Raw genomic sequence first — 71,395 nt, 5'->3', positions numbered from 1 at the left:
GAGACACAGCAGCCAGGGGAACATGTTGGTTCTTGGACGAAGGGGAACGAGTTCTCACATCCTGGTGCAGAGCAGGCCTGGCTTCATCTTCCTGCCATTTGATGGACACCGTGACCCCTGGCCACCCCGTACTCCAGGCAAGAGCCCTGAATGCTGCCATTTACAAGGAAAGGTCAGTGCGATTAGCGCATGTGCTGATGGCTGCACAGACAGGTGGTAGGGATTCCATCTGTCAGCAGAGGCCACGGCCTGGAAACAAAAGGCTGTTTCCTTGTGGTTTGCTCAAGCTCAAGGCTCCTAGGGAGTCTTCCTTGTCCATTTGGGGCACTGAGCCCGTTGCCAAGACTTCTGGCGAAGCCACTGGGGAATGGTGAGGGACAGGGCATTAAGGTCACACAGAAGGAGGACTGGCTTTAAAGTAGCTCCTGGGCAGGACCTCCCAGCTGAGGGCCCCAGAGAGGCTAACAGAGTGATAGGCAGTGGGCATAATCTCAGACAGGTCTGCTGTCCAACTGCTCCAGCTCCTTAAATACACCCAGCGTGGCCCCCTCAGGCCCACGTGGTACCAGCATTAGAAGTCACCACTGTCACCCACATTCTGCCTTTGGAATTGTGCCAAGCCACCTCCAGTCTGTCCACTTCTCTCTTGCTTCTATTTCTCTTTCCTTCCAGGTTTCACACCCCCTCTTGGCTTCATCTCCTTTTGGCTCCAATTCTGAGTCAACCTCCGTGGATCAGCGCTTGATTCCGGGTTAGCAGTCTCAGCTTCCGGGGCCACTGCCCCTCCCCACCCCCGACCCTGCCTCCCCACTGTGTCTCCGGCACATCCAAGGACAGATCTGCCTGCCTCTGCTCCTGGCTTCCCATGCTGAAACCACAGCAAGAGACCGCCCGAGCTCCCCTGAGCACTGGCTCTCGTCTAGCTCCTTCCAGCCCACCCAGCCCCCGCCTAGCAGGGAGAGAAGTCTGACTCCGAAGGTGTTTCTGGCCCACCAGGTGGCACCAAGCCCAGGCTTGGTGCCTAGATCTAGTCACACCTTCATCAGAAGCTGCAACCATGTCTTTGAAATTAGGCAGGTGGCTCTCACGATGCCAGGGCAATAGATAAACATAGATGGCTAAGATACTGCTGTTTGTCCCAATTATAGCTACCTATATTTCAGATATAGTCGCTCTGCTAGTATAATGTGGACCAGGAAGCCTAGAAGTTGAGATACATATATATTTTTTAACATATATTTATATATATTTATACATATTTTATATATATTTATATATTTGTATATATTTATGTATATTTATATATATTTTATATATATTTACACATATTTATAGATTTATAGATTTTTATATATTTTATATATTTATATATTTATATATTTATGTATATTTATATATATATTTATATATATTTTTATATTTATATACATTTATGTATATTATATATATTTTATATATATTTACACATATTTATAGATTTATAGATTTTTATATATTTTATATATTTTTATATATTTTATATATTTATGTATATTTATATATATTTTATATATATTTATATATTTATATATATTTATGTATATTTATATATATTTTATATATATTTACACATATTTATAGATTTATAGATTTTTATATATTTTATATATTTTTATATATTTTATATATTTATATATTTTTATATATTTATATATTATACATATTTATGTATATTTTTATATATTTTTATATATTTATACATGTTTATATATTTATATATATTTATATATATATATTGTATATTTTTATATATTTTATACATACTTACATTTTTTTTTCTTGCTGTATCTTTAGATAATCTACTATGCTAACTTAATCTACCAAGGAGGTAAATCGCGCAAATGGACCACAAAGCAACAGTCTGGAAGTGGGAAAACTAATACCCACGGTGCTGAGACTCTTGAGAGCTTAGTGAGACGTAATCTACAGTTAGCAGTACACAGTAGGCTGATTCAACCCAGCCTCTAAGTCTTTGCCTGTACAGTATACTCTTCTGGAATGTATTCATTTCTATTTTGTGTCTCTAAGTCCCATTTATCCCTCCAGGCCAGAAATAAGGTAATAATTCCTCCAGGTAACTTCCTTACTCTTTCCAGTCTATACAGACCGGGCGTTTCTAATTCACGTCCATGTTGTTAGAAGCACCTATTTAGGAGATCAGAGAAAGGTACTATACCTGATGTCCAAGAATGGCAGCCGATTGGTAGTTAGAGTGCTCTCCTGGCTCCTCATTATCCCATGGTCGTGTTAGACCAGCCCGCGGCTATACTGCTTATAAACACTATAACTGGTAGAAGTTTTTTTGAGAGATGGGACCACTCCTCCTTGTAGTTCTAGAGTCAGGATCATAGCAGAATCCCAGGCTGCGGTAACAGCAAAACGGGTGGCTTTAAACAACCTAAGTCTAGTCTCTCATAGTTCTGGAGGCTGGAAGTCCAAGATCAAGGTGCTGTATAGGCGGTGCTCTCCCCAGAGCTTTTCAAGAAGGTTCTTCCCTTGTCTCTTCTCGCTTTTGGTGGCCCCGAAGCTCCTTGGCTTCCATCAGCATCAATCCCATCTCTGCCTCTGTTACCACATAGTATTCTATGTGTGCTTTGGCCTGAGTCCTCACCAGAATCGCCCTGAACAACCATATTTCTACCAAGAGTCTCTTCAAGGCAATCCAGGCTCTTTCTGGCCTGTCCCTCAAAATTCTTCCAGCTTCTACTCATTACCCAATTACAAAGTCACTTCCATATTTGTAGGTGTTTGTTACAGAGCACCTCACTCTTCATACCAAATTTGTAGCCATCAGGATTTCCTAGGGGAAAAAAACCAATGATGGGGTCCAGGTAGAGGTTGCGGCAACAGCAGAAAAAAAGAACCAGTAGGCCAGTAGAGACAGAGAGAGAGAGAGAGAGAGAGAGAGAGAGAGAGAGAGTGTGTAAATACATAGATAGATGATACATAGTTACATAGATACATAGGTAGGTATTTATTTTAAAGAATTGGTTCGCACAAGTCTGAAATTCACAGCACACGTTGGCAGGTTGGAACCAAGGCAGGATTCGTATGCCGCAGTCTTGAGGCAGAATTTCCTATTTTCCAGGAAACTTCAGTTTTTATTCTTAAGGTCTTCAACTCATTGGTTGAGCCCTCCCCCCGGCATTATCGAGGGTAATTTCCTGTACTTAAAGTCAACTGTTAATCACATCTACAGATATCTTCACAACGTAGTAGTTCCTATCCTGTCAGGACCCCCTCCGCCCCCTTGCAATCAATGTTACTATCAATCCCGTCCAATTTTCCATCTTTGAGCCCACTCACTTCTGAAGCCCACTTCTAAGTTAGCACCATTGATCTCAGAGGCTTGGGGTAGAAAGATTTGATGTGTATTATAATAAACGTGCTACTCTCAGTCAAAAGACATCTATTGGAAGGTATGTACCCAGTTGTTTGAGAGAAGAAATATTGCCTCCTTTGCATGATACAAAATAAAATAATAAACCGCCTTGTTAGGCATAAGCTGGAAGCAAACAGAGGGCCTTTGGCACATCATAGTGCCAACCCCATGAGTGGTTTGAGTTACCTGGTGAACAAATTGAACAGAAACAGAGTGATGGGGTGTAATGAGCACACACAGATGCCACTTGAATCCTGTACAGATGGCGGCCTTTTTCCAGGCACTTTGTTTTCTTTAGCCCCAAAGTCTTCCCAATATTTCAAATTCATGCTGTGATTTTTTAGCAGAATGAAATTACGGCAGCTCACCATTCTATCAATAATTATGTTCTGCTCAGATGAGAATGAGTATGTTCCAAGCTGCTAGCGGGACCTCTAGCAACCATCAAGAAAGCAATTTCTTTGTGCCAAATAATTAAGTAGAGCATTTTAGCAAAAGGAAAAAAAAATTAAGAAGAGAGGACGCGAGGTCACTGAGACCTGGGGAATTTTGCCTCTGTCATCCACCAGCCAAGAATGAAGTCCTTGAAGCCCCCGCTGTCTTATTTGGAAGTCAGAAATGATAATATATCAGTATATGTAATTGCAATGGCCGAATGAGGAATATGTTGTTACATACGTTGTAAAGCGTATCACAGAAGATGGTGCTTCACAAATATTCACAACATAAAAGATGAAAACTCTTTGGTTTTTTAAGTTTATTTGTTTGAGAGGGAGAGACTACTCGAGCTGGGGAGGGGCAGAGGGAGAGAGGGAGGGAGAGAGAGAATCCCAAGCAGGTCTTGATACAAAATCAAGAGTCAGACACTCAACCAACTGAGCCATCCAAGCACCCCCAAAAGATAAAAACTCTTCACTGGGACTCCCTGCAGATTCCCTAGATGGGAGATTAGGTTACTCTTCAAAAACATTAACATTTTCCCTCTACTTCCAGGAGGAAACCACCTCTTCACCCCTTGACTCTGGAGTTGGCCATGTGACTTGCTTTGGACAACGAGATGTCAACTGGTGGTGACGTAAGCTTGAGGGAGAGTTGCAGGGTTATTCTCGTCTTCCTCTGGTTATGTTACTGCCTTGAGCGGAACTCATGCTGGACGAGCCGCCTCTCCCAGGGTGAGGACAAAGAAGCAGGGAGGAGAGTCCAGCCATAGCGAGCTGATCTCGGTTGACTCTGAGACGTGTGGCGTCCTGGCTGAAATACCTTCCGCCCACCAATGGAACCATGAGAATCAGTGATTGCTTTTTGAAGCCACTGAGTTTGAGTGGTTTGTTTACAGTAATTTTGGGACATTAACTAACTTGTCTCCTCTCTACACAGGGTGACCGTACATCTGTTTACAGAGAACAGCCTTAGTTTACATCTGTTTTATTTATTTATTTTTAAAATTGTTTTAACGTTTCTTTATTTTTGAGAGAGAGAGAGAAAGACGGAGCCTGAGCAGGGAAGGGGCAGAGAGGGAGGGAGGCAGAGAACCCGAAGCAGGCTCCAAGCCCCGAGCTGTCAGCCCAGAGCGCGATGCAGGGCTCGAACTCATGGACCGTGAGATCATGACCTGAGCTGACGTCGGATGCTTCACCGACTGAGCCACCCAGGCACCCCAGTTCACATCTGTTTTAGTGCCTCATGTGTTTTACATCTTCCTAAGTCTTTCTTTCTTTCTTTCTTTCTTTCTTTCTTTCTTTCTTTCCTTCACTCTTTCTTTCCTTTAAGTAAAGAATTATTATTTGTCAGCTCAGATAGGTTTGGTAGACCTTGAGTGTGCACTTGATCCTTCGGTAGGATCAATCTACTGGAGATGAAGTGAGTGTGCTGGAGAGACCCACGTCAACATATGATTAAATGTGAGAGGTGGTTAAAACAACACATCTCTCTTTTCCTGACCTTCCCAGACAGAATGTAACTAACACCTCTCTTTCAGTGACAACATGCAGGGGACTTGCAAATAAAACAAAATGTGCTCAGGCACCAGCAGCTGAGGAGAGCTAGCACTCTCCATCCTCGAGTGGCAGTGGGGAAAATAGTTGCTGCTGCTGGGCAGCTGGTATACCATTCTGTGGTGGAAGGGCCACGGTGAAGCTTGCCAGCTTCACAGAGCTCCTAGACCACCGGTCAGAGGGGGTAATCGGAACCAGTAAAATGCTGGTTAAACGTGTATGAAGTATGTGCAAGAAATAGTTTGAGAAGCCTGCTTTAGAATGTTTAAGGAGAAGAGGATGTCATTGATTAGTTAATATAAATCTACAAGTATTTTTAGTGGTTTTTTTCATTTACTATTAATTCTGTTGGCACAAAGAACCAAGACAAGTGCATAATTAATGAAATACAAAATGTACATCTCTGTTTCTCAAGCCAGTTAATTACGGTAAGTCACAAAATGCTTGTAAACATTTACCTTTCCCCATGGAGGGCTGTTGTGATGTCACTAACCACGGGAAAACTAAAAGACCGACTATACTGAAGAAATATCAGTATCCGTTCCAAACTTATTTCCAGAAGACAGGGCCTACAACCACGATTAGACACACAAGTGGCAGAAGGTGTGTTTGCCGTCACTGTAGGAAGCCTGACTTTGAATTCAGATCGAATCACTCTTCCAATTAAATTGGCTTAGATTTCCTTCAGTGTTTTCCTGGGTGCATACCAAACGTGGAACTATGATGTCAGCAGAAGTTCACAGAGTGTTGAATAATTCTGTTTTGATTCTATAAAAAAGAGGCTTCAAATGGAAAGCCAGATGATTTCAGTAATGAATCTGTTAATTCTTGAAATCAAGGTAGAGCTATTTAAATGTTGTTGTAAATTCAGCTTCGAAGTTCAACATTAAAGATCAAATTGTTTGTCTTTACAATGTGATGTAAACGTAAAATTAAGAAATCTGCAGGACAGAACCAGGCTTGGAACTGGCTTTGAAGAGAACACAATTAGCAGTGCTATTCTTGGGGCCCCTGGTTAAGCTTCTGACTTTGGCTCAGGTCACAATTTCAAAGTTCATGGGCTGAAGCCCCGCGTCGGGCTCTGTGCTGACAGCTCAGAGCCTGGAGCCGCTTTGGATTCTGTGTCTCCCTCTCTCTCTGCTCCTCCCCTGCTCGCACTCTCTCTCAAAGATAAATAAACATTAAAAAAACAAAACAAAACAAAACAATAACAACAACAACAACAAAGTGCCTTTCATATACTCCAGAAAGTAGCACAATGTTTTATGTCAACTGGACCTCAAAAAAAAAAAAAAAAAAATCAGATAAGCTGTAGTAATCTACCAATTAAAATAAAATGTAAAAATAAGTACATATGCATGAGACGTACACACAGACAAATAAACATCCCAAAGTAACTAAACTACGAAATTGTTGACAGAATTAGCATTGACTTTTTTTCTTTTTCTAAAGAGAGTGAGAGAATGTTCACATGTGCACACAAGTGGGGGAGGGGCAGAGGGACAGGGAGGGACAGAATCTCAAGCAGGCTGCATGTTGGGCATAGGGCCTGATATGGGGCTCACCCCATGCCCACGAGATCATGACCTGAGCCGAAATTAAGAGTCCAATGCTCAACTTACTGAGCCACCCAGGTGCCCTGAACATTTTTTAAAAACCGACCTATATATGTCTACATCTTTGTTCCTTTCCTTTAATCAGATTTTAGAAATGTTTGATTTTTGCAGAACTGCTCTGTAAATCAATCCAAGTGCCCTACAATGCCACTAAGCTTTTTGCAAAAAGACGCCTAAATTTTGGTTATATTCTGTTCCAAACTAGATGGAAATCTTTTTTTTTTTTTTTTAATTTTTTTTTTCAACGTTTATTTATTTTTGGGACAGAGAGAGACAGAGCATGAACGGGGGAGGGGCAGAGAGAGAGGGAGACACAGAATCTGAAACAGGCTCCAGGCTCCGAGCCATCAGCCCAGAGCCCGACGCGGGGCTCGAACTCACGGACCGCGAGATCGTGACCTGGCTGAAGTCGGACGCTTAACTGACTGCGCCACCCAGGCGCCCCTAGATGGAAATCTTTAATCACAGTATTCAGCACATGGAATATACATCCCACCCCCCAAATAAACATCAAAATACCTCCTGCAGCTTTTGAAGCCTTAACAAGTTGCAGTTATTAAAACAAAGCTTGCAAATAAAAAGATACTGAAATATCCCTACAAAAGCAAGGGAAAAAATTAACAATGTTGAAAATATAATTTACCAGTTCACATTCTGAAAATTTTTAATGTTTTACAACATATTCTAAAGAATTATGAACAGAAATAACATATTTGAAGATTCTTGTCTATTACTGCATTCAAGGAAGAAAGGTACTCCTAATGAGGCAAAATTAAGACCAGGGCAAAATTTGGAGTGAAATACTTAGACTTTTCTGCATGAAGGAAACATTTTAAAAAAATTTTTTTAATGTTTATTTATTTTTTTGAGAGAGGTAGAATGTGAGCCAGGGAGGGGCAAAGAAAGAGGTAGATACAGAATCTGAGGCAGGCTCCAGGCTCTGAGCTGTCAGCACAGAGCCTGACACAGGGCTTGAACTCAGGAACTGTGAGATCATGACCGGAGCCGAAGTGGGCCACTTAACCGACTGAGCTACTCAAGCACCCCTGAAGGAAACATTTTTAAAGAATATCCTTCTTAAGCAGAATTTGTTCTGGCTCTACCAAATACATCAGCACTTGGCGAGAATGTTTTCACAATTTAAAGTGCATTCTAGAAAAGTGAATCAGTTGTAAGTATCAAACGTCCATTTTTCAAACTCTGCAGACTGGAGACAATTTTATTAAAATGAAAGATAATAAGACTATTGAAAAAAAAATGTTCAGGAAAATATTGACATAATTGTCGAGACATAAATAGTCTTAAAACTGTTTAGTATAGATATATACTGTTTGTATAGATATACTCTAAGATTATTATATACAGTTATATGTACAGTTATATACAGTTATTACATACAGTTAAATATATAGTTATATACAGTTATATAAGTTATATACAGTTACATATATAGTATATATACAGTTATATAAAACTATTTGTATAGATATACTCTAAGATTATTATATACAGTTATATGTACAGTTATATGCAGTTTATAAGTTATATACAGTTATATACAGTTATTATATACAGTTACATATACAGTTATATGCAGTTATATAAGTTATATACAGTTATATATATAGTATATACACAGTTATATAAAACTGTTTGTATAGATATACTCTAAGATTATTCATTCAACTTAGATTATTTTTCGGTCAAGACAATCAGCATGAAGTTTGACATTGGCTTTAACCTACATGGATATATATTGTTTTTTGCAGATATTTTTTTATTCAAAATTATTTTTATTTTTTTTTAATTTTTTTTTGTTTATTTATTTTTGAGACAGAGAGAGACAGAGCATGAACGGGGGAGGGTCAGAGAGAGAGGGAGACACAGAATGTGAAACAGGCTCCAGGCTCTGAGCAGTCAGCACAGAGCCCGACGCGGGGCTCGAACTCACGGACCGCGAGATCGTGACCTGAGCCGAAGTCGGACGCTCAACGACTGAGCCACCCAGGCGCCCCCAAAATTATTTTTAGAAATAGATTTGAATAGAACTAGGTTATAGATCATCAATATTATACAATTAACTTGCTAGCCAATAAATACATTTTTAAAAACATTTAATTTCAGGGGTGCCTAGGTGGCTCAGTCGGTTAAGCGTCTGACTCTTAATTTAGGTTCAGGTTATGATCTCACTGTTTCATGAGTTCGAGCCCCATGTCTGGCTCGGTTCCCTGACCACGTGGAGCCTGCTTGGGATTCTCTCCCTCCCTCCCTCTCTCTCTCTCTCTCTTTTTCTTTTTTTTTAATTTTTTTTAATGTTTTATTTATTTGTGAGACAGAGAGAGACAGAGCATGAGCACGGCAGGGGCAGAGAGAGAGGGAGACACAGAATCGGAAGCAGGCTCCAGGCTCCGAGCCATCAGCCCAGAGCCCGACACGGGGCTCGAACTCATGGGCCTTGAGATCATGACCTGAGCCGAAGTCGGACGCTCAACCGACTGAGCCACACAGGCGCCCCATCTCTCTTTTTTTCTGACCTTCCCCCACTCACGTGGGGATAAATAAGTAAACAACAACAACAAAATTTTTAAAACATATTTAATTTCAACTCTTTCAGTCTCAAAATATATCCTGGCTTCAAAAATAAATTGGAAAGTCACTGTATTTCCAGGTCCCTTTCAGAGTAATACTTTTTGTTCTAAGTAAAGCAATCAATGAGTGCTTCAAAATTGCCTTTTAAATTGTGTAGACGTAAGATTCCAGAACAAGGTTTCACTATCCAGCCAGCCACACTGGGCCCAGTAACAAATGAGAGATACTTCTAGATAAAGAAAAAGAGGTCTACTCCTGACAGCTTCTCATTTTTCTAATTTTTCTTCTATATCTGTGATCTTTTTGTCTCCCACTCTCTGTCCCTTCCTCCCACCTCGAAATTTTCCCTTAATCTGTGCCTCTTAAAAATCCAGGATTTGGGGGCACCTCGGTGGTTCAGTCAGATAAGCATCCAAATTCGGCTCAGGTCATGATCTCCAGGTTTGTGGGTTCAAGCCCCGCTTCAGGGTCTGTTCTGACACCTCAGAGCCAGGAGCCTGCTTCAGATTCTGTGTCTCCCTCTCTCTCTCTCTCTCTCTGCCTCTTCCTCCCTCACACTCTGTCTCTCAAAAATTAATGAACGTTAACATTTTTTTTTAATCCAGGATTTGGGTCAAGAAAGTTCTGCGTAAATATGTTTCAGGGCAATTTGTGATGTGCAAGGCTTTGGTATTCTTTTTAGGTACTATTTGCATTCTTTTAAATGTCCTTAAAAATCACCATTCATGTTTCCTTAGGAGAACCTCTCTAAGACGCAGTGAGAAATTCCAAGACGTGGTCAAAAATGGGGTCCTCTTTTGTTGTCACAGCCAAAAAAGTTTTAAAACCCTCATTTTAAAGCCATGTCATTACCAATATGCTAGCTATAAAATAGTATCTCAAGGGACAACTCTGTGTCCTGTCCGTTCTTATATTGCACTGGTCTAGAGGAAAAGCGACATGTTTCAGAGTCTTTGCTACGGCATGTGGCCGTAGAATGTCAGAATAAAATGGTCACAAAGGGTTTCAGAGAATATTACGGTGAGCTTCTGGCACAAAGACCAGGAGATTTCAGTGTTTCCTTATTGCTCAACGTGACACTGAATTGTCCAAGCAAACAAGCATGATAAAAGTGCTTTCTGTACACCATGAATCATGTATACAAGAGTGTACTTCCCTACCCTGCGCCTCTATTAGTCATTTCTATCTTTATTGGAGGCTTAACCATTAATGCCTCAGGGCTAATGCCTTTTAAAAATAGCTCAGACAAGAATGCTGAGGCCATTTTAATGTGACGATGTAGAAGTTGTCAGGCATGTGTCTTGGGACCTCGGGATCCTGGTTATAAAACACATATGTTCCAAAGCTCATAGATATTTGCGAGAACTTTGCACCTGAAATGAAGGCAAGGTGAAGCAATCCAACAGTGATCATTCATGCAATCCCCAGAACATTCTAGATACAGCTTTGGTACATGCGAGCAGTGTAATCACCGTTCTCACGTGGCTGTGTCCCTTTTCATTTTAGGTGACACTTCTACATACGTCATTTCATTGGATTTATGCAGTCAACTTTGAGGAGGATGGAACGATGTTACAAGTCTCTTATATTTTTATAGAAAAATTAAAAAAGAACCAGGTTTCCCTTTTTCAAGTTTTTTTTTTTTTTTTACATTACTTCATTTGATCCCGAAAACAATCAGATGGGAAAGTCGGCATAAAATTAGACCCCCTCTGTGCCCAAGGCTGTTGGAGTTGAAAGTAACATCTCGCGAACTTGACCGGTTGAAAGGGAAATTTATTGAGAGGATTACCTTTCCAACTCACGTGATAAGTTAACAACACCCTACCAGGCAGACTCCGTAGGAACTGAGATAGAGAAGACGAAGGCCCTCTCTCTCCACCACGGGTCACCCTGAATTTTTGATTTCTGCTTTTCTTCATCTATTTGGCTCGATTGATTTCCTCAGGACCCGCCATGGCCGGCAGCCCCCAGCTCCCTGTCTGACTACATAGTCCCCCCCAATCTAACACCATCATCTGAGTATTTTCGGAGTCTCCTAAAAACATAAAAAATCTGAACTACTCACCCCTTCCTGTGAACTTGTTCCCTTGGGTTAAAGTGTTACCTTCACCCAATCAGCCATGGATGGGGATGTGAGAAGTTTCTGGAAACTGTTGCATCCAATTAATTTCCAATAACATTCTCTATGTTCCAGACACTGGGATAAATGTTTTATATGAATTTTCCTATTTTATCCAGGTAACAACAGTATGTATGGGCAGTATCATTATTTTTATTTTCCAGATGAGGACACATTCACTGACTTGTCAAATACCACAATTAGAAAGTTGTAGAGCCATTCTTTTTGGACTGGGCATTTGAATCCAAAGCTGTGCCATACCGCTAAATTTAGTACTATCTCAACTTTAAGAAATCATTTTGAGATGTTGATGGAGTTTAAGCTTTGATCCCAAAGTTTATCTGGATCCTTAAATGTCTCAGAATTACCGAAAAATAAAGGAAGACCAATGTGGGATACACACATTCATAGAGACACACTGACTAAAACAGTGTGGCAGGGACATCTGGGTAGCTCAGTCGGTCGGGTGTCATGATCGCATGGTTTGTGAGTTCCAGCCCCGCATCAGGCTTTCTGCTTTCAGCACAGAGCCTACTTCAGATCCTCGGTCTCCCTCTCTGTCTACCTCTCCCCTGCTCACTGTTGCTCAATCTCTCTCTCTCCCTCCCTCCCTCTCTCTCTCTCTCAAAAATAAATAAACATTAAGAAATGTTTTTAATATTAAAAAAAAGCAGTGTGGTGTGGTAAGGTTCAAGGTAATAAAATAAGGATTTCAGAAAATGATCCATTTTACATACGATGAAGCTAATAATTCAATCACCGGAGGAAGAATAAACTCTCCACAAAATGGGGCAAAGATATTAGGTCTCAGGACAGAGTGATACTTCACAACATACAAAATTTTTCATTTTAAATTCTGGATGCATTAAAGGCAGAAATTATTTACTTAATACATATTTACGAAACATCCCTATTACTTCATGGTACACAAGCCAGCATTAACTCATATGCAAAATGATTCTTATATATCAGTTACGCCATGTCAGTTCTCCTTGAGTCCAATTTTTCACTCAGCAAACATGTACTAAGCACTCTTTCTGGGTCAGGGATAGGACAGCAAAGTTAAAAAGCACAGTCTTCGCTCTTAATTGCCAACTGTGTTATCCTTCGGTGTTTCTCATAAAACCCAGTTGAATTCCGGTCTACGAAGAGTTTTGAACACTCATTGATGGCCAAGCACTTTTCAACCCTTTGAGCACATAGTAAAAGAAAAAGAAAAGGAAGAGGAAGAGGAGGAAAAGAAGGAGGAGGAGGAAAGAAAGGAGAAAGGGAGGGAGGGGGATAGGATTCGTCCCTGCAATTAGGAAAAGTATACACAAACAAATTATTTCGATATCATATGACAAATGCCAAAAAGGATGTAATGGCAGACTGCTCCGAATGCACACGGGAAGGGCATTTAGCTGAGTGTGGACATCCCAGGAAGACTTCCTCAAGGTGGTGATGCCGGAGGAGACACATCGACAGAAACCAACCAGCAGAACAAGGAATAGGTACATATTGAATAAGTACGCGCTGAATGGATCGAATAGACAACGAATGGTTCATTGGATGGATCAATGTAAGTGGATGGAAGAATCAAAAACACCTAACATGTGATTTCTGACCCCTAGGCTTTTAATGCCCCCACTGGGGAAAAGAAACAGAAGCACAGGAACTCAATCATTCAACCAGGACAAATCTGTAGAGAACTTCCCTGTCAGAGTGCTTTGGGCAGCGGGGAACAGAACACAGGACTGAAACAAGGCCTAAGGCCTAAGTGTTTGAAAATGAACCTCCAGGCTCACGAACTCTCCAGATAGGAGTTTGGTTATTCACAGCTCCACTCTACCAAGGCTCTGGACAACTGTTGGCCGGTTCTTCTGGACAAGAGAAAACAACACCCCTAGGGTGTGTTTCCTTTGCTCATACTACCCTACCACAACACGACTTCACTTTGGACACTAGGGGCATAGATTTTCCTCACATCAGGCAATTCTGTGACACTAAGTGGAGGTCCTACTATTTAACTCACTTCTGACCTGGAGATAGTGTCAGTTTCCACACGTTCAGGACTCGGTCTCATTAAGATTGCCCTTTCACTGCTCAACACACACACAAACACACACACACACACACACACACACACACACACACACACATGCGCGTGCACACAAGCTTCAGATGCCAATCACAATCACAAGTTCAGTTCTCACCAGTGCTTCCATCAGATAGGTTATAAATCAGAAGTTCCTACAACCCCCTTCCAGGCTTACGTTGCATTTGCCAGAGCAGCTCACGAAACCCAGGAAATCAGTTTGCTTACCAGAGTACCAGTTTATTACAAAGGATATTTAAAGACACCAAAGACTGGCCAGATGAAAAGATACCTAGGGTGGGGTCTGGAAGGGTCCTGAGCACAAGAGTTTCCGTCCTCATAGAGTTTGGGGTGCGTTACCCCCTGGTATGCAGATGGTTCACCAACCTAGGGTTCTCCGAATCTACTTTTCTGGGTTTTTATGGAGGCTCTACGACACAGGCATGACTGAGTAAATCAGTGGCTGTTGGTGCTGAGCTCAGTCTCCAGCCCCTCTCCACTGCCTGGAGGTTGGAGGTAGGGCTGACATTTCCCACCTCGTTATCAAGGCTGGTTCCCCTGGCAATCAGCCCCCTTCCCAGGGGGCTTTCCAAAAGTCAGCCCATTAACAGAAACTCAGGTGTAACTGAAAGGGGCGTGTCATGAATGAGAGAAGTCACCCAAGTCACCTTTACTGTCCCCGGAGCTATTTCGGCAACTGAGAGCAAAACAAAATAACAAAAGATGACCCCATGGCTCTCAGGTAGGAAATTACAAGGATTTTTTTTAGGAGCTGTGTGCCAGGAACAGGGAGGAAGACCAAATACGTATTTATTATAAGTCACAATATCCCATCTCGGCTTTCCCTTTAAGGTCGCAAGATGCTGTTAAAGCCTCAAACATCACATCCTCACATTGCAATTTCAAAGGCAAGAGAAGGGCTTCTCCCTGGGAAGTACTTTTTTTTTTTTTTTTCACCAGAGGGAAAGGGAAACCCCTTTCCAAAGTTTTCTTAACTAACCTTAGTTCCTTTGGTCAAGATGACAACGTTAGGCCTTGCTCCTTGCTCCGTTGCAAGGAAGGCCGGGAACAAAGCATCTGGCATTTCACGTTCCATACAGGCACCCGTAGAAAGGTGGGAGAATGGCTACTGACTATGCAGACGATCGTGACTGCACATCAGCTAAGCAAATACGAAAACCTGCGATGATGCTCTATACTCTAAGGTGATACATGGGAACATCAGTTCCTAGGTATGAAGAAGAAATAATAATAGTTCTATAACTTTTACTTTTCTTCATGCTTCTTTTATGCACAGGGTTGTCCCCACAATACAAGAAGCACCTTTCTTTTAAATATCATACTCCTAGCAATGCAGAAAACATCTTTTTCTCTTCCTTGGTCTTATATGTTACAGCAACACCAAGGTAATGAATGACTCCACTAGAAAGCTGGAGCTGAAAAGAAATGAACGTCTATTCCATGTGGGGATTTTTTTTTTAATCTTTCTTTATTTTTGAGAGACAGAGAGAACACAGGCAGGGGAGGAGCAGAGAGAGAGGGAGACACAGAATCCGAAGCAGGCTCCAGGCTCTGAGCTGTCAGCACAGAGCCAGACGCAGAACTCGAACCCATGAACCGTGAGACAATGACCTGAGCTGAAGTCAGACGCTTAACTGACTGAGCCACCCAGATGCCCCCCTTGTGGGGATCTTTACTAGATGCCGGTCACATGTCACGTCCTGAAGTTGTTCCATTAACCCCATGGGGCAGACAGACATCTGATGGAAAGTGTGGCCCAGTGGGTCAAGTATTCGTCCGAAGTCAGAGAGCTGAGAGCTTAGTCCAGCTTGGTGTCCGTCTTTGGCTTATCTGCCTCTGAAGAGCATCTTGCTATTAGAGCATCGACATGTCCGGAGGTGATTTCACGAGTGCTTGAATGTGCCAAACATTCTACCCTCGTAAGCACTCCTGCTGGAAAAACTCAGCGCTGACAGGATGCAGAAGATGTCTCCTTGAAGCCCACTGTTGCTTATTAATTTATTACATCACTGGGCCTCACACTGTGGCGCCCATTTTCACAGTCCAGGAAATTTACACAGATTGTGCAATGACAACCATAAATCATCGTCGAAACAACTATGAGAACAAAAATACCAAGGGTTTGCCTGAGGTTTGCAGAACCTCTCATCCGAAGGATTACGTAATTTGTTTTGAACCTACACATTCATTATTCATTCAACAGATATTAACAGAGGGTCCGCCATGCATCATGTCCTGTGCACTGGTAGCTGTTTATAAATGCTGACTTGTGATCAGTCTCTAATTCAACAAACAGTTCCTGATTGTCTACCAAGCGCCAAATGATGTGATAGATTCTGATGGCTTAAAAAGGTAAGGAAAGCCGGGTCCCTGCATTCTAGAGCTCTGTTGTTTGAGAAACATGTTTCAATCTCTCCCGGAAGAAGATACGGTTCGGCCCTTTTCTCTGATGTAGGAGCGTAGTAACGTGTATGAAGTCATAGGACAGGTGCTGGTATTTCTATTTTCAGCCCCTCCAGATGTATTCTCTACTCGTCTTTTCACTTCTCGCTGCCACACTGAGACCAATTCCTGCGGCCTGCTTACTCTGCGCTCCCTTGCCCGATGGCATTGGGTTTGACCAACCAGAGGCACCAGTGAGAAACTGGAGGGGGAGAGGGGAGAAGATACCACTGAGGTTATTTCTTCTGTGCTTCGTCTTTGCATCCATATTGCGTGCCTGGGAGGGGCTGTGGGACCCTCTGGACGGGGTCTCCCACCGGGTGGCCTCTTGCCAAGTTCTCGGTGGGTCTCTTCCAGCGTGCCAATTCTCAATGGGCTCCAGTAACCCTGTTTTCCTTTGTCCTTTGGCCGTGGGAGTGGTAACTGCTTCGTGCCTATTCTCCAGCGCTCCCCAACTAGTGCCTGGGTGCCTAACTAATTCTTCCTTATTTGTTCTCTTAACCCGCACACACATCTGCAAGGGGGCGCCTGTACTGAAATCTCTTCGTGTGAACCATCTGGGGCAAATTCTGTTCCTTGCTGGGACCGTAGCTAATCAGAATATCAAAGCTGATGAAAACTGAGAAATCATCTGATCTCTCCTTTCCATTCTGCAGGGACAGAAATCAGATCCAGAGAGGGCCCGCCTCTCCAGCCAATGTTCCTGGATGTGCATCCCAGACCACCCCCACCCCACTTCCCCCCCCCCCCTCCGCCAGGGTGAGGCTAGTTTCCCCTGCGGGGCCTGACCTTCCAAGCTTTGGACAACAGCCCCTCCTGCAAGCTTTTAAGCTTGCAAGCTAAGGACATGAATGAACTGAGTCATCCCTGTAGAGCTTCATTAATTTTAAGGCAATTTAAGATTTCTGAGTCATAGGTTTCAGTCATTTAGACTTTCCCAGCTGGTACTATACTTGCCCACACACATTTTTCTTTAAAGATTGCATCTGTGTCTAGATGTGGGGCTCTGCCCACCCTTCATCAGTTTCTGAGAGAAACGACCTCATAGAGGGAGACGTGCAGGGCTGTGCCTCTCCCATTTGCATGTGTATTTTAGTCTCTGCCTGTCTCTAGTCTCTAGTCTTAATGGAATTAGCAGTCTGCAGCTTGATCCAGACTCTCTCCACCGGAGACATGCCCAATTCCAAATTCTATATCCAACACAATATTTTACCCAGCCTCCCGAGGAAACTCAGTTATGCCATATGGTGACTCCACTCACTGAATAATATTTAGCAACTTGATGAACAAGGACTGAATCATATCTTAACCATCTTGGCCAAATATTGTTTTATATAGCAACAGTATTAGTAATATATATGTTTTATTTTTTTTCCACTAGTGCTTCCTGCTACGCCCACTGAAAATTAAGAGCTAGACCTCACCGAAAGTAGACTGCACAATAAGAATTCTCGCTCATTAGCGATCGTCAATTCAATATTGCATTGTATGTATGATACATTCAGAACGTCTGCTTTTTCTTTTCCTCTAAAACAGCTGCTGGGATTGAGCAATAGTCTCCCGGGGTAACGCAGCAGGGAATCCTGGGGCATTTCCCAGACACTGAAAACAAAGACGATGTATCCATGGGGAGCACAGGGCTCTAGCTCTCTCCCTCCCACCAGGGAGAAGTCCCAAATTCTCAGGATGTGGGGAAGAATATTAGCAAACCTCTGGGGGGTGGGGTGGGCTCTGTGTGTGGCTAGGTGATCTTAAGAAAGTCACTTTCCTCTTTGAGCCACAGTTCAATTGTCTAACAGGGATAATAAAGAACACCCATTATAAACTGTAATAGGACACAAGGTCTGGGTCAGTCAGTTGTAATGTGCAGGTGCTGTTTAAGCCTTACAGATGCAACGGTGAGTGAGAAATGATCCATGCTTTCAGCCAACTAACAAGTTGAAAATGGGAATGGGGGGCGCCTGGGTGGCGCAGTCGGTTAGGCGTCCGACTTCAGCCAGGTCACGATCTCGCGGTCCGTGAGTTCGAGCCCCGCGTCGGGCTCTGGGCGGATGGCTCAGAGCCTGGAGCCTGTTTCCGATTCTGTGTCTCCCTCTCTCTCTGCCCTTCCCCCGTTCATGCTCTGTCTCTCTCTGTCCCAAAAATAAATAAACGTTGAAAAAAAAAAAATTTAAGAAAATGGGAATGGGCAGAGATCATCTCAACGAAAAATGTCTTGGCTGAGATAGAGCTATGCGCAGTGGAGAGACTCTTAGCTCAACCCGAGAATTCCCAAGAGACAGTGCTCAAGATGAATCTTGGCCAGATTTATGGAGGTGAGTAGAGTATTCCACACGGTCAAGACCATTGAGCATCAGTTACTGGAGCATATATTGCATTGCACAGAATGATTAAAAACAAAAAAAACAAAAAACAAGCCGTATGTGTAGCTGTTAAAAATATTAGTTATTAGTGCAAACATCAGTATTATCTGAAAATCCAGAAAGAGGTGTTGGGGGGAGTCCTCATACTATGGTAGATGCAACTCACCTCCGCAGTCCCTCATGGCAGCTACCGTGCCCATCTCCATGGGAAACTGTTTGCTGTAAAATGCTGAACTTATTAGAACTAGGAGAAAGGAATCATCGTAAATTATCTAGATGCTCCTTAGTATGCAAATCCCTAAAGAAGGGAACCCACTATCTTCCTCTTCAGAGAAACATGTGTTGCTTTCCATAATCTAGTAAAGTTTCCTATGGCAGCTGGGCTACCAATGTTTGAAAAATGAATGCTAAAAAAAACTCCTCGTTGGAATACTGACTGTTAGAGATGGAGGAGACTTGAGTATCATTTAATCTAATGTCCTTAAGTTACAGACGAGGCAACTGAGTTCTGGAGTGGAAAATTAACTGGATCACAGGCCCAGTGGCGGAACAAGAGCAGATATGAGGTCCCCTGGATGATGTCAAGGCTTTCCTAAGGATGGGATGACTTCTATCGCTTCTCGGCCTTTTGGCTAAGATCAAGTGTAGGATGGGATGACTTCTAAAAACCTCTAGACCAAAGCAATCATTGTTTTCTTGATGGATTTGCATTCTCTGGGCAACACTGGGTACATAGGTACCCAACACTGTGACAAATGCAGAACAGAGGAGACAAGAGAAGACTAGTCCTTACTCCTGATCCCCTGAGAAAGTAATGTTCACCTCACACAATCGTGACAGATTAATCAGCATTCATCATAAAGTCATTGTCAAATGATGCTGTGCTCTTCAGGAAAGAAGACATTTCCTTAACGCGTTTGTCAGAAGAAGGAGGGCTTGAGATTGATTCAGCCTCTATTTATGAAATATGTTCTCATTATAGGTATTTTTTTACCCCTCTGGGTATGACTTCTGGAAGAATTGCCTAGCAGACTGAGTAAGATGACTATACTACATTATCCCAGGTTTCTATTACTGAGTAAAAAACTAAGCTGATACTTAATGGTGTGTATAGAACAACCACAACTTTATGATATCATGATTTTGTGGGGCAGGGATTTGGGGAAATGGCATAACTGGGGCACCTCTGTGGTATTCTCTTGGTTACTGCTCTGGTGCGGAGGAATCAAGTAAGGTTTATTCTTATGCTTGGAGCCTTATCAACATTTGTCTGGAAGGCTTGGTTCCCTTTGGCCCCCTCCCTCTCCAAGTAGCCTTTTGGACCTTTCTGGGTGGTTTTGTCAGCAGGATAGTCGATTGGACTTAATGCACGGTAGCTTAGGGTTCTGAGAGACTAATGAGGAAGCCTCCAGTCTTCTCAGAGGCAAGACCTTAGCCTGGCCATGCATAATATCCACCATTCTCTACTGGTCCAAGTAGTCTCAGACCAGTCATTATATCAAGGGAGGCGAATGAACCCCACCTCTGAATGGGAGGAATGTCAAAAATGTATGGTTGTCTTTAACTGGCACATTTATCTTTCTACTGTGGTTACCTCGTGTGTATAAGAAAATCTTGGTTAATTTACAGCCCAAGGAAAAATGTGACAAAAAAACATGAAAACTCTCAGCAAATGCGAAAACAGAGCAGTGTATGAGAAGCCTTTGTCATTACATTGTAAGTTCTTCTGTGGTGCTTGATGCATAGAAGGTGATCCATCAACAGAACTGAGCTAATGGACAGACATTTGTTACTATACTTCCTGTTATGTGAGTGAATTTCTCACACTGAACCTCCCAGGAAAGGTGCCAGGGGAATCTTATTGCAAAACTAGCAGTTTATTGGGTTGACAAAGAGAACATTCAATTAAGGAGATTTTCAGAACACAATGGAATCATTTTAGTTGTGAAATGTGGACTTAAAAAGTAATCATTTAGAAACGTCCAGAAAATATTTGAAGACCAGATGACAACATGCAGCCCCTTTCACTCAAGCACAGGCAGAGGGCCCTGGGTGGACAGAGAAGTACAGAGGCACAGACGGATTTGGGTCGATCCCAGGTCCCTCTGCCCCACTCCAAGGTCCAGCCTCTTTTCACAACCCTAGGCTTCTAAGAGAATACCATTCATGGATCGACTTATCCAGAATACAATGAGAGCAACCAACATGTGCCCATAACTGTCTTAGTACTATGAGTATAGAGGGAAATCAAATATGGCCCTAAGGCTCAAGGACCTCCATGTCTCCAGATTGGGGCATTTTCTACCCATTCTTAGAATCCAGGGAAATGGCTGTTTGTCTTGAGGTGGATCGAGATGGTGGAGGGGCAGAGAAACTGAGATACCCCATTGCCTAGCCACCGAACCACCATGTCAGAGGGAAAAAATCCTTCAACGATATCAGAGGTGGCAACTCTGTCAGTATGGGCCAATAACTTTTAGCTTCTACCCCTTCCAGTTAAACCTAATAATCTCCATCCCAGCTTCTGATATGTCAGCCTAGGCAATGCCAAGGCAGGCAGCTTCTAAAATGGCTCCCAATCATCCCTGTCCCCTGGTATGCACATCTTTGTGTAATCATCTCCTGTCGTGTTCGTGGTGGTCCTGGCTGCTTGCTTTGAATGAGTAGAATATGGCAAAGTGATATGGGATGTCACTTCCAAGGTTAGGCTAAAAAAAGATGGTGACATCCGTCCAGCTTGTCCCCTCTCTCTAGCCCTTCTCAAATGGTTGCTCTAATGAAGCAAACTGCCATGCTATGAGCCGCCCTATGGAGAGACCCAGTGGCCCGGAACCAAGAGTGGTTTCTGGTCAACATCCATGGAAGAAATGAGACCTTCAGGCCAGCCACATGCAAGGACTTGAATTCTGCCAGGAAGTCTATGGAGTTGGAGGCAGAAGCTTTGGAGAGCAATTTGTAATGCAGCAATCGATAATACAACATAAAAGAAGAAAATTCAGTGAGGTCAGCTCTGAGTCTAGTGTACTTTCTACTACATCACGTGATTTCTGGCGAATAAGCATCTTTCATTCAGAGGCCAGGGAACATCTGGCCGGTGGAACGAAGGCCAAGCATTTTAGCTCAACCTTCATACTCCCCGTGGTCTGGCAGATACATCCCCCTGGCTATATCTTCTCCTAGAAGACACCTGCTGATGTTCTTGACCTGCTCATGTTCTGATCTGACTTCAAGGTCGGCTCAAATGCTTTCCTTGCTTCATGACCTGGTTAGAAAGATTATTTTTCTTCTCCGGAATTTTATAGATGTATATGTCCCCTACTCTGTGCCAAGGAGGACTGACTCTAAAGGACCAAGAAGCACACCAAATCCCCTGTTTTCTCTAGTTTATAATTCTCTGGTTTATAACTTCTCTGGTTTTACTATTGTAGTTTTTTATGACTGCTTTTTAGAATTTATGTCACTGTTGCATGCCTCAACTCAATAATTCATTCCGAAGACAAAGACACGGTCTCAGTAATCTCTGTGATGTTCATAGTAACAAAATCCCAGAGCACAGAAACCGCCAATCACTAAATAGTGTCCCTGCTCCCATGCATATGTTGAAGTGCAGACCCGCACAGATGCACAGTGTGACAGTATTTGGAGACGGGGCCAGTGAAGAGGAAAGCAAGGCTAAATGAGATCATAAGGGTGAGGCACTAGCCCAATAAGACTGGCACCCTTAAAGAAGAGAGAGACACCAGGAGTGTGCACACGCTGAGAAAAAGCCACGAGAGGACACGGAGAAGGTGACCATCTGTAAGATAAGGAGAAAGATCCCAGGAGAAACCAACTCTGCTGACACCTTGATCTTGGACTTCCAGCCTCTAAAACTATGAGAAAACAAAATCCTCTTGCGGAAGCCACCCAGTCAGTGGAATTGTGTAACCTGAGCAGATTAATACACTGTCTTTGGACAAGAACCCGGACAGGTGCCACGGCTCTAACGACACCTAAGGATGGACTACAGGTAGATCCATAGCTGTGTGACAAAGTCCAAAGCAGTGGGTTCAGACTCATGTGAATTCCAATTCTCTCTCCACCCCATACCAGCCAATGAGAGCACCTCACCCTTGCTGTATCTAGGCTTTCCCTTCCTGGAAATGGGGTTCGTCATGCCCAGTGGACACGAGGATCATGAGGAAGATAGGGAGGGTGTGTTTGCAAAGTGCTCTTCACGAAGTAAGTGCAGAAAAAAATTTACTTGTTTCCTTCTTCCTTTTCTTCCTTCTCCTGGGGAAAGACAAGATCAGAAACACGGCCAGAGCCGCCTTTTGGAGCCTGAGGCAAAAAGAAACATCACAAATGCTGATCTAGTCTTTATTTAAAATCTGGCTATGTTTTTCATCATGGATAATTTTTTTTCTTTGATTTTTATTATTCTTTTAGATATTGCGTGAAAATATGATTTCTCTTGATTATTGAGGTTTTTGGGGTCCCTTTAAATTTTGTCCCTGAGGCAGGTACTTTACTCTCCTTAGTTAGTTTGGGCCCTGGCTACAGAATTCATAAAGAAAGACTCCTTTGGCCTAAGTAGCAAGTGGGTTAAGATTCTTTTTGACTGGGATACGTGGATGGCTCAGTGGGTTAAGCTCTTGGTTTCGGCTCAGGTCATGATCTCCCGGTTCGTGAGTTCGAGCCCCGGGTGGGGACCTGGCTTGACAGTGTGTAGCCTGCTTGGGATCCTGCTTGGGATCCTGCTTGGGATTCTCCGTCTCCCTCTCTCTCTGCCCCTCCCTCTCTCTCCCTCCCTCTCTGTCTCTGTCTCTCCTCTCAAAATAAATAAATTGGTTCTTTTTGATTGTCCCTACCTGTGAATCAAAGTCTGGCCCTGCACCCCAGACTCTGGCAGGCCGTATATACAGCTCCGTGGTCTGTGGTAAGGGCTGACTCTCTCTTGTCGCTTGGGGATGAGGCCTCCTTATATGCATCACAGCTTTTTCTTTTTTCTTCTTTCTTCCCTCCTGAGATGACATAGGGAGGGGCCTTGGAAGGAGAGGAGATGATAGCTAAGTAAAGGATTTTCAAAACGTGATCTTTTGTCAGTTTTACCCGTGTTTCCCTGAGGAATTTTCGTGGACTTTGAGAACAGGAATGGATCCCAGCTGGCAAGGCTTTGCAAAGCTCCTGATGGAACCTGAATTTCTGGCTGGGATTCCCAGCAGGGCTTTTGGACTTGAACGCTGTGCCCCAGGGGCTGTCTCTCCTCACCAGAGGGGAGGCAGGGGACCTTCTTGTCTCTTCAGCTTTATTGTCCGGTACAGGGTCTGGGGCGAGGCAGGGAGAGAAGCAGGGGGACTAGGAGGAGGGGCAGGCCAGCGAGGAGGAGCCACGTGTCCTGGCAGTGCTGAGTCGTGGTGATGGTGGTGCCCCTGTGGTGGTAAAGGCGAACCCAAGCGTTCCACTTGTGTCACTTAACCCTCAAGACAACTGTGAGGTCTGCCCTCCTATCGTGACATTTTAAAGAAGGAGAAACTGAGGACGAGGGCTATTCGTAATGGACCTAAGGTCACAGAGCTACTGAAGTTCAGAGTCAGCGCTCACCAAACGTCTTCTTGACCTGTTGAGTGATGGTTGTTTGACTTTTGCCCTGAGCTCTTTCCCAGATGCTGTCTCCTCAAGTCTGTTAGGGATCCAGCCCTGTGGTCACTGAACAACTGTGCCCTATAGAAAGCATGGTACTTCCAGGGACAAAAATCCCCCAAAGGGCATAGTTTTTAGTAGGCTCTTTTGTTATGCAAATGAAGAGAATGAACCACGGGCCAGGTGCAAACTCATATTTACAACAAGGGACTTTGTTTCGTCAACCTGTCTAGTTTACACACAGGCACGGTGCGCCAAGCCCCCAGACTCACACATACAGAAGGACTCACTTCCTCGGGTGTTGGGTTCATGGCTGGAAGAACCATCCATCCAACGGAGAACAAGTCTCAAGCTTTCGGACTTCTGGGACCCAGTTTGAAGGATATAAAATGCCATGTTGTCTCCAGTGGTGGTAACTGAACTTTGGTACATTTTTAATGGCCCCATTGGGAAAAACATATCATGAAACAAGTTACCTGTTTACATTTTGTACTGCATTAACCACAAAAGCACATGTGCGTATTTGAAAGCAAATCACACAGATAAGGGGGGGACGGGCCATGCGCTCTGCCTGTGGTCGGCTGAGCGGGCTGCCCCACGAAGAGCTGAGTTGCCATGCTTAGACCTGGTCTGCTGTCAGCCCGCCTGGGGCTCCAGGGCTCACCTTTCTGCTTAGATATACCTTCCCCGTTCGGACCTTTTCCAGGGGCAAACAAATGAACTTGTACGTAAGGACCCCAACATATGATCCCCACACTGTTGTAAATGTAAAATGATATTTGGATACAGATGGAAACAGAGAGAGGAGAGAAATAGGGGCGGAAAGGGGAAAAAAGGAGCGAGGACAAGAAGGAAGCAGTGGGTAGGAATCAGGGCTGTATTATAAAGTGCACACTGGGTGTGTTATCAGATGGGCTGGTTTTGCGCTCACGAGCTAGCAATTTAACTTGCTTGAGCGATCATTTGATTTAGCCTAGTCCCCCTGTAAGGAAAGTATTAACTCCACTCTACCAAGGCCAGGAGAATGGCCTTCAGGGCCCTAAAACTTGTGGGACTTCTCCTTCTGGGTGGATCTGGGGGCCAAGTACGGAAACACAGAGTAGATTTACCAGCACACCTGCAGACTGAGTCCCTTTTGACAGAAATCTAGCATTAATAGCCTGGAACAAGCTGGTTCATTTTCCCTGCTTTCACTTCTCTGTTAGCTGCTCAGAAATAGGTAACCGGAGTCTGTCTGCAAGACCCAGAGAATTCCCCGATGCTGGGGTTTCTACCCTCTTCTTATTTGGAGAGCAACAAAAAAAATCCTCGTCTATTCCTTTCACTGGGGAGTACACAGCAACTATTTTCTTGGCGGGGGGAAGGAAAGTGACAAAACCGGGGCTTGGGAGAAAATGGTTCCTACCTGGCAATTTCTTTTGTATTTATACATTGGCCTTTGCCCAGTGGACCAGTCATCCAAAAAGAAAAACACATCCCCTACCTAGCCGGGAAAACACAAACAAGAAGTCACCTTTTAATAGGTACTATTAGGAACCACCTTGGAAATCAACAACTGCTTTCTGAGCATAAGCCCCTTTTAAAACTTTGAGAAAAGAACTCACTGTTTCGGGAGGGTTTTGAGTCAGCCGTTCGGCTCAAAGATTTAGAACTCTCTAGAAAGGCTGTTGACAGGTAATGTGAAACATCATAGAGTTTCAGAAGAAATTCATTGCCCTATCTCCCTTCCTGCCCAACACACGTGAACACACCCACACACACACATACACACACGTGCGCACACACATGCACATACACCCCCCTGTACAGCATTGAGCAATGGGGTGCCATGGAAAAAACTAATTAGTCTATCTGGGTCCTGCTTCCTTCATGTACAAAGCGGGAGTAATAACACTTATTTTGAAGGGTTGTATAAGAACCAGGGAGAAAGAAAGTGGTACTCAAAAGGCATAATTAAATATAACCAATATTAAAGTTAGTAATAGAGAAGATTCCAAAGTAATGTGGCAATTTATGACATGAGGCCTGGAAGCAAACCACAGGCCTCGTCGCCACTGGAAATGCATCTCCCTGTCATGACGATACTCAACCCCCAGGATCATGGTGACCCTGGCCAAATGCATCTCCAGTGGCTACAGCAGTGAAGGCGTATGCACCTTCTTCCCTGGATCTTTTCTTTCCTCCGTACACAGAGGAATGACAGAAACCCTTTCTAGAGTTGGCAAGAATGTTCAAGGAAGGCAACAAGGAATATGAAATTGAACGCGGAATAATGAAATGCTAAGGGACCTGGGGAGAGAGTGAAGAACTCAGTGTAGGCAGGGGGTCTCCCAGATTCACTGTAGATCAGGGTGTCCCCGCGGCACCCTGATTTTGTTTTGCGCATGTTGGTTAGTTAAATCTTGCACGGAGGAGTAATTAGGGGGATTTATCTTGGTTACTTTTCCTGACCCTCATGCCAAGCGATCTGTAGATCCTATCAGGCGTATCTAGATTGCAACTCATAAGTTAACACCACAAATCTCATTATGGGCCAAACACTCCCATGCCTCCTTGGATTTGAACACGCCGTTCAAAGCCTGAGGAATCCACAAAGCCAGATAGAACTGGGAACATGAACTTTAGCTGAAAGAGGCGAGCAAGGTGAAGGGAACACCTTGGAAGGGAGTATCCTGGGAACCACGGAGGCACCAAACATCGAGGAAGGTATAACTCAACTCATAGACACAGAGGTGGAAACCCCCAGTTCACGGAGTGGTGAGCAGCTGGTGGGTATATGACAGTAAGATTGGAAGATGAAGCTGTTAAGAAGTTTCTGAATTCCGGCCCAATGGATCTAAACTCCAGGTTCCGCATACAGCCAAGGAAACGGTTCTGTACGCCTCCAGGGATGCCATTCACAGAGACCTTAATGGGAATGGAATGTCCTGGAGTCGTGGAGTCTGCAGTGAGCACATCAGCAGAAGGTGGCACTTCTTGCCATTTGTTCTGGAACTTTGTCACAGAGTTTTGAGCCCAGGTATGGCCTGCCGTAAGAGCTGCTTAAGGAAGATGAATGTTATCACCTTTGGTAGATGTTAGCCTGTAAGTGATACAGTAGTCATAGGAATTCTTTCTCAAAAACCGCCTATTTGGGGGACGCCTGGGTGGCTGAGTCAGTTAAGCGTCCGACTTCAGCTCAGGTCATGATCTCGCAGTTTGTGAGTTCGAGCCCCGCGTCAGGCTCTGGGCTGACAGCTCAGAGCCGGGAGCCTGCTTCGGATTGTGTGTCTTCCTCTCTCTCTGCCCCTTCCCTACCTGTGCTCTGTCTCTCTCTCTCAAAAATAAACATGAAAAAAATAAAAAAAAAAAACAAACAAACACCCACTCATTTGATCAAACGCCACCCTTAGCTTAGGACTTCACACTTAGCAGGCCTACTACATGGTTGCTAAATGAATAAACAAAAGAGCACTGGCAAGAAGAAACAAATGAGCCCTTGAAGTCCTTTCAACATACAGAATGTTCTGGAGAGCATTCACAGCAGGCTAGTAACCTAAGGCCAATGGCTTTGAATGCCCTACAGAGTGGACTGGTTAACATGCGTCTCCCTTCTCTAATTGCCACATATTTTATCATACATGCTATTGTATTTGGCCATCCCTGTAACTGCATGTTTAACCACTCCTTACTGGTACTATAAGGATTTTAACTATTTCCTCTATCTATCTATTATTATTATTATTAATTATCGCATGTTGGATTGCTCTCGGTGGGTCTATATTCCGATAATCATAATAGTAATAATAGTCACAGTAATAACAATTAATCCTATCACGTACAAGACCTTGAGCTAGTACTTTATATGCACCATCCATCATTTTCATGTCTTAGGTAAAATTCAGATTATAATTTCACTTTATAATAAAGATATTCTAAATTCATCCGAGGTCACATGGCTGAAAAGCAAATGAATGAAGAGCCCACCCACATCGTCCTGCCATTTGCTTTTTTATAATCTGAGCACACAGTTATCGTTAATATGCATAAAAACAAAAATATTGAAGGCATTTGGTATAATTATCTAATTTATCCTGCACCGCAGTAGCTCCCAAAGAACATGAATCTGGCATTTGAGAATGGGCGGGAAGTAGCCAATGTATATTTTCGTCAGAAGTCGTAAATACACCATCAGCCAGGTACAGCATGTTACACACTACTATCCGCTTATAAATTCCTTGCTCTCTCCTGCTGCTGAGCTGTCTCTTTCCTCGGAAGCTCGCTGGTCTTTCCTCCATATGACCTCCAGCTCGATCTTTCTAAAACCCCCATCTGCCCCCTCCACTTGCAAGTTACACATCAGCCTTGACTCTCTGTCCCATCTACCAAGGGGAGCATGGTCTCCAGCTGGTCTTTTAATCCCCTCCCATTCGAATTCCAACCCATTTGGCCAGCCGCAGGCCTGGCCACTGCTCCCAAAATGTCAATCCTGGAGCCGTGGCGAGTTACTAGAAATCTCGCTTTTGCACATTCTTTCTTTCTGCCTGAAATGCCAACTACAATCTCTTATTCATGTTATTTTATGACTCACAGAGCTTTTTCAAGGTCCATGAAGATAGGAAATATACACATTTTAAAATCATTGTATCTCCGTACTCAGTGTCTGTCACATAGTAGGTTTCAATAAATATTTGCTCTGGATTAATTCAAGGTAAAAAAAAAAAAAAAAAAACAAAACCAAACAAACACATTTTCTGGGAAAACTCCCAGAAGTCCAGGAAAAGTTGCTTCTTCCTGTGTGCTCCCATGAGGCTTTGATATTCTAATTGCCACATTGTTATGCAATGAAATTATGTATTTCCATGCCTTTCTCTGGGGCTAGACTCTGAGCTCCTGGGTGGCAGAGACCAAATCTTACTCATACTTGGGTCCTTAACAACCAGCACAGGGCCTGGCTTATAGTAAGCCTTCCTAGATTTCCTGGAATTGAAAATGTAATTCTAAAGCAATCACGTGAGCTGAGCAGGGCGGGTGTTATGCCTCTCATTTCACAGTTGAAGAAACAGGGACCCAGGGAGGAGAAAAGTCTTGACTCAATTTTCATTTGAAATCAGAGGCCCAGACAGGGCTTGGGACCAGGCCTCCCAACCCCTAGTTATAAAGCGCTGTTGGTGGCCACTGAACAGAGGAGACCAGGGTCTTCCTGACTCATCTGCAGAGGCTGCCTCAGGTCTGCTTCTGAGATGGGCATAAGCATGTGAGTGTCTTCAGGGGGCAGGACTGGATGAAAGGAATCTGCTTAGCAGTCACGGCGATAGTCTGGCGGAGCTCGTGAACTCCCCTGCGGCCAGGCACTGAATCCTAGGCAGGTTTGTCAGCACTAAGATGCTGAGAAGTGCCAGGAGGCACGGGGCCATTTTTTGACCTTCTTTTCAAACTCTGGTCCTGTGGTGGTGGCCTGCCACACACCCAGTGTCCTCTCTGGCCAACTTCCCAGGAACTTCTTATCACCAGAGTAACCCGGGTGTCCGTAACTATAAATAGGCCCCCTTTCTACTCAAAAGCGTCCTACTGTGGACAATAAATTACACGGATCCCTTTTCCCTCCTGCACTGGAAAATATGCGTAGGAGCTTGTAGAAGCTCAGAGGGCTCCAAGAGTCTTTTAAACTCTCCTTTCCCAGTCTCTTGCTTTTTTTTTTTTTTTTTTTTTTTTTTTTAATTTTTTTATGTTCATCCCCCAACCAGATTGCTTCTGGTTTACCAAGAGGCACTAGATGAGGACCTGGAGTTCCTAGTCTCTGCAGGAGTTCGAGCCTCTTTGCCTGGTGTGTTTCTGCCCCAGACAGAGAACCTGAGTCTGTCTCCCCAGGAAATCGAGAATAATGGGCGGGGGAGGGCCAGTGGCAAAACTGCACCCGATTCTCCAAATTGAGTGCATTTGCCCTACTTGTGTGTTCTGGGGGAGAAGGTGGCTAAGAGAAGAGATCCCTTGCAGCCCAGCACTTGCCCGCAGGTGTCTGTTTCACTGGGCCACCAAGGACCTCGGGGCACTGTCCCGAGTGCAGAGGAAGAATGAGGGCTTGAATTTGGTCTGAGTCCAAAGGTGTCTTCAGCTGAAAAGGCTCAAAGCGCCGGGAGTGCGGAGTGGGTGGAGGGGTAGGGAGGAGGGCGACACCAACCCAAAGGGTGACTGTTTTTAGATGCGGAGTAAGGTGTTGGGGACAGATAATGAAACCGATTTTTGAAACCCCGCGCGGCACCGCTGGTTCAAGGGATCGCCAACGGGAAAGAGCTCCTGGCTCCGAGCGGCGTGTGAGTCGCGGTGGCCTGAGGCTCACAGGGTGCCTGGCTTCCCGGGGGGAAGCGCCTGGAAGATGAACTAGGCGAGCACAAGTACGCTGAGCACTGACGGCGCTGCGTGGGGGAGACGCGTGGGTAGCTGCGGCCGGGGGACTCCAGCACCGCCGCCCGCCGTGGCGCCGCGACCCCCCCCCCCTCCCCGCGGCGGGTGCACTCTCTCCCGAGCCCGGGGCCGCGGAAGGATATCGCGCTGCCACCTCGCCGGGGCCGAGCCGGAGAGCCGCGAGGCCGGCGCCCGCGCCCGGGCCGGGAGCTGCAATGGCAGTGGCAGCGGCTGGCGGGCGCGGGGAGCCGCCCGCTGATTGATGGGCGCCCGGCTCAATGAGGGGGGCCCGGGCGGGGGCGGGGCGGGGCCGGCCCTGGGCTGAGCCAGTCGCGGGTGCCGCGGGGAGGGGCGGGGGGGCGGAGGCTCCGTGGAAATGTGTCGGTGACATTGAATGGGGAGACGGAGCGCGAGCGAGGCGCGCGCGCGCACACCCGCGCACACAGGGCCCCGCTCGCTCCGAGATCCCCGGCCACGTAAGTAACTATTAATACCGCCTCGCCGGGAGTTGCGGGCGTGCTGAGCTCGGGGATTGGCCTCGGGCACGATCGGCCATCCCCTTCGATTTTAAATACACATTCCGCTTACCTCGGGGGGAGAAAGAAAGAAAGAAAAAATAATAATAAAAGACGAAGAAGAAAAGCCATCAATTTTCTCCAAAACAGACCCCACCGGGCAATTTGGGCTTTTCGGGTAGGGGGAGACGGAGTTGTCGTAAATTATTCCAAGGCAAGATCCAGGTATCCAGCGGGAAAGGAACGCCGCAGGTTGGCTGGGCTGGGGGCGCATCCCCTTCCAGCGCCCGGAGGATCCCCCGGAAGCTCGTGCCGGGGGAATCGGAGACCGCCGAGCCACCCTCGTCCCTGCCCGCACTTCTCCCTTTTTTTTTTTTTTTTTTTTTTTTTTTTTTCTTTTTTCGGAGGACGATCTGGAGCACGAGCGAGCAGCGACAGCATGAGCCTGTGCTGACCTCCGCCCGGCGGGCCAACCCGGGCTTTGTCGCGGTACCTGCGCCCGGCCCGCGCCGCAACTCCGTGCCCGGCTTTTGCAATCTTTTGTTGGTAGCGCTGACCGCTCCAAGTTAAATGCTCCCTCGCTATTCTTTTTTTTTTCTGTTCTTTTTTTGTCTGTTTGTTTAAATTTTGGAGAGCTCTTGCGATCTTGGAAAAGCCTCAGACGCCATCTACAGTTAAAACGTAGGTAACTACCCTCTCCGGCGCCCCCTCTTCCACGCCCCCCACCCTTTCCACCAAAAAAGGGGGTGCAGCGCGGATTCTGTCTGCCGTGCGGCGCGAGCCGGTAGACCCGTGCTTATTTCCTTTTTCTTTTTGTTTGGTTTTCTAACGCGTTGAGACTGAGCCGCCGCCGTGCGCCCCTGGAAGATTGCACGAACTACGGCCGGGCTCCTCCGCCCCGTCTGCGTTTCGGAAGCCTGCGTGGGGATCGCTTCGGGAGACCGGGCGCTGCAGCTCCCCACCTTAGCAATCCGGTTACTCGCCTAGCTAGATCCGCGTTGGAAAGCGAGCGGGAGAGAGAGAGAGAGAGACTAAAAGTGCGGGGATTCTGCAGATCGCTGGCTGCTTTGGGGTAACAAAGGGACCCGAGTTGCTGCCGACTGAGCACCCCCGGGAGCCGGGCTCGGAGCAGACAAGGTGCCCGGCGGCGCCCATTTGGGGGCTTCTAACTCTCTCTCCACGTCGCCCCTCTCCCGTCCCCTCCCCTCTCGTTCCCTTTTAAAATCCGTGGCACCGAGGCGCCTGCAGCCGCACTCGCCAGCGACTCATCTCTCCAGCGGGTTTTTTGTTTGCCGAGTGCGATCCCCACACTCATGAACATACACAGGTCTACCCCCATCACAATAGCAAGATATGGGAGATCGCGGAACAAAACCCAGGATTTCGAAGAGTTGTCGTCTATAAGGTCCGCCGAGCCCAGCCAGAGTTTCAGCCCGAACCTCGGCTCCCCGAGCCCGCCCGAGACTCCGAACTTGTCGCATTGCGTTTCTTGCATCGGGAAATACTTATTGTTGGAACCTCTGGAGGGAGACCACGTTTTTCGTGCCGTGCATCTGCACAGCGGGGAGGAGCTGGTGTGCAAGGTAAAGAGCCCGGGGTTTGTTTTTGCTTTTTGTCTTTTAAAAAGATTCCCCGGCCGTTTGGAGGGGGCGGGAGGTCGCCGAGCTCCGGAGCTTTGGGGGAGGGAGACTCGCGGGATAATTACCCGTGGCCTCGTTAAATGGGTTTATTTATTTGTTCACGTTCGGCTAGTTGCGAAGTTTTTAGAGCGTTGCAGACAATGGGGCGGGCTGCGGCGGGGGCGTTTTGGGGAGAGCCTGGGGCGGGGAGGGCGGCGGGGACGGCGCGGGGGCCACGGCGGACACGCGTGCTCCCGAAGGCTCGTGGAGCGCCTGGGCTCAAGGCCGGGTCCCGCCGCCCAAGGGATTTGTCCCTGTGTCTAGCCCCCTCCTCTTCCACCGTGGAGTAGGGAATCCCCCGCTAATTTTAAGGCACTGATGACTGGGTTCCCTTCGCAGCCATTGTTCTTAGAAGCGTGCAGGTGTTGAACCTTTGTTCGGAAGGTGCCCTTTAAAAGACACACACAAAGGTGTCCCCTCTGGCGGAGCCAGGGGCCCAGCGCGGGGAAGGAGTTTACAAAGATCTCTCTACTGCCTGCAGCCTTGAAAGGAGGGTTGGGGGTGGAAATCAAAGCCGCCAGCGCACCTTAGGGTGTAGGAAATAGTGAGTCCTTTGGGTCCTTCTCTCCTCTCGTTTTTTCTCATCTCCGGACTTCCGTGCCTGAACACCCCCCCCTCGCGCCCCCCACCCCCAGCCCACACCTTTGCCTGTATGGCTTACAGGCTGGCGTTTGGAGCCCCAGACATTCGCAGTGCTAATTCAGAGCCGGGCACTTCAGTTTCCTTTTTGTCTCTGACCCCCAACAGTGACTGGTGTGTGTGTCTTTGTGTGTGTGCACTCCAGAGGAGGGGGGATGAGAGGGGGGGCAGTTGCAAAAAAAGAGAGAGAGAGATTGGGAGAGAGAGAGAATAGAGTAGAGCCTACTGCTACCCAGGCATTGGACATAGATCAAGAATTCATTGTCACTTAATTCTACATTTGCTCACTCTTGGTTTTCCTGGGGGTCTGGGGGGGGGGAGCGGAGGCTAGGGGGGTGGTGAGCAATGAGGACCTTTGCTGTCTTTGAAATGGGCACTCTGCACAGCTGTGCTACAAAAAAATGCATCACACTTTTACCATCAACCACAGACTGCTTTATTTCATAGGGGACTGGACTCTTGCAGTGTAAATAAGGGTTTTGTGGGGGGCTTCAGTCAGTTTTGCAATTGCTCAGTTCAGATCTCGGGAAAGTCAGGGACTCTTTAAATAGAGCTCTCTCCTTGTACTGAGCATCTGGTATTTTGCATCTTCTCCCAAGTTATTGAGACTCAGAGCAACTGTGCCCGGTTAACCAAAATTCAGTAGGCTATTCAGAGCTGGATTGAATTCTCAGAAGACCTACAACGTTGCACAATAGGGGCGTCATCCTTTGAAATGAATGAATTCCACCGAGCTGCCACTGTCCTATGAAATATGCACAATCGCCCCGCAGTGAGTGTGTTCACTCCTTTTGCTCAACTTCAGTACAACATTTCAATATTTTTCAAAGGCTGGAGACGCTTGCACGGAAAGGGATTCTGCCTCCAAATTCTGCAGGAGCATCTTGCTGTTATTTCTTTGTTTAAAGGCAGAGGTGATTCGCCCCTACTGTTTCTTTCTCCCTCCAGATTCTTCAAGGCATATTTCACTTGGGGCTGACCTTACAGTGTCATTCGTGGACTTGCTCTTTGGCCTGAAACTGTACTTAATCTGCTGGTTTAGTTATTGCAAAGATTGAATCAGCCCCTCACCAATTACTGTGTGGCTGCGAGCGTGTTTAAGTGCAGTATCATTGTTCCGCTGGACAGAGGTCATCCCTTTAAGACACGGCAGCCTCCGTTTTCCTGCCTTTCTACCAGAGGTGACATGGGTGACGACTTTTTATGCAGCCATCCTTGTCCATATCCTAGGAAGCTCCAAGTGGTTTTTATAAGGCTGCTTCCGTGAGCCACCCTCAGAAATCCGGTGTGAACTCAGCTTACTGTGGGGCACTGTGAAATGTATACAGTGCATCAAGTTCCTTTTGATGTCTCAGAATATAGAGTTCATGTCTCCTAGCTCTGTATTGACCCAAGGAAAAAGTCTTTGCAAAAACTGATCAAATGTAAAGATGCCATTACTGTAGAGGACCCTGGAGAGAATTCTACAGGATGCTATTTGGGGTCATTTAACCAACATAAGCAAGCCTGTTTATTGTCTCCAGGAACCTACTTTAAGCTAGGCAAATGGAAGAAGGGAGCTTCAGGGGGTCTTTACCTTATCATTTTCATGGAAATGATGGTAGTACAGTGCAGATTGACATAATTAGTGCCTTGGCATAATGGGCACTTTTTTTTTTTTTTTTTTTTTTTTTTTTTTTGGTAAATGCTATTAATGATGGCCTAATCTTACTGCCTTATCTCAGCTGTCACATTATGTAACTAAGGTTCCAAATTACACATTTAAAAGAAGCCGGCAACCAGGCTTATGGCTTGATTTTGCATTTGAAGGTTATGGTTTAAATACCAGTCCAACCCCATAAAGGCCTGTTATAGCTGCTAATAAAAGTTTGGTTCCTACCCATTTGGGAGAACCTAAGTATTTGTTTTGTTTTTCATGCTCTGTCCACCATCTTGGAATTTGATCTCTTCTACAAAGGGTACTGGCTATTTCTTGAAGCTGCCGTGAATGTTTCTTTTTTTTTTTTTTTTTTTAAAGAAATTTCTGTGTCCATTCAGTTTCTCATCAGTGGAGCAGGATAACAGATTGAGGGTGTTGAGCAAAAAAATCCCCTTTTATTTTTCAAAAAATGCAACTTGAAGGAAGAAGGAGATTGTAAGTAATCTTAACTCATGAGCACTGGCGACCGGAGCCCGCAGCCTGATGCTTCAGAACACAGCCTGCCCGTTACATAACACAGAGTGTTTATGTTAGCCACTGCAACATGTCTATTACTCTCTGTGAAATTTTTGAGGCTTTACTTGGTTTCTGCTGCCCACAGCCTGGGTGTTAAAGTTGACTCAGGGCATTTCGGATTCCTAATTGAATGGACCTCTGAGGTCACTGCTCGTAGGTCATCATTTGACCATATCAGGGTGTGATTTGTGGTCTCTGGAGATAATGAAGTATTCATTCTTAAATTTTGGGTTATAGTGGTAGCAGCCGTGCCGTCTTCCTGAGATGCCTCATTATGGTTCATTCACAACGTTACTGTTACTTTGCTTCCTCGCCCCGGGTTAGCACCAGCCCTCTGAGGTTCTCACCGTCCTTGTTGGACTCACCGATTTCTTTCGGTTTTTGATCCTAAGAGCCTGTGTGCCTGGATGGGTTTGGGAAGGTCTGTGAGTCCCCTTAAAATGAATCTCCTATTGTGCGTGCATCGGAGACTGGGCATTGTCAGCGAAGAGGGGACAGAGCTCTTACCAGCTTCTCCTGTGGGACCCAAAAAAGGTCAACGGTGTTCTAAGTCAACATCTTCCGTCTCTGAAGGGGAGGGAGGCCCAGTGACCCTGAGTGCTTTAGCCATCTTATCCCGATTATTGGGGGCCAAGCCAGGATTAGAGCCTCGGTGTGGTGATTTCTAGGCCACGCTGCAAAATGGGGATCAAGGAGAGGATGTTCTAACTAATGAAAAAGATTTAAGAAGCTAAATGGTGGTATGCCCGTAGCACTGAGTGTTGTTAGAGCATTCCTGGCTTCCAGTGCCTTCCAGCAAAGCCCCTCATGCCTGCCCCTCACTCCTGCAGGCACAGAACAGAGTCATGTGCCCACATTCCCAGGCAGATAGGAAAACCACATTCCAAACCCAGGGATTTGTAGTCCTGATTTAGTGGAGGTCTTAAAATGAATGAAAGCTTTTTCTTATGACCTCAAAAATTCTCGGTAGTGTTAATTCCTCTTAGGTTGCTTTCAGAAAGGTGTCGGGGATGGATTTTCTTTTTAAACAACCCCACAATGAGGTGGCATGTCACAGGCTAATTTTGATTCACAGAAAATCATTGCATAACTGATTCATTGAGCTAGATAGCCGTGCAGGAAATAGAGAAGCGTGTCTGCTTTCCTATTACAGCCTGTGTCCTATTCCTAATTCTGCCGCTGGGGCTTGATTTGACTTGCTCCCTGAGCCTCGATTTGCACATCCGTAAAACGAAGGTACTGAATTAGATAACCCTAAGGCAGAGTCTACGTTTTTCACTGTTAATTGCTCCTGTCTTACAGTGCTGTGCAACGCCGTTGCAGAGCATAAAATATGTTGTCCACAATCGCTGTAGTGGTACAGAGATGTACATTTCTGCTCCGTTTTGCGTTTGGAAGGCGAACAAGGTGTCGTCTGTGCAGCTCGGGGTGGGCCACGTTCCGATTTTGCTTTTGTTCCTGTCTCAGCGGAGGTGATCGGGACTTCCCGTTTGTGTGCTGTATGACCTCGCGCAAACCGCTTTGACCTTTATTTTCTCCTATAATCCTCCCCACGCTGTGGGTCAAGCGCCATTTGCCCATTTTGCACGTGACCGTTCGGAAGCCCAGAGAGATCCAGCAGCTTATTCAAGGCGACCCAGCTTTGGGAGCGGCCGGCAGGGCCGGTGTGGTCTGGGTCCACGTTCAGTGTGCTTTCTTGTCCCCTCAGAAGCCTGTACGGTGGGAGGTGTCCGCACCCTGTGATTTTCTTGGTCGTACAAGAGGGATCGCTGACTCTCCGTCTTGTTGTGACCCCTGCCCTAGGTGTTTGATATCAGCTGCTACCAGGAATCCCTGGCCCCGTGCTTTTGCCTGACTGCCCACAGCAACATCAACCAAATCACCGAAATTCTCCTGGGGGAGACCAAAGCCTATGTGTTCTTTGAGCGAAGCTATGGGGACATGCATTCCTTTGTCCGCACCTGCAAGAAGCTGAGGGAGGAGGAGGCGGCCAGACTTTTCTACCAAATCGCCTCGGCTGTGGCCCACTGCCACGACGGGGGGCTGGTGCTGCGGGACCTAAAGCTGCGGAAATTCATCTTTAAGGACGAAGAGAGGTGAGTACCCTTCCTGTCCAGACCTGACACTCTAACAGGCCGTCCAGGAGTGGCTTGCGTGAGAGGTTGGAATGGACTATTTTTTTTTTTTTTTTTTGCTGCCTGCTGTCCAGGTGAGAAGAGAGGGTGGGAGGACAGGGGTGGGGGGTGGGAGTGAATGAATATTGCAAGCGTTCTAAGCGCCCTCGGAAAACAAGTCGCTGCTCCTCTAAAGGCGTTACAGAATGCTCAGAGGGCAGGTGCCAGGACACTCTGTGACCCGGTCATTATTTTTGTTGCGGTGTCGTCAGCTCCGAAGGGTGGCTGCAAGCCTGTGTGGCGTTTTCAAGGTGCATGAGGCACGATGGCGATAATCATGCCTTCAGAACGCTCGGGGCCTGGAATCAGTCATTTAGAGCCCATTCGTCCGTTCCCTCATTCAGGAATACCTCAGGGTGCGTGTGGGTATCAGTAAAGTGTGCGTGTATAAATCACAATTCTCAGTACCCCTGAAGATCTGTGTGCATGAGCTAGTTGACTCACCTGTAAAGGAATGTTCCAAGCCCTAAAAGAAGATGATCTCCCGGGTCGGATGGGAACTGGGGGCTGGGATGTGAGTTTTAACTGGGACTTAGAAGGCAAGAAAGATATTTTATAGGAGACGCGATGTCGGACCAGACTTGAAAGATGATGAGTATGTTACGGCCAATGTGGGAAGGACCCGTGTTGCCGGTGAGGAACCTTCCAGTGCAGATGCACAGCCGGGTGAAGGTCTGGGTTACTGGAGGCGACAGCTGGACAGGCTGCTGGGCATCTGGGTTCCATTCATGCTTCTCCCATTAACTCGTTGCGTTCTGTTTAGCAAACCCACTGGGGCCTGCTTTGTCCTCCAGCTGACTTCCATTGTTAAAACTCTTCCAAGCCACTTATTTTTTTCTCTTTTGAAGAATGTGCGTTCTCAGAGGGGTGGAGGCCACGGATTCATATTCGTTGCCGACTCTTCCAAAAATTGTTCTAGAGTTTCTACACACGTGGGTCATGGAGTTACCACGACTGCCTTGGGCATCCTCACCTCCTACTAGGAAAGTGGTTGGTGAAGTGAAGGTCCGTTGTCACAGAGCTGTTAAGAGCCGTCTGAGTTCAAAGCTGGGCAGATCTGTGCATCTGCTGCAGATCTTACTGTCAAACCTTCCTACCTTCCGGTCAGTTTGGCCTGTGATCTTGTAGGCTACTGCTTCTCGACGTCGGGTGGTGTGCACTTCGTTTTTGGTTTTGTTTTGTTTTGTTTTTTTCATCTTTATGGGTTGAGCTAATTGGGAAATGTCTGGGAAGCATTGTGGGATTAGCAAAGGTAAAGGGCCTGTGGTTACTTAACCCAAATGGGATCATTTCATGAGCATTTGCAATCCAGCTGAGTATTCAAGGTTCAGAGGGCCTGTGGCCACAGAGATTGGTTATTGTTCCACATTTTTACCCATAAACAGATATCTTAGGCATTTGTGGCAGCCAGTATCCTGGTCTTTTATAGTGCACGGATTTGACCCTTACTAATAAACTGAAGAAGAGGGAGCCATTCAGAGCTCTAGAATCTGGGGCCACACTTAACCATTTCTCGTCTTCAGCTCAGACGTGTCTGCCCTTGGAGCCTGGAGACTCAGGTTTGTACCGTAGTTTCCTCTTTAATACTTACTCTCTGACCATTTAGATTGGTCCCCGCCTTCTGGGCTCAAGTTTCTCATCCTTTTATTGTCCTGGCTCTGTTTTATTGGTTCTGAGGTTTTTCTGCGTTACAATAGATGTGTGTGCTTCTTTGAATATTCTCATTGGGAAGTAAGTTCCGCCGTGACTCCCAGCAGAATCCCGACAGAGATACTTTATCCTTCTGTGTGCTACCTTTCTTGGACACAGAGTAACTCTAACTTCTAAAATGAGAGGTTAACATGTTACTGTTGAGCTTAATTCTCTCTGCAGGTTGGGGGTGGGTATCCTTGTGTTCATTTCATAGAGGAAGACTCAGAATGTGGGAAATCTCTCCGTGACAGACAGGAAAGAGTAGAAGTAAGGACATGTGCTCTGTTAAATCAGCTCTCAAGAAATTCATCTGCCTGCCCCGGGCAGTAAGGGCAACGATGCCCTCTTTCACGGGGATCCAGGTATCACCTTTGATCGTGTCTCTTTAGAGAGGAATTTCACACAGCAGCGAGTATAGGGGGTGGTGCGTCCAGCGATAGCACGTGTATGGTAAATACATACTCAGGAAGTGGGTCACAGTAGGGTGGACACCCCCAGGTCAGAACAAGGGGGCACGTGTAAACTCTGGGGCCTCCAGGGGGCCATCCTTCAGTCCTGTCATGTTTGTCGCTGCCTGGAATCAGAGCCCCAGGGGTGAGGGTGCTGGCCCCAGTGCCCACGGCTCGCTGGAAGCAAATAAGGGGCTGAGTCAGACCTGGCTTGTCCTTTATGGTGGCAAAGCGAAAATCCTTGCTGTCCCAGTGCCTAGAGAAGAAATACCAAGATGTCGGGGTGCCTGGGTGGCTCAGTCGGTTAAACATCCAACTCTTGATTTTTGGCTCAAGTCATGATCTCATGGTTCATGAGTTGGAGCCCCACATCGGCCTCCATGCTGACAGCGTGGAGCCTGCTTGGGATTCTCTGTCTCCCTCACTTCCCCTCATGCACACACCCTCTCTCTCAAAATAAATAAACAAACTTAAAAAAAAATACAACTGCCAAGAGGTCAGAAGCTTCTGACACAAGGACTGTGCATTTCTGGTGTTGATTTTGGAGTTTGTGTTGGACATTTGCAAAAGAGCATGACCCTTTCTAGAAAGATCTAGAAAGAAGTATCCCATGTGAATGTGAAACCAGAATACTTCACCGAAGCACGCATGGCAAAGCTAAATCCTTTTTAACTTTAGAGAGCAATTTCCTTCTGAGAAAGGAAACGTAAGTGACAGGGAGGAAGCTGGTCATCATCTGTCCCTGGCGTGTCTGAGAGCACCTGAGCCCCGTGCAGCCTCGCATCGCTGCGGGACTGTCAGGGGGAAGGATGACTCCTCATCTGATTGGCGAGGTGACTGGGTTGCACAGGAGCTAAGTGACCTTTCTCAAGGTCACTGCCGGCATGCCCATGGAGCTGGCCTGGAAATCCTACCGTTTGACCCCAGAGCTCTTTCCCTATCCCTCACCTTTCTGAAGGCTCGGTGGACTTGTCCTTCTTAGCATGACCGGTGTCTCCGTCTGGGCAGCTCTGAGAAGGTCGCTCTCATTCTCAAGGACACTTTAAATGTTCTCATTGGTAGCCGATAGGAACTTTGTTTCCAGCCAGCTGTCAAACTTTGTGTGAAAGAGGAATAATGCCTTGCAGCCTTTCTCCTTGTTGTTTTGGTTGTTAACGTCTCGTTCTCAGAGCGTGAGTCTCTGGTTTTGTCACTCAACGTGTTTCTCCCTCCGTGTGTCCCACAGCTATTGGGTTTCGCAGCAGAGTTTCTCTTTGTTGGTCTGCACAGTGGCCCGCATGGAGCAGCCCGCCCGTGTTTTGAGGGGGGCAGCGGTCTGGGACCTCACTGGGACCTTGCTGCTGGCAGCTCTCGCCATCCATGCTAATCAGCAGGACCTCCTCAATAGGTATTTCGATAGCACTAGAGCCTATGCCTCTCCTGACATCATGGCACCTGTAAGAAAACAATGGGTTGAATTGGAAAGGCTTTTGAAACGTTGAACGATGGAGTCTGTGTCTGTGTTCGGACCCTTTATGCATTGGTCCTATGGGGGAAAAACACAGAGGAGGCTTTTGGAAGCCCTGTGTTACTAAGCTTCCATCACCAGACCCCTCCTTTGTGCATGGCCTTTGATCTCTCAAGGATGTGCTTCTTACTGGTTGATTCTCTTGCAAGGGGTTGAAGGTGAAAGCCCTTCCCCCCTCCCCCGCCCTCCGGGTTCCCAAGGAGACCTGTCTGTGAGCTGACTTCCTATGCATGCATTTACGATCCTGGACTGTAACTGAATCCATGACCAACCCGTGAGAATATTCTTGGTGGCGCTGTGAGGGCCATCAGTCCAGGTTCCCAGAAACAGCTCTGAAGATGCCACCCCATGTTCTGTTAGGGCCTGATGGCAGTGTGCCTTGTCTCTCTGTGTTGAAGCCGCAGCACCTCAGATTCTTTGGCTTCCGTTTTATTTTGGTTTGGGTTCTAGATGCAGATTGTCTCTACCTCTCATTAGCTACCCGGTCTGGGAGGAGTCCTTTAATGCTTCTGAGCTGCGGATTCCTCAGAACAGAAGTAAGGTCTGCATCCCTGTTGGTGGTTGTGAGAGCTGAGTGTCGTGATCCAGAGGGCGCACAGGGTGGCCAGCAGCTCCTAAAGTCATGGATAACCTGGTGCCACTATGGAAGAGCCATTCCCAAGGCGCCGGAAGTGCATGGAGAATGGGCTCCGCCCCTTGGGCGGCCATTTCACAAGGAGTGAACCCTTGGGGGTCTAAGGGTTCAGGTTTAAGCCACATTGCCCTCTCGGTTAATGACAGGCATTGCATCAGTGCTGCGGGGAGGGGGTGGGACCGGTGACCAGCAGGGCAAAAGCGCAAAGGGCGGGGTGGGCGGCTCAGCAAGGCCAGGAGGTAGACGAGATGTCCGCCCGGGAAGGAGCGTTCCAGGCGCATGCGCTCCCCCGGCCGTACGCGGCCACTGTGTTCCCAGCTTTGTGCTGCTGTCTCCTCTGTCCCTGGGACGTTTCTGCAGGACGGACCTGCAGTTTTGTTTTTGTTTTGAGGAAGTTAAACCCTTACCCTGATTGGGCTCACTCTGGACACACCCTTTGCATCCACAGTTTCGGCAGTAAAATCGGAGATGGGCTGATGGGGTCAGAGGGGCCCCCTGTGGGTGGGAGCCCTGAATTAGATAGAGGGCAGTGACCGTGCCGCTCTGCCCGGCCAGCCTGTTCTGGGAGGCCTCGTGTTTGAATTTGAGCCTCCAGGGGAAGGCCTGAGGCTGGGAGAAGACCCCTTACTCCCACAGGGAGGCCGAGGCCCTGGATTCTAGGCCCTGCTCCTGCCCTCCTTACTGAACTTAATCTTGAGAAGTTACATAAGCTCTTCTGTCCAGATTGCCTCATCTGCGGAGTGGAAAGAACAAGGAGACTTTCTTTGTGAAATTAAATGAATTAATGCGGGTGAACCCGGTGCTTGGAACCTGATCAGCCATCAGCAAGCGGTAGCTCCTGCCGTCCTCACATCCTGTGCACTTAGTGACAGGATGACACTGGGTGACACAGGGCCAGCTCGCCGACTCAGATGTGGGGAGCCCTTTAAGCTGCTGCAGCCTGGGGCTCCCACCGTGGTGCCCGTTTTGGCCAGCTTGATTTCTCTTCTCCCTTGGGACAAGGCTCCTTGCCACCCCCCCACCCCCAGCGCCCTGCTCCCCCGGTCGCAGTTCAGTGTTGACGTTTCACCGCACAGAAATACCCCATGTGAATGGAGAAACATGCCTCTGTACATGTTTCTTCTTTGGTTAGAAGATTTTTATCTCTTGACGTCACAGGTTTGATTTCCTCTGCTTCGTGGAAGCTAATCAGTGCCTGCTTCTGCGGGAGGGAGGCCGGACCCTTTTTAGAAACCCCGCAGCCGCCCTAGGGGCCCTCGTGTAACCATCTACCTGGGCACCCTACCCGTGTGTCCTGTGGGGCCCAGGCCTTGTGTTGCCCTGACCTGCCAGTCTCTCTCTCTTTCAGTATTTAGCAAAGTATAGAGTATCTTGCTTTCTTTCGTTAGTAACGATTTACATTAAGTGGTAAGTCACCGTATTTCAGGAAAATATCTTACCTTTTTGCTTCCCAGGAGACAGAGCTCCTGAAATTCACTTATTTATGTGGACCACTCTTATGTACTTCAGGCATGCCAACCCTTGGGGAAGGCTCACTCCCCCACTTCTCCCTGGATGGGTAAGCGGTCCCCCCAACCACAGCACCCCTGCAGTCTCCCCTCTGCTCACATTGTACACATGCATCCCGAGACCGTCCCCGTCTCCTCCTGGGCTGGGAGCTTCTTGGGGACTGAGGCTGCCTCAGTTTCCCTGCTGCCCACAGTGGGCACTGCGTGAACGAAGATCTTCTTTATTGAGCGCGTGCATCTCAGATTGGATTCTCATGATGGAATGAGAGAAGAGAGAAGTGGGGGTGAGTACAGATCGTTGGTCTCTAGATCATTCCCCAGATTGGGAGCCCCTGAAAGGCTCCGTCTTATCGGTCTCCCACGGAGACATCTTTGCAAAGAAAGCTCCTTTCAGCCTTCCGCCTCAAATGAGAAATTAACCCATCGTTGCCATTTGGATTTAATGATTTGTGCAGAATGACATTTGAGACAGGGCGGTCAGTGTCTGTGGCCGGGTGTCGCATTTATGAAAAGCTTCTCTAATCACAGTGAGAGGGGAGAGCATCCTCAGGGTTCCTCCCTTAGAAGTGGGCTAAATAGTCGGCATCCTTCAGTAGGATTTCTGGCTGAGCTGCTTACTGCTTGGGCTTAATCAGTTAGTTGATGGGCTGGACTGAGACCCTGGGAAGGTGAGGCCAAGGGCACAGCCGTAGGAGTTTTTACTGCCTCACTGAGCCATTTGACCTTAGCCTACCTCCTCTGACGTGGGTTGGAGATCGTGAACTTCCAGTGCCCGTTCTAGGTGCTGTGGAAACTGCCGTGGCAAACGAGACTGAAGGCTTTCCCTTGTGGGACTTACAGTTTAGTGAAATAATACCTAGATACACCATGTGCCAGGCCCTCTTCTAAATACAAGGGCAGTTAAGTGAACTGATTTAATCTGAATTAACTACTGTATATATACCGACCAGCTTAAAACCAGTGAGGAGGGGCGCCTGGGTGGCTCAGTCTGTTGGGCCTCTGACTCTTGATTTTGACTCAGGTCATGATTCCAGGGTCGTGGGATTGAGCCCCGCATTGGGCTCTGCACTGAGCACGGAGCCTGCTTGAGATTCTCCCTCTTCCTCCTCCTCCTCCTCCCCCTCTGCCCCTCTCCCCTGCTAGCTCGCAGGCTCTCACTGTCTCTCAAATTAAAAAAAAAAAGAAAAAAAAACAGTAAGTTAGTGCTATTATCACCATTTTATGGATGAGGGAACTGAGGCTCAGGGTCCCACAGCTAATCAGCGGCAGGCCTGGGGATTTGTACCCAGGATACGGGACTCCTGAGCTTAGGCTCTGGAAAGACCACACTGGCTGTTGGAAATAGAAACTAGCTAAAATTCCGCCCCTTGTGTCCGATCCCCAGAAAGAATTTGCTCATGCAAATAGGCAACAAGTAAACACCAGCAGGACCTGACCGGCCGGAGTCTAAGTGAAGCTCAGTGCTTGACCTTCTCCGAGCAGTCATGGGCCACTAGTTCATTAACCCCCTGGACAGTCCTGTGATGTCCCGTTCTGTTTCACGGAGTGGTTTTGTTTTCTGTACAGAACTGTGAAATGGGGTCTGTTTATCTTTCTGTCTTCCCTATCTAGCCCAGGACTGGCATTGTAAATACTTGGTGAATGTCTGACAGTTGTCTAAGTGGGTGTGTGAATAGCCCCCTATGCCCAGGAGGCATAAATATTATAAGAAAAATCCCCTAGAGATATTGATGGCAGGAGGCAGTAGATGGAAACACATTTTAAATGTCCTTTATCCAGTACTCTTGGGAGTTTCTCTAAAGCATGAAATAGAGTCCAGCCTATTTGAAATTTCTTTGGACTGTAGAGAGTACAGTTCTTAAGCAGCATCATGCCCGGATACTCTGAACTCCAGACAGCATGTTGGAGCTGGGGGCATCTGAGACGTGGGAGTCGTGCTACTTTGCAAATATTGATTAAGCATCTATTTTGTACCACATACAGCGCTAGGTGTTAGGGGTACAAGAATCGCTAAGGGGAGTTGTTGCCCGATGGAAGACAAAGTGTAATAGTTACTTTTCGTACCATGTTACGGGTTGCGGGTGGGCATTCGAGAGCCCTGTGGGAGCAGGAAGAGAATGTTCCAGCGGTGGAGTGGGGTGTAGAGAATGAGCGCGTCAGTGCGGAGATAGGTTCCTTCTTGGGTTAGTCTGAGTGAAGGAGAGAGAAGGGGAGGGTGTTGGGAAGGATGAGTAAAGGCCAAGAGACGTGAGTGAGCTTGTGCAGGGGGGGATGATGTACTGGTGGAGGGTGCTATATGGGGGTCAGAGATAAGACTAAAGAGGGAAGCACAAGTCTAGGGCCTGGGTGCATGCCCTTGTCCTTAAACTTGACCTGAAATCCCGGAAATGCTACTGAAGGGTTTTTCTAGACAGGACAGGATGGGGTCAGGTTGTGATTCTGGAAGCGTATGGGCAGAATGGACCCGGGATGGGTATTGACTGAGGCCGAACCAGGCCCCAAGCGGTGGGATCGAGGAGGAGTGGGTAAGAGGTAGAATTAACCCCAACCCTCGGATTTTTACAAACGAAATGAGGAGGGAATGTCCTTCTCCAAAGTTCTACAACGTGTTGGCGGTGTGACCCAGAGCAGGGCTCAGGTTTTCTGGCTTCCAGAATTGGTCTAGTATGTGCCTGGGCCATCTGGGTGAGGCCCAGGTTAGGACTCTGCCAAGTGGAAATCCCTGCCTGGCCCAGCGCTGGACCGCTGCTCCCAGCGCTCCCTGGGTCGGTGGGGTCAGAGGGACTGGCCTGAGCCCTGCTCCTTCCCTGCCAGTCGTCCTGGGTAGGAATGTTCTGGACCCTGAGTCAGCCTGACTACGCAGGAGGGCCGGAGCAGGAGCTCGAGGGGTGCCTGGCTCCCTCTCCCTGGGAGAATCCAGGTTGGGTGGGCCCTCGGAGCAGTGCTGTCCTGCCCTGGCAGGAGATTGCCTGCGGAGCCTTTTCTGAAAGGCTGGATCGATTGACTCGGGATCAGGGGATCCTTTGGGATTGCGTCTCCCTGCAGAGGAGCAGGAGTCCTGAACAGAGGACTGAGGAGGAGCTCTGAGCGGCGCTGCCTGTCTCCGGGTTCCCCGTCTGTTCCTGTGGAGACACGGGCTGCCCTCGGATGGTGTCTTCCTGCAGTGGGACGGCCTCGGGGGTGGGATGCGATGGCTTCCCCGCTGTCCTGTGGTCATAGTGTGTCAGGGCTCAGACGTGCACCAGCACGCAGACAGCACAGGCCTTTCTGTTGTGGCCGGCCAGCGGTGCTGTGGAAACATCTGGGTGCTTGAGTCGGATCGGGCTTCTCATCACGACCGTACTGTTCCCTAGCAACTTCCTTCATCTTGGTAAGCTGTGATTTTTCTAGTGCATCACACGGGTGCAGGAACCTCCTCCCCCCCCCCCCCCCCCCCCACCTCCCTGACTGTGGTCAGGTAGTGAGAGGATATACCACCTGGGAGAACCAAGCGACCCCTCCCTGTTGGTTACCTGCTGCCCTCCTGCTGATCTGGAAGCAGCTTGACCTTGGTGTCGGTCTGGTCACTGAATCTACAGGATCCGGGATGTCAGTGGCTCTCAGGGGTAACTGTTGGAGAAAATCTGCGCACTCAGGAAACAGAGAACTCGAATGACGATTTATCTGGCAGAGTTTAACAGCCTGTGGCTGTCACGTCGGCTTGATGGCAGCCTACGGTGTGGGACAGTCCGTGGCTGGGCACCCCCAGCGGTAGCCCCTGGTGGGACCCTTGCTTGCACAAGCCAGCTGGCAGCCAAGGGCAGCTTTTCAGTACTGGGCAGAGTGAAGCCAGACCTGGCCGCAGTTGACCTGTCTCACTTGACCCTTTGCCTGCTTGGACACCCCCCCCCCCCCACCCCCCTCCATGGAATGGCCTTCAGTGACTTCTCTGAATTCCACTGACCTCAGGACACCGGACTTCCCGTCCCGGCCAGGCCCACTTGGTCTGGCTGAACTCCCAGCCCAGCCCCACCCCGGCCCACCCTGTCCTGATCCCTTCCTGCCGAGAGCCCAAGGTGGTGTTTAAAGGTTTAAAGACAAAGCATGATTTGCTTGGCCAGGCCACTGTTGACTTTTTTGGACAGAGCACTGATTTGGAAGCTGAAAACCTGGTTTTGAGTCCCAGCTCTGCCATCGCTTGCTAGGTGGCCTTGGGCAAGTCACATCTGCTCTCTGTGTCTCAGTGTTTTCGTCTGGGAAGGGAGAGGGTCCAGCCACCTCTCTCTGCCTCGTGAACTTCCACAGTTAGGTCACGTGAGTGCGGGTTTTTGTCTGTGATCTAGTGCTCAGTAAACCTGGGGCCTTCCTTTCACAGGTTTTCTGTCTTTGTCACTCAGGAAATCTGTGTTGCTGGTGACAGGATGTGTTCTGGGGCGGGCACCAGCACGAAAAGCCTCCAGACGTGGACTCAGAACTCTGTTTCCTCCGTTATCCCGTCTGCGGGCTAGGACACTTAATCCCCTGTGCCTCAGTTTCCTTATTTCTAAAGAGGTTTGTGTGTATCATAATACTTGCCTTTCGGTTTTGTTATGAGAAATAGAGATGCGGACTGAAAAACTCCCAGCACCTAGTAGATGTCTTACTCACGGTCACTGTTGTTGTCACCACAATTGTCATTGTTATTATGAAGCTGTCACGGAGGAGACAGTGCAGTTCCTGTAGTTTCAATTAAAGACAATTTATGATTGAGAATTTTGAAGCAGGTATGTTTACATTGTACAGAAGGGAAACTGAGGCTGAAAGGTCTGGCCGTGGTCACACTGGTCTTGGGCCTGGGGCCACGGCGAGCCATGCAGGCCTCGGCTGCGAGTGGGTGGGACACTGCCCCTTGGAGGCGGGAGTAGGGCCGTATCCTGCTGGTCTGGCTTCCTCACCTGGCTGGGGATCTGATGGCACAAGGCCGGTAGCCAAGTGCACAGGCTGCCCCCGCGCGAGCCTTTTCCATTCAGAAATTAAAGCAAAGCAGGCTGGTTCCTGCCTGTGCCAGGGACGAGTTGCAAAATGCATGCAGGGATGCAGATTCTTAGCCAAGTGGATTCCGCCCCAGGCTACTGGCTCTTTCCTCCAAGAAGCTGCCTGGAAGTCGCCACTGTCATTCGTAGCTTTTTTGGTCACAGCAGTTGTCCACCCTCCCTCCCTCTATTCTTCACGTACCATTCTATTCCCACCGCCTCCTGGTAGCCCACTCTGATTTCCCTAGGAGTTAAGGAAGTGAGAAGAATGAGCAGGGCACATATTTGGGGGTAGAACATTCCAGGCCAAGGGAGAAACCAGTGCAAAGGGCCCAGGAAGGAACATGGGCAGAGAATTCACATCCACTTGGATCTGCCTGAGGCTTGTTCCTCTGTCTTGTCTCGTAGGCTCTGGGGTTGAAGGCGGGGTGGGGCTTATCTTACTAATAAGATGGGTTAGAGTCGCCACCATTTCTTTGCAGATTTCCTGTGCTCGGCTTTTCGGAAGGTACTTGCGTTGTTTCGTTTAATCCCCGTAAAAACGGAGAAGATGGCTGTCACACGTCCTGTCCCTAACCCCAGTGCCTACTTTAAATGCCCTGTCCATTCGTTAGTGGAACATTTGAATTCCTAGGACCCCCGTGCCCTTGTTGATTGTTCTGGAAATCGATTCCTTTGCCTGGGAATTTATGATCAGGGGACAGCAGAAGTTGATTGAGGGTTCACTTGCATCGTCCCTAGCGGCCAGGTGCAGGTGCCCTGCCAGGCACCCCTCCCCCCACACTCTGAAGAGGAGAGAGGGGCAGCCCTGCTCCCCAGAGGGGGAAGCCAAGCCCCAGAGACCTTCTGAGGGTCCCTGCAGTTGGGCGGCAGGTCCGGCGCTGGGACTACAGCCCAGCCCCAGGGTCCCGACGTGTGCGCCCGGAAGGTTCTGGTTTAAAAGACGCAATCCAGACTGCTTGCCTTGACTCTCACCCAGGAGTGATGTAAACAAGTTCGGGGTGTTCTGAGAAGGAGACAAGGTCAGAAGAATGCTTGCGAACCCTGCCCTTCCTCCCCATCTTTATTCCTGGGCTTCTCTTCCTCTTCTCGCCTCGCCTGCCTGGGATGTCGGTGCCCCTGGCCCTGGGCGCGTGTGTGCTGCCCCGGGGAGGGGGTCTCGTGGACGGGGACGCCCTGGCTGCTGTTCCCTGGGCCGGGTGCTCGGGTGGGTGGGGCAGGCCGAGGGCAGGGGGGGCTGGCTGCCTGGAGCCAAGGGAAAGGTGAGCGCCCCGCCCCCGACTGGCCTCACTGGCCTTGCTGGCTCACCCCTTCTGAGCATTGGGCTCAGCGTCCACATAAAGGGATGACAGTTGCTGCCTTGGAAGCTGATGTTAGAAACTTTAAAGAGGAAGTATATGTAGATACCTGGCGGGTGTTTAAGGGCACACTCTGGCACATCGCGCAGTGAGCCGAACGTGACAGGTGGATCCGAAGCCCGGCTTCTGAAGGGAGGCGGGGGAAGTGGCTGGGGCGGGGGGGTCAGCTGGGGCGGCGGGGGGGGTCAGACGAACATCAGCAGCACGTGGGTGCCCTTTCTGTTACGCTCTCGGATTCACTGGGTATTTGCACAGCCACCAATTGCTGGAGGTGGAGGGGGAGAGAGGCGAGTGCCGGTGAGTGGGTTCCTCAACAAGATTGAACCCTTGGCCATGGGTGAAGGCTTTTTTCCTCTGATCTGGCGAAGGGTTCCAGAAGAGGCGTCGGGGTGGAAATAGGGTCTCTGCTGCCTGGGGGAGCGGGTGGGTCACAGGGGGAAGGTGACCGTCGCCGTCAAGGGTTGTGTCCTGGAAGGGGATAAGTCTGGAAAAGGGCTGCAGATGTGGTTTAGCATAAGGAGCTTGAGGTGGTGACGTCTGTCCCCTGCAAGGGCTCCGCCAGGAGCAGTTCATGGGTCTGAAGGCACATCTGTACCTGTCCTCACCCCGCCAGGGACTGAGGTGTTGGAATTTACAAAGCCTGTTCCCGTGGATGCTCGACCTGACATCCTCTTAATCCCAGCCAGGCGGGCAGAGCAGGGCTCTTGTTCCTTCAGAGGTGAGCACACTGGAGCTCTGAGGGGTTCCCGGTGTGACTGTCCCTTTCACTCTGATTGACGTGGTGTGACTGTCCCTTTCACTCTCAGAGGGTCTGCTATGTGGCAGGCCCCGGTCTGGGAGCAGGAAATACAGCCATAAAGAGAGGCGATGTTCTCCACATACAAAGCGACCTCAGCCACCTGCTCCCGAGCTCCTGGAGGTGGCAACGAGGTGATCGCCCTTGCAGGGACCGCGGGAACCAACGCAGGACTGAACGGCGATTCCCGGAGCCCTTGTGGGGCCTGCGAGTCCTGGGGGCGGGTGCTACAGGATGTAGGATGGTCAGCCAGGGGCTCTTTAATGAAGCTCCTTTGAGCAGAGACCTGAAAGAAGAAAGAAGGTGAGCAGGAGTGAGACGCCCCTGGATCTGATAGAAGAACATTCTGGGCAGGGGCTGGGGGAAGGCGTGCACAGAGACCCCAGGGAGCACTGTGGCGGGTGGTCGGTGTGTTTGAGGGACTGTGAAGAGGCTGGAACGGGGCGGGGGTTCAAGAGGCCTGGGGCTCACCTCGCAGCCTTGGGGAGAACGTCCCCCAGACCCACTGGACACCGGACCGTCCCTTGCTGCACAGCTAATTACCGTTGCCGCAGCAGCTAGAGTTATTCCTGTAGGCATTCTGCTGTCACGACAGTGACCTTGGAGGCCAGGAGTCTGGCCAGCTCCTGAGCCAGGCGGGGCTGCTGCTGGTGAGGGTCGGGCAAAGGAGGCTGTTGAGGGAACCTCCTTGGGCTCGTGATCTGAGCCCCCTCCCTCCCCTCTCTGGGTTTCCGTGACTCAACTCCTATCCCGGAACATCGCATGAGGCTGGTGTGGGTCTGCCCCACCTGCTGCCTTAGGTTAGAAAGAGCAGCAGGAAGAAGGAGATTTGCTTTCCAGCAGCCCAATTCCAGATCAACACATCTAGGCCCTTCCTGTGTCTTGAGATCATTCACTGAGGAGGGAGGAGAGGAACAGAGCGTGTGTGCTCCAGGTTATAGTGGAATATGGGTGAGCAAGGAACGAGGGTGCGTTGCTATAGATGCGAATCCCATGGTGTTAAAATGGGCAGAGACTTTCAGGCTGTCTGGTCCAGACGGATGTGCGAATGCGCTCAATGCTGCTGAACTGTCCAGTGAAAAATAGTTAAAATGATACATTTTATGTATACTGTACCATAATAAGAAAATTAGGGGCGCCCAGGTGGCTCAGTCGGTTAAGCGTCCGACTTTGGCTCAGGTCATGATGTCACAGTTCGTGGGTTCGAGCCCCACGTCAGGCTCTGTGCTGCCAGCTCGGAGCCTGGAGCCTGCTTCCGATTCTGTGTCTCCCTCTCTCTCTGCCCCTTGCCTGCTCACACTCTGTCTCTCTCTCTCTCTGTCAAAAATAAACATAAAAAAAAAATTTTTAAAAGAAACAAAGAGGGGCTCCTGGGTGTCTCAGTCAGTTGAGCATCCGACTTCGGCTCAGGTCATGATCTCACAGTTTGTGAGTTCGAGCCCCGCATCGGGCTCTGTGCTTGACAGCTCAGAGCCTGGAGGCTGCTTTGGATTCTGTGTCTCCCTCTCTCTGCTCCTCCCCCACTTATGCTCTGTCTCTCTCTGTCGCAGAAATAAATAAACATTAAAAAATTAAAAAAAAAAAAAAAAAAGAAACAAAGAGATTGACTTCCCAGAGCCACACCACAGGTAAGAGGTGTAGTGTGGCCTCGAATCTGCCCCCCCCCGTCTTCCCCGCCCCCCCCACCCCCACCCCGGGCTCCGAGCCCGGTCCCTTTACCAGTGACACGGCCATTTATGGCTCATGGACAGAAATGAGTGCAGGGGAATGTGGTCACTCCTTAGTCTTTGAGACTTCTGCAATCCAAGTATGAGATCTTAGAATCACCCCAGGGTTTCATCACATGTTTTGCTTATAGAGAGCTAACTTGATGACCCTGAACCTCGTCTTGCTTCCGTGGCTCCCTGAGTAGCCTTGGTGACCGCCCTGAAGGGGTAAGCCCTGTCGCCCAAGGGAGAAGGAGGATCAGTAGTTCATGGACCCGAGTCACAAGCTCAGATCTGGGAGGAGAGCCCCGTTGCGGTTTTTCCTCCTCCCCGGCCATTTGAGCCCCGTGGCGCCTCTGGACGACGGGACGCGTGCTCTGGTGTGCACTTCTGAGATGAAGGAGGCAGCTGTTGCGATGACACCGACCTCGCGGGACCTCGTAGGCACTGTCCGTGAGGCCCTACCCCGTCACTCCGGCCCCTCCGCCCTGTCCCGTGTCACCTTCGTGGCAGGCATTCGTCTGTGTGATGGAATGGGCCCGAGTCTGCGGTCTGACAGCTCCTGGACCTGAGCCGTGGAGGGTTCTGGACGGGAGAACAGGAGGAGGATTTCCATCCTAAGCTCTGGAAGGTAGCGGTACCTAGCTTTCCACTCAAGGAACGGCAGGGCAGGGAAGCGGAAATTCTCAGAAGGCCCCTGAATCAAGGAGAGACGCCGGTCTTAGGGGCTTATGGTGCTGGGTCGGGGGCAGCCGTCAGCCTTAAACAAGTCCTTTCACGTCTCGGTGCTCAGCTTTGTTCACTGCAAGTACGTATTATTTTTAGGAATTTAACTTCCAAAACTATTTACTGAGCCTTATTTTATGCCCAGTGGTCACGTCAAGCCCTGCTGTGCAGAGATGGGTGCTAGGCCCCGGGGGCTCTGAGTTCAACGTGGGATTTCTCCATCTCTGTTCAGGAGTGCATCCAGGAGGGTCCCGGAACCCGTCAGCCAGCTCATTCGTCCTTAAATGGCAAGGGGCAAGGGCACCTGTGCGGCTCAGCTGATACAGAGACCGACTTTGGCTCAGGTCATGATCTCGTGGTTCACGAGTTCAAGCCCCACGTCGGGCTCTGTGCTGACAGCTCAGAGCTTGGAGCCTGCTTCCGATTCTGTGTCTCCTTCTCCCTCTCTCTCTGTCCCTGCCTCACTCGTGCTGTCTCTCTCTCAAAAATAAACAAAAAATAAATAAATAAGTAAACGGCGAGGGCAGATCGACAGACATACCCCTGCACTCATGAGACCTCAGCATCGTGTGTGAGTTGTCACAGGTAGAAGATACAGGCAACCAGGTCACGTTAGTATTACGTAAGTCAGGGACCAGCCCCTGGGAATGTGATTGGCAGGATGGGAGGCAACTTCAACAGCAAATCTTGGCAAGGGGGGGTCAGCCCTGGGAGGGCTTAGCTGCTGGTAACGGATGCCTGCTCGAATACATTCCCCAGCCCTGCCCGTGTCCTGGAGAGGCAGCTTGGTATTGGGGAAGGGAGGGACAGGTTGATGAAGCAAAGTGTGGGGCAGGTCTTCTCTATTTCCCAGCTAAAAGGCGGTGAACAAATTATTCCTACTCAAGCTCTCTGAGCCCGGATGTTCTTATCTGTAAAATGGGATCATAAAATCTTCCATGTTTAACAAAAAGACTGTTAATAAAGCCAAGATACCATTGAGTAAAAGGTCCTTCCATACTGTGTTCTATCACGTCAGCCGGAAGCTTGCCGGAACGTGTGGACAGAGCTTCTGGGAGCTTCCCAGTTGGCTGGATCTGAGTTCAAATCCTGTGACTCCCCATCACTACCTAAGGGCGTCTTTGAGAATAACACTGGATCCTTACTCCCTCATCACTGAGATGGGGAGATAGTCAAGTCATTTAGAGTCTTTACTTGCGGGAGGTGTGGGAGCCTCCCACCCCCAGTAGCTCTTAAGCCTCATGCAAATTCCCTGTCACTCTTGTTCACTCCTGGGGCCCCCTGCCCTGGAACAGTGTCTGGCACCTAGAAGGCACCTAGAAGTCACGTTTGGCTGGTTGAATGAATGAATGAATGAAGGGTCTTGGAAACATTTAAGCAGGAGCTGTGTGATGTGACAGTGATGAGATTCCTGTGCCTCAGAGTGCCCGTAGGAGCTCACGCTTTCCTCTCTCTTGCAGGACCCGGGTCAAGCTGGAAAGCCTGGAAGATGCCTACATCCTGCGGGGGGACGATGACTCCCTCTCAGACAAGCACGGCTGCCCGGCTTACGTAAGCCCAGAGATCTTGAACACCAGCGGCAGCTACTCGGGCAAAGCGGCCGACGTGTGGAGCCTGGGAGTGATGCTCTACACCATGTTGGTGGGGCGGTACCCTTTCCATGACATTGAGCCCAGTTCCCTCTTCAGCAAGATCCGGCGGGGCCAGTTCAACATTCCAGAGACTCTGTCGCCCAAGGCCAAGTGCCTCATCCGAAGCATCCTGCGGCGGGAGCCCTCAGAGCGGCTGACCTCGCAGGAAATTCTGGACCATCCTTGGTTTTCTACAGATTTTAGCGTCTCGAATTCAGGATATGGTGCTAAGGAGGCGTCTGATCAGCTGGTGCCGGATGTCAACATGGAAGAGAACTTGGACCCTTTCTTTAACTGAGCTCACGCCCCACAGAGACTTAAGCAGGTACCAGGAGCGAGAGAGGGCAGAGGAAAGTCCTTCCGGGGCACGCACGTCGCCTGGCTTGGTGTTAAGACAGACACTGACACTCAACGTTTTCTCGGTTCAGAGAAGGAGAACCTTCAAGGAGCTGACCGAACATGTAGCATGGGGGTGAGAGATGTGGGGTGGGAGTCTGGGGTCAGGTCGGAGGGGTGGGAGCCCCTGGCGCTTCCCCCTTCCCTGACGCGGCCCCCGGAGCCCACCCCTGCCAGCGGGGCTGTTTCTGCCTACCCCACTTTTCATTTGTTCCAAAATAGTTGCAGATCCTGACGGAGCCCAAACTCTCTGCCTCAACCACACATCTTGGCATCGCACTGTTAGCTTTTAACTTCTTGTCACGATTCAGGGAAGGTACAATTGGCCAAGGATTCTTTCTTTCTTTCTTTTTCTTTTCTTTCTTTCTTTTTTCTTTTTTTCTTTTTTTGAAACAAGCCAGCCACCTACCTGATAATTATTAATGGGGTTCATTTAAAAAACAATTCGGTGCACACAGACTGACCTGAAACCTGGGTGCTAAAGCTAAAAGAAAATAAAAGTCCAGTTTGTGTCTCTTAATCGCTCTTTTCAACTCATTTCTTCTAAATAAACGATTTGCCATCCTGGTCAGGAAATGACACGTTGATGCTCTGCTCCCTGAAGGGGGAAGAAAAAAAAAAAAAAAGTCTGTCCTTTAACAAAGTGATTCTGTTTTGTGTCCACGGGTTTGTGGCAGGAAGCTATTAGAAGTCAAACTTCCAGAGGCATTACCGCTATTAGAGTTTAAAGAAAGGAAAGGAAGGGAAGGGAAGGAAAAAAGAGAAGTCCACTCCCGAATTTCTTTCCTCTGAACAACGAGGGCTGCCTTATAGATGGTCCTCTCTGCTGGGACGATGGCACCAGGGCCAGGTTAGCGGGAGGGGCATATTGAGAGTCTGAAGCTTTTCGCAACACTCTGTTCTCAACGAAACCTCTTGTCTCTGTTTTATTGGATAACCAGTGACGCAGAGCAGGTTGTCACACGTGATGAAATCCAGGGCAGCTATTTTGTTTCCTTTAGGAAGAACAATCCTTTTGGCTCGGAAGGCCCTCTGGTTTGGACAAAAACCCTCGGTAGAGACAAGCGGGAAGAAACATCAGCTGAAAGCTAGGATGTTATAAATACAAACAGCTCTCTGTCCCAATACGCACCTTTGTGTTTTCAAGAACTCTTCTATTTATTAAGGAAAATGTCACATTGTGATGTATTAAGCGAGTACTTCAATTACGGGTTGACTTGGGATGACGTTACATGCTGTAGTTAACATTTATATATATATATTTTTTTTTCTCGTTTGAGTATCTCTGTCCCTGAAATAACCTTTTGTTTGGCTTTTCTAGATAGCTTTGTTTGATTTCGAGTGGCAACTGTTTTTTATTACGGCTTTTCTATTGCTGTATGATACAGAACACTTTTGGCATAAATATTTGTGTTTCCAGTACCTCAGTTGTTTGGATTTTACCACCTGTATACGTTTTGTGAAATGGTCATGTTTTTGGGTAGGTAACACGTGGACTCTAGTATGTAAATGTTACTTGAATCTGTGCTTCATTATAGTATGTAGCATGTATGTGCAGACCTTGGATGCTTTATGCCTGTTCAGCAGGGGCTCAGCCTTCACGTTCCCAGGAGGGCGGCTTAACCGTTCATAGTCAGGAGACAAGGCGGCCATGATTCTATTTTGATAACGGAAGATAACAAAGGAGAGAGGTTTTTGTTTGTTTGGGTTTTTTTTTTTGTTTTGTTTTTTTGTTTTTGTTTTTGTTTTTCACATTCTGAAGATGGTGCTGTGTCAAGAAGGACCTGTTTTTCTCCCCCGTCCCCTATTTTTTAAGTACCCTGTAGGAGGAAAGGTTGGTGGCATGCATGCTGGGAATCTATGGCCTCTGGTGCTTTGTCCTGTATTTGGTTTAATGTTTTTGTCCTAATCTCTTCAATCAATAAAATTGTGCGTATTTAACTAAAATTCCGGGGTCCTGCAAATGATGATTCTCTGCCATCTGTGGTTTTGTGGGCACTGCGCACCAGCCCGGAACCCCTGACGTCCTCTTGGGGGTTCGCTCTTGTAGGGCGAGCCACTGCGACTGTTGGTACAAAGCGAGAGCCAGCTTCCGTCATGTTTGGGCCTATGCTGGCCAATTTAGAGGGGATATCTCACTGAATTCATCGTCACTGCCGCCTTCGGAGGTGTGAATTATGTTCCCATCACAGATTAGGAAATAAGCCCAGAAAGGTGCATAACTTGCCTGGGGTCAAATCAGGCGCTGACTCTGTCTGTTCCGTCCTGAAGCTCGTCATGCTCTCTAGGATGTTAGATCCCAGCGGCTTCCAGGCCAAGTGTATGGTAGTTTTGAAGGAGCCAAGCTTTCCCGCACTCCAATCACCCAGGCTTCCAGACAGTTCCCTAGGAAAAGGCCTATCTGCTGCAAACCCCATTGGAAACCTTCAAGCAGACCACCCTACTGCCAGAAACTAATGTCTACCCAGCAGCCCTTCCCCCAGGTGGATCCACAGGGTGTCAAAGTAGGCGGGCCCTACAGGGAATCCCATCTATGCCGCACCCCGTTTGCTAGAAGTTCCTACAGTCCAGAGGGTCCATTCAACCCCAAAACGTCGAGTGACTGCTTTCTCTGTCACATCAGTGCAGGTTAGGGAAACAGGAAAGAAAGGCAAACAGACGAAGGCAGTGGGCAGAATGGAGTAGCGGGGTAAACACGGATTCATGGAAACCCAGGTTGGCCCAAGTCTGTCGGGAGGTGTCCCGGAAGCGGCCGAATCAGAATCCAGAAAGAAGTGGCTTCGGGTGATGACGGAAGACAAACCGATAGCACTGAGCAGAGGGAACTGTGTGTGAGAACTTTCTAGACACCTGCCCAAGTGAGTGCCCCTGAGGCCAAGTTGTGGATAGAACTCCTCAAGGTCCTGGCGAAGACTGGGGTGGGTGGCATGGGGGGGTGGGGGTGATGTGGCTGAAGCGGAGGCTTTCTAGCCGATGGGACCAACCTTCTCAATTCGCAAGGTGTTTATCGTCCTGTAACGTCGCTTCCGCATCCCCAGCTGCCCCCGGCCCTATGCCTGGCACGCAGGAGGTGCTCAGTGAACGACTGTGAATCGATGTTGAATTTGTGTGGGGACACTGCACGCTGCTCAGTTGCCCTCCGACCTCCGGTTTCTAGCAGGTGCCCCTTAGAAAACAGCCTTTGCAAGTTTTTGTTTTTAAATTTTTTTTCAACTTTTATTCAGTATTGAGAGACAGAGCGTGAGTGGGGGAGGGGCCGAGAGGGAGGGAGACACAGGATCGGAAGCAGGCTCCAGGCTCTGAGCTGTCAGCACAGAGCCCGACGCGGGGGCTCGAACTCACGAACAGTGAGCTCATGACCTGAGCCGAAGTCGGACGCTTAACCGACGGAGTCACCCAGGCGCTCCCTAGACTTTGCAAGTTTTGAAGCCCACCGGTGGCTTTTGCTAGGGCACTGATAGTCTGATCCAATTTCTTTGTTCTTTCACTGCCTGTGATTGAGCAGAAATGGGCCCGCTGCCTAATGGATGCCTGTTTGAATTGTATCCTGTCAAACCTTCACATGTGTGGCTGCTGGGGGGCGGGGGGTGTTGGCACGCACACTCCCAGCCTCTCTAGGAACCTCTCCCTCGGTGGGAACCCAGGATCAGCAAGCTCCCACCCCCCTTCATGTCTCAAGGCTTTGCCAGCAGAAATCTTTTATTTCTTAGTCTCCTTGGGCATTGCTGCTTCATCCCTCTGCTACTTAATCTGAACCCGGGGCAGGGCAAGGAGGCCTGGGCCACTGGGAGTGAGGGCACGGGTTGGGAAGTTAATGTTCAGGGCCCTGAACATTTACCCTCTAATAGCCGCGACCGGGAAAATCACTTAACTTTTTTTTTATAAGGACCGAGGATGTTGTAAAGATTAAACTGACTGAGGCATGTCAAGGGAACGTCTTGTGCTTGGCCGGGATGATGACTATTTCCGTCATCAACCAAGGGCGTACCAGGGTGGGGTTCTTTTGACTGAGGAGTTGCTGCTGGATTTGAGGATTATCAAGCCTTCTCAAAGCTATCAAGAAGAGGTGACGGGGACCCACGGAGACGCCTCCCCTACCATAACCAAAGCTGGCGTCTCCCCTGTGTAGTTCTGATGTAGACTTATGGGCAGGAAGATGAAGTTTCTGTTGCTAGACATGTTTGAAGACTACTGAACAAGTCCAACTATTGATAAAGCCTTGACAAAGCAACTTAACAAATTTTTTTTTTAACATTTATTCATTTTTGCGACACAGAGAGCGTGAGTGGGGGAGGGGCAGAGAGAGGGAGACACAGAATCCGAAGCAGGCTCCAGGCTCTGCACACAGCCCGATGCAGGGCTCGAACTCGTGAACCGGGAGATCATGACCTGAGCCGAAGTCGGTCGCTTACCCGACTGAGCCACTCAGGGTCTCCAACAAAGCAACTTTGATAAGGCATCCAAGGTCCGGAGAAATCAAAGGCATTGCTAGAGTCACCGAGAGAGTAGGTAATAGGCTTTGAACTGGAGGACCGAGGTGTGCAGAGCTTTGTAGGTGGGTGGCCCTGTATGAACTTCAGGGGTTTTGTTATTCACCTGACTTTTCTCACTGTGATCTTAGATCCTGTCCAAGGTGGCCTTCATCCTTGACCCAGCCCGTTCTCTTCAGTGACTAGCTCAGTAACTGATCTTTGATGGGTGTCAGATGGTAATTGGCAGTAATTATGCACGATATGCCAATACATCAAATGTCTAAACCAAAATGTTCTTATTCATCATCTGTGCCTTTTAGGTGTTCCCATTCATCCAAGTCAGACAATCGCCCAGTGTCGCAACAGCACACAAGGGCCAGGTAACTCAGCTCTGGAGATAGAGTCCCTTGCTGAGCCCAGAGATAACCCCCATTGGGTCTGTATGACTTCTGTGCATGTTGAGTCTCTCTCTATATGTTGTCACTGCAGGAGACCAGACTTGCAAATAAAGGCTTGGCCAGAAAAAAATGAAGGGAAGGAGAAAATAAGGATCAACATTTCCTATTTAACCCACTGATAAAGCTTGCAAGGAAGGTAGCAAGTTTTACAAATGATCAGCGAGCCTCCAAGAGATTAAAGTAATTGAAGGATGCCATCCAGGAATCCCACGCTGCCACAGGGAAATGCCAATGCATCTCGGCACAGAGACCTAAATACTGAATCGGGCGGGGGGAGGGCTGGCACTCACCCTCCCCCATCCCCGAAACACTGCAAAGAATGTTTTCCGCGGCTCCCAGAGGCCTGGGACTGGAGACGACGAGCTGAGTGTACCATCCTGAGGCTTTCCCCGAACTGAATCACGGTTCAACCGGATTTGGACAGCAACTTCGGCACACCTGAATTTCCTTCCTTCCCCAAAGTTAGAACCTTCGTCCAGACTGTTGTTGAAGCTTTTAGAGCGTGGGCATGTAGATGTACTGAAAAGTCAGCGGGGTTTGGAGCGAGAAGGTCTCGGTTCACACGCCCGTTTCTTGCGTGGCAAGTCCCTTCGCTTGTTGCGCCTCTGCTGCCTCTGTGTGTGAAATGGGGACAGAGGGTTATTGGGATGGTAACGAATTTCCTGTTATTTTACACGCTATGTAAACTGTAAAGTAGTCCACACGTGCTTTTTCCAAGGACAGATGGCCTGAGCAATGTTGCATCTTTTAGGTGCTAAAATTAAGATTCTAAGGCGGATGCAAACGTGGAAGCCAACTAGGACTCCAGCAGGTGAGGAAGCAGCTCGGGAGAATGGCCCCCCGGGCTCCCCTTCCCAAGATGCAGCTGCTACAGCGGCGAGGCTGCTCCTCTGACATCCCTTCAGGGTTCCTGGTCTAGGATCCCAGGCTCCGAGACCTCAGCCCCGGCCGAGAAATAGGTAGAGATACAGGGAGCGCCACCAAAGAAAGGAGCTTGGGCCATCAGCCTGAGGCTCCCCAGCGATATTATTTCTGACTTTAACCTCACAGATCCTTAGCCCAGACCGTGCCTGTGAGAACCTCCCAGCCCTTCTTCATTCATCTGTGATGAGCTGCCAACACCTTACCTCTACCTGGAGGCCTGAGAGACATTGTGCTTTCTCCTAAGGAACAGACGTATGATCAGGCCATGTGTAGTTTACTTTGACGATGGTGTCCCTGACCGTCGGATCTTTAAAAAACTTTGGCGAAGGGGTGGGCTGTTGAATCTTCATAAGGTTTATCTCCCACCCTTTAATTGCAGGCATCTTACCAAGACGAGCCTCTGCTAGCTCACCGTTCCTGATTGCATGTTATCAACATAAAGGATAAAGGCGATGCTTTGTGGGTGTCCAGACGGCCCAGCTCTCTGGAGAGAGACACGTTGTAAAAGAAAGCAGTTCCATTGGGAATGCAAGCTGGTGCAGCCACTCTGGAAAACAGTTTGGAGGTTCCTCAAAAAACTATAAGTAGAACTACCCTACGACCCAGCAATTGCACTACTGGGCATTTATCCACGGAATACAGGTGTGCTGTTTCGAAGGGACACATGCACCCCCGTGTTTATAGCAGCACTATAGACAGTAGCCAAAGTATGGAAAGAGCCCAAATGTCCATCGATGCACGAATGGATAAAGAGGATGTAGTCTATATATGCAGTGGAGTATTACTCGGCAATCAAAAAGAATGAAATCTTGCCATTTGCAACTATGTGGATGGAACTGGAGGGTATTATGCTAAGTGAAATGAGTCAGAGAAAGACAATAATCATATAACTTCACTCATATGGGGACTTTAAGAGACAAAATAGATGAACATAAGGGAAGGGAAACAAAAATAATATAAAAACAGGGAGGGGGACAAAACAGAAGAGACTGTTAAATATGGAGAACAAACTGAGAGTTACTGGAGGCGTTGTGGGAGGGGGGATGGGCTAAATGGTAAGGGACTTAAGGAATCTACTCCTGAAATCTTTGTTACACTATATGCTAATTTAGATGTAAATTTAAAAAAAATAAAAAAATAGTTAAAAAAATAACAAAAAATAAAAAAATAATAAACATTAAAAAAAAACTTCAAGCAATAAATATCACAGAGTCCCCATTCTCTGAGATCAACATTAGAAATCAATAATTAAACAAGTAATGAGAAAAAAAATCCATACAAAAAGATACAATAAAAAGGGGGAAACCGAATAAAGGTCAATTAATATTGATTCATTTAAAAGATATAAAATTCACAAATTATCCAGCAAGAACAAAGGAAGAAGAAAATGAATGTACAATATTAGGAATGAAAATGGGATATAACCACTGAGGGAGCAGGGATTTAAAAGCAATAAAAATAATTTTGAGCTTTATACCAATGAATTTCAGAACCTAAATTAAATGGAAGGCTTTTTGGAAAAAAGTATGAACTATGACAATTGGCTCAAGAAACAATTTAAAACTATTAAAAATTAAATAATTAATTTAAAAAAATAAACAACTTTCCAAAAAAAAAAAAAAAGAGAGAGAGAGAAAGCAGTACCATCAATGTAACTCTGGACAAGCTGGTGAATCAGCACAGACTGCTTTTTTTTTTCCCACAGAAATCTCTACACCCAACGTGGGGCTCAAACTCGCGACCCTGAGATCAAGAGTCTCAGGCTCTTCCAACTGAGCCAGTCAGGTGCCCCATTATGCTATAGTTCTATAGGTTAATCAGACACATAGAACTCACTTAGCCAAAATGAAGGTATCAACAGAGCAGCTTTCTTTTCTGGAAGCTCTGGGGGAGAGTCCATTCTTGCCATTTCCAGCTTTCAGAGGCCTCCTGCATTCCTTAGCTTGTAGCCTCCTTCCTCCTCTGGTAGCACATCCTCCCTCCGGCTCTGCTTTCATTATCTCGTCTCTTCCTCTGACCTTCTTTCGCCTTCTTTTTATTCATTTAAGGAACTATCTAACTAAACAATTCCATCAGCAACCTTAGTTTCAGGTAAACTGATGTATTCAGAGGTTCTAGGGATTAGGACTTGGATATCTTTGGGGGAAGGTGACTGTTCTGCCTACCACAGGTGGTAAGCCTTATACCCAAGGAGAATGTCCCCCAAGTCAATAGACTCTCCCTTATCTAGTTTTATGGTCTAGTCCCCTTGATTAAGAATCTTTAGGGGCACCTGGGTGGCTCAGTCTTTTAAGTGTCCGACATTGGCTCAGGTCATGATCTCGCGGTTTGTGAGTTCGAGCCCTGTGTCGGGCTCTGTGCTGACAGCTTGGAGCCTGGAGCCTGCTTCGGATTCTGTGTCTCCCTCTCTCTCTGCCCCTCCTCCACTCACGTTCTGTCTCTCTCTGCCTCTCAAAAATAAATAAACATTAAAAAGAATTTTTTTTTAAAAAAAGAATCTTTAAACTCTGGGACCTTAAGTGCTGACTGGTTCCCTAATACATGCTGGCCAGTTAGTATAGCTATTTTGGGCTACAGTCCCAGTGTTCCCTTATCAGGTCCCACATGGAGCCACAGTGACATTTTGGGTTTCTGGCTATCCTTGTCAATCCTACTATGTGACCAGAGGTCCTTGAAATGTCTAGGAAATCATTAAGGTACATGCTTGTAGCTGGGTCAAGCAGTCACTACGGATAACTTACTGACTTGGTAATTCCAAAAGAAAAGAGTCTGAAGGAGGCTGTGTTGTCTCCAGGTGTCTCCCCACAAAGGAGAAGGGCTACTTCTTTTTATTTATTTATTTATTTATTTATTGAAATATTTATTCATTTTTGAGAGGCAGAGACAGAACGCTAACAAGGGTGGCACGGAGAGAGAGGGAGACACAGACCCCGAGCCAGGCTCCAGGCTCTGGGCCCTGAGCTCCAAGCTGTCAGCACAGAGCCTGACACAGGGCTCGAACTCATAAACCAGGAGATCATGACGTGAGCCGAAGTCAGGCTCTCCTATGTATTTACTTTTAATGTTTATTTGTTTATCTTGAGAGCGATAGTGAGAGTGTGAGCAGGGGAGGGCCAGAGAGGGGGGAGGGCCAGAGAAGGGGGGTGTAGAGGATCCCAAGCAGGCTCTATGCTGTCAGGGCAGAGCCCCACGTGAGGCTCAAACCCACAAACCATAAGATCATGACCTGAGCCGAAATCAAAAGCAGAATGCTTAACCGACGGAGCCACCCAGGCGCCCCTGTCTTGCTTTTTTTTTTAAATTTATTTTTGAGAGAGAGAGACAGAATGCAAGTGAGGGAGGGGCAGAGAGAGAGACAGACAGACAGACAGAATCTGAAGCAGGCTCCAGGCTCTGAGCTGTCAGTACAGAATTGAACGTGGGGCTCGAACTCATGAACGGTGCGGTCATGACCTGAGCCGACTGAGCCACCCAGGCGCCCCCAGGGAGGGGAGGGACACTTCTTCAGACTTTGAGGCATCAGGATTCTGCGGAGCCAAAATCTTGACCGGGGGGGGGGACCCACCCAGATGTATCAGTGACCCAGGTTTTCCCAGCCAGGGCCTTGACTTTAGTACCATAAACCTGCCTCAGCTGCACATCGAATCGTCTTTGCAGCTCTCTACTTTGTATGAAATCCTGAGTCTAAAGCTTCGGCAGTTCGTGTTCTTTCACTAACCCAGACGCAGGCTCCCCCAGAGGCCCTCTGGTCTTCGCAAGGTTTCTAATTGCCGGGCAACTGTCCTCAACTTCTCACTGTCCTCTGCATTAGAGTGCAATCTCCTCCTCCTGTTCACTGATCACCCCCGCTTTCCAAATGCCTGGATCGGCGCTCCGGCCAGGCCATAGCCCTTGACCACACACACTCTCCGAGAGCTCCCGCCGGTGAAACTTTTAGCTGCCAGCCACCACTTTCTACTAGAAGCTATCTGTGTTCCACCTACCAACTGGTATGGAGTCCTCAATGCAGCTGGGTGGTACGTAATCTGATCTCCAAACCCCATCTTGACACCTGTTTTCTTGGACCCCTTACCTGTGGTATCGCCGTGCCAGTTGGGGCTGCCCAAAGCAGAAGCTAAGTATGAACCTACTGGGGTGAAATACCTGTGGAAGGAAATGGGGGGGAGCAGGGTCGGGCAGTCCATCCTTGGCGATGGTTGCCATCAGAGGCCAGGCCCTGTACTGCCATCTTGCTCGGTCCTCAGCTGGGCCACCCTGAGAAGGACCTGGGATTCTTACAAGCTGCCGGCTGCTAACAGTCGCACCCGAGGAATCCTTTCCTCGAGGGGGATCCCAGCTGGCGCCTTCCCGCCATCCCCCCCTCCCCACCTTGGTCTACACCATCTGTGGGGTAGATCGAGTAGACAACTTTCAAGGAAATGTAAATTCCACTCCAGAGATTGAGTTTCTCAATTTAAACATGCTCCGATCACATCTTCTCCGAGACCGGCACGAAGCATGGTCTTCTTACTGCCAGGAGCTCATAAGCTTGTTGGAGAGACACAGGGTTAAGGCGTTACATTTTCAGAGCCTATGGATTCCCAGTTCTCCGATCGTTCCTCATTAAAAAGTAATAAATTCCAACTTCAAAGGGAAGTACACATTCTCCCTTGGAACGACTCAGCCCGCAACAAGGAGAAACAATGTGTCAAGTCCTTGGGCCAACTTTTACTCTTCTGGGAAGAAAGTGAGATCTCTGGGGCCTGGCAGGAATCTGAAGGTCCAGGGCCTCCCTCCCCCTGGCTGGGGTGGCCTGGAGCCCCAGAATCTGGAATGGTGGTCTGGATGGACTTCCTGGTGACGTGCCTGGAAGAAGTTTCCAAGGAGGACGAGACCCCCCCCCACCTTCCCCCTCCCCTGGCATGAGTATTGCCGATTGTCACCCTCTACTACCAACACCTGTCCCCACAGGGCCCTGGGAAGTGGAGCTAGGAGATAGAGATTTACCCTGTGAGACCAGCTCTGGACGAGGATTAGCATCCTTTCCCAGAAGGACACAGAGCCAGGGCTAGTGGCCAGGTGTTTTCGCTTGTAATATAATAAGCACCTACGGGTGCCTGAGTGGCTCAGTCGGTTAAGTGTCCAACTTCGGCTCAGGTCAGGATCTCGAGGTTGGTGAGTTCGAGCCCTGCTTCAGGCTCTGTGCTGACAGCTCCGAGCCTGGAGCCTGCTTGAGTTCTGTGTCTCCCTCTCTCTCTGTTCCTCCCCTGCTCTCTCTCTCTCTCTCTCTCTCTCTGTCTGTCTCAAAAATAAACATTAAAAAAAAATAAGCATCTAACTGAACCAGATTTAGGGCATGAATAGGAATTTTAAAATCGAAAGATTTGTGTTAGTGATAAAAACGAACGTGAATCTTAAATCTTCTGTATGTCTTACATCGTATGATTGTTATCTTTAAATTTTTGCTGCTTGGATGGCAAAGAAACTTAAGAATTGTCGAGTCTGGTCTCCCTTTTGCATGGTTGAGGACACTGAAAGTCAGGGAAGGAAAGAAATGTGGTCGCCATTCTCACATCAACCTTCTCTGCAGTCACCTCTTCCAGGAAGCCATGTGTGAGCTGCTACCCTGCCTGAGGGTCACACTCTACCTCTGAACTGTGGTCTCCAGTACAGCAGGGTTCAGCCTGACCCGCCTCTATCCCCAGTGGCCCCCACAGGCCTTAGCACAGAGCCAGGACCCATCAAGTGAGTGTTGAGTGACCGAAGATCAGAGACATCCTCGGGGTCAAGGCAGAGAACCGTGTCTCACGCAGTAATTCAGAGCACAGGAGCATGATGGGAATCTCACGGCTGAGATGGGGGTACCAAGCAGGGAGGAAGGACAATTGCAGGGAGAACCATTACAGACCATTATTTGTAGATTCCAGCATTTTGAATCCAGCTGGCAGCTGGGGTGGTATATACACAGTGGCAAAGACTGGAGTCCAGCCACCATCTCATCGAATGTCTGAATCCTTCATACCTTTCAAGGGACTGAAATCTATGCATCACGGGCATCTGGAGGAGGTTCTGTGTTACGCGGGGTCTGGAAAGTGGCTGGCTGTCACCCAATGTTTGCGGAGAGGTCGAACGCTGGCTTTAACAGACTGTTGGAGCTTCGCAAAGCTGAAGCACTGGCTACCTTTTCTGCCAGGGAGAGTAATTTTGAAGTCATCTCAAGGCGACGGGGGTTCTCTTCAATTATTTTCCAGTGCTCACCAGTGTCAGTTTGAAATCTGTTGAGATACTTGGAGTAATGGCCTGGGGATGTTTGGTGCAGTATAAACATGAGACCGTTCCAGGTAGATAAGTCTCTCAAAGGACAGTACTCTTTTGGCTAAAGCTTCACAATCTTCGCACCCCACCTATCGAGCTGGATTTTCTGGTGTTTTCCCCAAGAGTCTCTCTTCAACGTATTTTCCCGATGAGGAGACTTTTGTTAACTTTATTGTAACAAGGACACTTTTGTTCAACTGTGCGAAACTACATTTCCAGAACGCACATCCCTCGAAATATAAGTCTGCTATGTCATTAAACCAGCCTTCTTAAGCCACACGTGTAGCGTCCTCCCCAGATGAGATTCTGACCTTACCCCATGGGAAATGCCTCTGTAAATCTTAAACGGCCCGATCACGAGAGCAGAACCCTGGACTCAATAATCTTCATCACAGAGTCCCAGAGAAATTTCAGTAGCCGTTGGCAGTTAACAGGCAGCATAACGAATGAGAGATGAGGAAGTCGGGGCTCAAATTCCAGTGCTGCTAGTATTTCAGTATGTGAATTTGGCTAACTCGCTTAGACTCTCCAGGCCCAAGTGTGATTTATAAAACTGGAATATTGACAACTATTTGGCTGATTTCTGAAACTTCTGTGAATGGAATTAGCCCTGAAGGGATGGCGGTGGGGTGGGGACTGAAAACATCAAGGGCAGGGGGAGGGCCAGGCTGACCAGTGCACTTGCCTACGCTTTTACTTTGAGCTGCTTAGTTGCAGACTGTCCGGAAAGACATCCCTCCCTCCCTCTGCCCCCCCTCCCCCCCCACCAGCAGGGAGAAGGGCTTGGAAGGTGCAGTTGCCTCTTTGATACAAGGAACAGTCAATGACCATAAAGGTTATTGACCTAGTTTCCCCGCGGCCTGTGACACACCTCCTGTGACACAGATGTCTCAACAATTCACGTCTCTGTGATTCTGGTGCTTTGGTGAGACCTGGGGATAGCAGAATTGTCAGTCGTATCGGTATTATTATAGCCAAGCCCCTCGTCATGGATCTTACACGTAGTTATCCATTGACTTAAGTCACTGTACTCTTTCTGGATAAAAAAAGTTTCACACAACTTTAAGAAAAGAAACCAAAGAATAGAAGGATAGAGGATGAAAAAGAAAATAGCTTAAAACTCTAGAGTAATTACTTTTAGGATCGAACATAGATTTGATAATGACCTCCACCTTCATTTCCTCTCTTTTTTCCTTTCTCCCTCTCTCTCTCCCTTTGTATATTCATTCAGTCAGACATCAAATCTGCAAATGTTGTTGATGACTTCCGCACCAAGCATTACTCAGGGAATACAGACATGAAGGACACGTCATTCCTGCACATAAAGAACTCAGGGTAGGGGCGCCTGGGTGGCGCAGTCGGTTAAGCGTCCGACTTCAGCCAGGTCGCGATCTCGCGGTCCGTGAGTTCGAGCCCCGCGTCGGGCTCTGGGCTGATGGCTCAGAGCCTGGAGCCTGTTTCCGATTCTGTGTCTCCCTCTCTCTCTGCCCCTCCCTGTTCATGCTCTGTCTCTCTCTGTCCCAAAAATAAATAAACGTTGAAAAAAAAATTTTTTTTAATAAAAAAAATAAAAAAATAAAATAAATAAATAAATAAATAAATAAATAAAAATAAAAAAATAAAAAAAAATTAAAAAAAAAAAAAGAATTCAGGGTACAATGGGGAAGTTGACGAGAAACTAGACTATCACCATGCTCCTTGAGAATTGCTCTAACATAGGTAATCTGGAGGCATTCTGGGGCCTCTTGATCCAGCCTATGGGATCACAGGGGAAGTATAAAAGGATGCACAGAAAAAAACAAAACAAAACAAAAACAACAACAACAACAAAGACATACGGCAAGACCAAATCCTGAAGGATGAGTAACATTTGTGAGGCAAGAAGGTACATAAGTATTTTTAGGTAGAATGGTCGGAGGGCACATCCGTAGGAGACTATGGTATGTTCTTGGCCTCTGCCCGAAGCTAGAACAATAGGTTATGAAAGGCACAGGGTCTGAGCAAATAAAATTCATTAATTAATCATGGAAAACACATCTTTCCTATCATCAAACTCTGACAATTTTTTTCTCAGGTGTTATAAAGAGCATCTAGTAATATGATAAACCATGTTGTCAGGATCGCTTCTGTCCCAGGCACAGACACAAATTTTACCTAATTATACCTCACAGTCCCTTCGAAGTCCCCAGGAGTGTGTGCTCGGCTTTGACACAGGTGGCACAGCCTGCCAGAGAATACAGAAGCTTCACGAAAGAGAGATGCTTCTTTGGGGACTGACGCCATCTAGAAAGACACTCTGGCAAGATGCCTCTAAGTGTGAGCCTTGATTGATTTCCTAGGATTAAAATTTCTGCCAAAGAGGATTATGTAACTCTTGTTAACTGGGTTTGCTGAGAGGTTGGCCTCACCCTCTGGTTTCGGGATGTTCGTGTTGTAGAACACCACAGGGGACAGCCCGGATTGGGCAAAATCAGTGCAGGAATGATTAGAGCAAATTGCGTCCCATGCCAGCAGCTCCGGGAGCATTTTGTCGTCTTGGGCCATTTTCCCTTCTGGATCTCAAGTCTAACTCAATGATCTGCTTTCACCAAGACTCACAGTTTACGTTGCCGGTATCATACCAGTTGGACAGAATCGTTTTATCCTGGTTTTCAAAAAGCTTATTTTCTCACATTTATTAAAAGAAAACATAGCTGCACATGCCTACAGACATAATGGGGTTGAAAATGTAGGGAGTAAAATGTCATTGTCTGAATTTTGGCCCTACCTTTTTGAAACAGAACGATGTTGCCTAAGTTGCTTTTCTGTGTTCCTTTGTCTGTAATTTGGGGACGAGATTACCTACCTTATTTGTCTATTCTAATATTTAGAAAATAGGGTGAGACATGCAAGAGATTCAATCATAGCTTCCTGAGAGGTTCGATCATGGCTTCCTGTGATGGTTGGATGGCCAGTTTCAGTCTGTCTCTTAATTTGCTTATTTTGAACCCTCAGAATTTCTGGAACCAAACATTTGCTAAGAGGAAAGAGAAAAGAAGCATGACTACCAATTGGCAGTAGATGAATCCACGGTTTCCCTAGGAAGTCTCTGGATGTTCCGTGTGCCCAATAGGCCTTTCTGCAGCACAGTGCAAAGGGTGCTGGGCTGAGCGGGACCAGGGCCAGGGCTGGAGGTGACCTCAGGTGTCCCCATGCATAGCAGTTCAATCACTCAGGAGACGTCCTATGGAAACAAGGAGAGGAATGCCGGGAGGTGTTGCAATGTTATTTCAGAGACTTCATCTGCTTAGTATTATAGTTCCCCTCAGTTAACCCTCAGAGGTTTTGGACTGTGTCTGGTGTGAAAATTTTTTCTGTTTAGAAAGAGTCCCGCTCATTGCTCATTACTTTAGCAGACTGCACATTAGGAGAACTTGTTTATCCTGCTAAGTGAGTCATCAATATCCTGCTCTATACTAAGTCATGCAATGGCAGATTTGAAAGGGAGCTCATTGCTCATCTAACTCAGCTCTCTCACTTTACGGATGGGGAAATGGAGGCCCGAAGGAGAGAGGAATTTGCACAGAATCACACCGTCCTGGGCCTGGGCCCTTCTCATGATCCCAAGTCCCATGTGCAACCTACTAAATGCAATAGGTGTCTGCAGCATTCTGGAGGGACTAGGTGGAAAGGGACCCATGCTAAATACTACAGTATAGATACTAATGTTCGCAGGAACTATGGAAGAAATTTATATTTAAGAAGAGAAATATGGAACTTAGTGAGGGAGACACAAATGGGAAGTAACTCTATCAGTCAGTCTACATAAAAAACTATTTGTGCATTTATTTCCGGACCCCAGTGCTAGGCACTGGGTTACGGGAGAGAACAAGACAAATGTGCCCTCACTAAATTTATGATCTAGCGAGCTCGAGAGCCTATGCCCCATAAATGGTTTTAAACTTGGTTACTTGACGCACTAGGGTCCCACAGAAATGACT

At 47.8% G+C, this 71,395-nt stretch overlaps 1 protein-coding gene across 2 annotated transcripts; it reads left to right on the top strand.

Annotated features, from left to right (window-relative positions):
- Positions 1–30,914: 30,914 nt before the first annotated feature.
- On the top strand, positions 30,915–57,212 carry TRIB2 (tribbles pseudokinase 2). Of its 2 annotated transcripts, none has more exons than XM_045447684.1 (3): positions 30,915–31,127; positions 37,503–37,795; positions 54,701–57,212. In XM_045447684.1, the coding sequence occupies exons 1-3, from the start codon at positions 30,930–30,932 to the stop codon at positions 55,167–55,169; spliced, it is 960 nt and encodes a 319-aa protein (XP_045303640.1). In that variant the 5' UTR covers positions 30,915–30,929; the 3' UTR covers positions 55,170–57,212. The 2 variants fall into 2 exon arrangements, with proteins under 2 accessions (XP_045303640.1, XP_045303639.1); XM_045447683.1 differs by having other exon boundaries at positions 31,041–32,749.
- Positions 57,213–71,395: the final 14,183 nt, after the last annotated feature.

The sequence above is a fragment of the Leopardus geoffroyi genome, chromosome A3 (genome assembly GCF_018350155.1).
Source record: "Leopardus geoffroyi isolate Oge1 chromosome A3, O.geoffroyi_Oge1_pat1.0, whole genome shotgun sequence".
NCBI lineage: Eukaryota > Metazoa > Chordata > Mammalia > Carnivora > Felidae > Leopardus > Leopardus geoffroyi.
Note: the sequence above shows the minus strand (reverse complement) of the source record. Positions and strands in the feature narration are given on the sequence as shown.

Coding starts and splice junctions, on each gene's coding strand:
- TRIB2 (XM_045447683.1), top strand. CDS start 32,480: ATGAACATACACAGGTCTACCCCCATCACAATAGCAAGATATGGGAGA. Junction 32,750..37,502: donor GGGAGGAGCTGGTGTGCAAG/GTAAAGAGCCCG, acceptor CCCCTGCCCTAG/GTGTTTGATATCAGCTGCTA. Junction 37,796..54,700: donor ATCTTTAAGGACGAAGAGAG/GTGAGTACCCTT, acceptor TCTCTCTTGCAG/GACCCGGGTCAAGCTGGAAA.